Here is a 72,089-nt window from a genome sequence, read left to right on the forward strand (position 1 = left end):
TCAGTATTTGGGAGGCCATAGGGCATGGACAGAACATTGTCAATATTCACACCATTTTTTCCTAGCCTCTATCATATCTTACCTGAACTATTGCAATGGTCTATTACTCACCAATACCTATCCTCAATTCATTCTTAACAAAGCAGTCAGAGTTCTCTTCTTACAATAAATCTTATATTGTTTTACTGCTTAAAATATCACTATTATTATTCGATTCTTTATACTCCTAAACTCCTCATTTTAAAATTCTATAATTTTTATTATAAAAGTTAATTTTCTTAACTTTTTTCCCCTACTAGATTGAGTTCTGTGAAGGGATGCATCATCTATTTTTTATCTCCGTATCACCTAACAATGTGACTAGAACATAATAAATGCTAAATAAATATTGGATGAATTAATAAATTTTAGAAGATAGATTTGTAGTTTTAAAAGCTTCCCAAGTGATTCTAATATTCTAGATTTTAAAGAGAACTATTTGACTAACTAATCTTTTAATGCTCTAGATTATAAAGGGAATAATTAGTAAAGTTAATCCTTACCCATTTAATTCAGTTATAATACGTTAATTAAGAACTCACAGTGTGCTCATGAAATATGTTCCTCTGCTGAAGTCTACCTGTCTTTATTTTTTTTTCTGATCCTTTTTTTTCCCCTTTTGGATATCAGTTTAACCTTGGTTAAGCCAACCAAGTATTTCTCTCCTTTTGAAGCTCAAACATGAACTATTTTATGGCAAACCAATTCACACCTAATCTTGTATTTGAGGAGAGAAAATTTTTCCTAAGCAAAAATTTAATGCCTTCCCATCATTAGATACTTTAGAAGAACAAATTTTTCTACAACTTAAACATTTAATATTTCTGTATATTTAAGAACTGCCCTAGAAATGAGTTCATTGAATGTTTTCATGTTAAATTGCTTTTTATTTGGATTAGATCCCCTTGAATTTCCACCTACCTGGCTCTAATCTTTTTCCATTTTGTTTTTGATAAATTTTCTTTTAATATCTTTTTTCCTATCCCCTTTGATATAAAGCCAATATTTTCTTATCTGTGTTCAGATGTTTATGTATACTTGATATGCATCTGTTTATTGTAGTACTGAAGCAATTCCATTTCTGTGACACATTCTCTAATTCGACTTTTGTCAATGAATGTTCATATTTCAAAGTCTACTACTTTGAAAAAATAAATAAATACATAAGTTAGTTAACTAGTGTAGCATTTGGGGGGATTCTCATGATCACTAAATATTTTGATGAAATTGTTTCAATAAACTTGTGTGATACTTGAGGAATGTATATATATTTATGTACATATGTATATATGTAAAGATACTTATATAAAAACATAGAGCTAAATAATGGCTATATTTTTATTTTATTCCTCCACATAAAAATGAAATATAATTGAATCCCTAATTTACTGTAAAGGACTTTAAAAATTTACTAGAGAAATTCTTTTATCTTCTACATATAATTTTGAAAAGGGCACTAACTCTAATACCTAATTTTCAGTATTTCTATCAGCAGACTGCACTCCCCTGTGCTGGATGTATGAATATCATCCTAGGTTGTAATAAAATATTTGTATAATCGTTTTTGGCTATGTTAGATGTTGCAAACCACATGATACATATAAAGCTGTAGTGGTGTGTCTTCAACAGTAAATTTATAAAACTTGGGGTATTTCTCTATTAGAGTCCCCAATAACTGAGTTTTATATTTAAATTAATGCCATTAAGATTTCCAGAAAAATTATGATCCCAAATTCTGATTCCGGATCATTCAATTCTTACCTCCTCTCAAATGCAGCTGACATCAATATCTTCTGTTGCTGTCCTCATTTATTCTACTATATAAGGTTTAGACAAGTTGGTTTATTCTACAGATCCCTAATTGAGTTGAAGCATATCTGTCTACTTTTTCCAATATGATTGTATTTTTTACCAAGGTAAGTAATGTCTTACATCCCTTGCATTTCTCACATTTTCTAGCACAGGTCTACACATGAATAAATATTCAATAAATACAGACTTATTTACTCCAGATATTTATGTAATATCAAATGATTATTAAGAAACATTATACAGTTCATTTAACAATGCTAGAAGTAATAAAATAAAAATAAACTTTAATGCTGGAAGTAATAATATAAAAATAAACTTCTGACATGGCCTTAAGAAAAAAAAAATTATTTAGAGGATCTATTTTTCCGAGTCTTTACTTGGTGTTAGGTGTGATCAATATACCCTGATTGCTAATAAGGTTGCTATCACTCAGGATAATTCCTTTAATGGTATCAACATTATGATTTTAAAAAAGGAAGTACAATCTTGAAGCCAGGTACGGCAGATAAGTTTGGAATAGAAGCTAGACACTCAGTCTTGTCTTAGCCACCATCTGTGAGGCACAGATAATGATGAATGAGTAAAGGCAGCAGCCTCCAGATGAAACACTGATACTCCATAATGTGAAGTCTCTGACTTTTATTTTTACTTGTGTTATCATAGACTTAATTATAATTTTAAATTACTAAACAAATATGTATTGAGTATTGCTATATTAAGACACTGTGTTAAAATTATATGGGATATAATATTATTTCTCTCAATTTTAGATTTTTTTGATCCTGCAGATATTTGAAAGAGCAATTGCTTTTATCCTTAACCTGATTTTGGTAATGACCGAGTAGTAAAAATCGATGATCCAAAGGCATAGCTACCTACGTAGACTTCTATTGCAAAATCTGCATTATAGTCTTAGGTAATTTATGTCTTAAAACGAATCTGAATTTTAAGTCCTGGGGAAGAATAACATTTAGGGAAAAAAAACTCTAAATTATAGCAGCTCACATTAATACTTAATACTTGTTTATCTACAACTCTTAGAAGGAAAAGTTTTTTGAACAATTATTAGATTTTACAGTGTTAATCTACATTTCGATAAGATGTTTAAAGGCAATAGTAGAATTGTCAAGGACCTGCTCTTAAATTTGAGAGAAACTTACAAAGGAATGCTGACAGTTTTATGTGACATGAAAGCATTATTTTATCAAGAAAATGTTATTAGATCCTTAGATATTATTACAGAGTCTCAGAAAGTTCCACAGGTACACTGCAGTGCATGGTGCTAACATATTACCTATGTAAAATATTGTGAGATATAAAATTAAGGAAGTGATCTGAATAAGCAAGATTTCTTTTATTTTACTCCCTTTTATCTAGAAATTATAGCAAAGTCTGAAGCTTTGAATAAGAGGCAGTCATATTTGAAAATCCCAAACTTAATGAAAGGATTTGGAAGAGAATATTTAAAAGTATATGCTAAATTATATTTAGATGTTTGTTAAAATTTTACAGACTAGGAGAATAACATCTTAAGCAACCTTTAGATTTTTACTATATAGGCTTGGCAAAAGCACCACATTCTTAGTCTTGAAATATATTCCTAAAAATAAAAAAAAGTTTTCTGAGTCAACAAAAAAATTTGTATTATTCAGATAACTTGAAATTTTAAAAATTTAGACATAAATAAGTCAATATAACCTTTAACTTCACCTTATTATTTTGTACCCCTTCTTTTTTCCTATTCTATTTCTAATTACAATGCAGTCCTAAAATATAGCAAGCTATGATGATAGTTAATATGATAAATTTGGGCAATGCATGAACAGATTATATTATTTAAAAATTGCAATAGTTGAACATTTACTTAAATATGCATTATGTAAAACAGAATTAATGCATTAAATATACCTTCATTATCATTGCTTAGAAATATAGGCAATATATAGTAATATAAAGATTTAATATTTTTAAAAGAAGATTTAAAGAAAAATATTAAATACTATTATATGCAGCACATAGCTATAGCAAACAAAAAAGTGAAAGTGGAACAGAAGTGTCTAAAATAGAGGAGACACTGTCCATGATACTCATTGTTCTTCTTCTCAAAGAGATGTAACATCATTTTGAATCCTTTTAGGAGGTCTACTACTTTCATAGGAATATCTTCAATCATATCCAATGACACTATATTCCAAATCTAGATATTTACTACATCATCAAGTCTGATGATGTCAACTGGTATGTGATAGTAGGAAATAAAACTCATGAAATATTTCATCTTTCAACCTTTCCATTAGCGAAAACGTTTACTTCTTTAAAAAAAAAAATATCCCTCTATATATGTTGTGTAGTTTTTCCTTTCCACTATAGTCTTGAGATTTCATTTTAAACCTTAAATGAAAACCTAATCAAAAGTGAAATCAGGAGGGATATTATTTCTTTTTATGTAAATGTGTATCACTATGTCATTCACATGTAGTTTCATAACTTTCCATGATATATTCTAATTCCTTACAATGACTTTCAAACAGATTAATCTTTAAAAAAATACTCTTCTTCCAAAGCTCATTAAATATTTTAACAGAATTGTCAATAGCACTTACTATATCCAAGGCCCTATAGTAAACATTTACATTAACTCATTTCCATCATTTTCTTATACCAAGCTTAGTAAATATAGATGAGAATATTGAGACAATAAAAAGTCAAAGGTCAAATGGTCACCCTGAGAATCACATTCAGTCTTGTTTGAGACTCCTAGCTTTGCCACTACATTAAATTATACAAATTTAATATTAAGACACGTGGTGAATCTTGTGTCTGGATTACTGAGTCCCATATCTTCAAAGAAGTACTTATAACAGAGAGCAGAAAGACTCTGAGTGGGTCTTGGCATGGAGCAATGGAAGCTTTAGGTGAAGCCAAATAGTTCACCACCCAATGGATAAAATCTGACTTGGGCTATGGAGGTGTGATGTGAACCCCAAGAGGTAAGCTAGAATGGGTAAAGGTATCACAGTGTGATACAATATGGAATAAACAACTAAGCATCAGGATATAGAATGAACTAATTCAGCAAAAGCAAGAATTCAGAGCCAGAAGTGTCTAGAGGAAATGTCAACACTATACCGAAAGGCCTGTGGAGAGTTTCATTGAATAACTAACTGACTCTTCCCACCTTACCCAGCATAGTGACTTGTCATGAATGTCTCTCCTGGGTGACATTGAAGTCATCTTATTGTAGAATTCAGAGGTGGTCTCTTTCTTCAGAAAACTCTAACTTGAACAAAAGTAGTTTTCTCCATGCAAAATAGATGAAAAAGTGATTGGAGCCAGTGATGTTTCCAAATTTATTATATTCTCACTAATTAACCTGAACTTTTCCTGAATTATCTCCTTATAGAATTGACTCTTTATATCTCATTAAGGTACAGTATAAGTAATTCATAACTGATGGTTGCTTTTCTGAAATAATAATAAATAGCAATTATTGAGCATGTCTCCATTCTTACCATTGTTCTAAGTTTTACATATGTTAACTCATTTAATTCCAACCTCAACCCTCTGATGTGGGTGCTATTATTATCCTCATTTTTCAGATATAAAAATTAAGGCACAACGAGGTTAAGTAACTTGCCCAGCCAATAAATGGCAAAGCTGGAATTCAGACCCAAGAGTCAGAGTGCCGACCAACCTCTAAAATATTGCAATGTGTGCCTCTTGGGACAAGACACAAAGTTCTTAGGAATCAAGATCCATATATAGTGTTTATATATACTGCAACCAACTTTTTAAAAAGACGCCTAAATAATTTTTGTTTTATAATCATAAATTAACCTTTTAAATGATCTAATATACCTCATCAAATATACATGAAAAATACACTTTAGATTTCATTCATTTTTTTTTTTTTTAATTCACAATACAAAAAATAGTTTAAGCACCTTTGTTAATTAACTCCATTTCATTAAAATTATGACCTCTGGTTTAAAATGCCTCCACTCTTGTGTGTTAAATTTATGTGGATGGTCCATAAACAGTCCCTAATTAGTCACATGTGTATTCAGATGTGGGCTTGTGTGTTATAAACTAACACTGAAGTGTATAAGGAACTGTCAGTCAGATCAAAAGTCAACTGAAATCATCCCGTTTGCAAAGCTGAGAGCCTGTCACAGTTAGTTAGTCATAAATGTTTAAAACAGCAACCAAACTTTTATTCTAATTGAGCATGAGTTGAAAGGCTACCCACTTTGATGTCTTTGCTTTTATCATTTGTATATAGCTTTAAAAAAAACTACTATTATGCTTTTTTTTTTAATCCCCTCTTGGAGTGGTAGACATTACTTGGTTCTGAAAATATACAGGTAGATCAATCTATAATTGCAGGGCCTTTGTATAGTTTCAGTTATGCCTATAATCTTCCATGTGCAAATGTTCAAAAGTAAAATTCTTTTCTCTTTTTTCTCTATTTGATCTCTTTCTCCACATATTTGTGATTCAAGACATAAGGAACACATCTTTGCAGTAATATTTGAGGGGCTATTATTTAAAGTATAGTATTTCTCATACCCCATTTTTATCAGCCTTCAGTAGTGGCAAGTCAAATCATATATTTTTTTTAATATTAACATTTTATTAGTAAAATTCAGTGTCATTAATGGCCCCATTTTAAAGACTTAGATATTGAGACTCAGAAGTGAAGTGACTGTTAAAGTCCTAGAGCAATCTATCTTGAAATACAGCAAAGATCTCAAGTGTCAGGGCTGTACACATTTTCATCCTTTTGGTTTAGAATTTGTACACAAGGCCTACATTCAAGGTCATTATCCTAAAATATTTTTCCAAGAATATTATTAGTTAGCATAGTTTATTTTGGAAACACTCTCTAGACTATCCAAAGGACATAACAGTTGCTATGTTACATTTTTTTATGTTATAAGCTCCTCAATAAATTTTCTTTTTGTTCACTCAGTTATCTTTTAAAGATATTTAATAAAAAAATAAATATATATTTGTCCATGTAGTTGCCACTGTTTACCCTCTATTATTTTGCATAAATGTTAATTTTTCATCTGCTATCATTTACCTCTGCCTAAAAGACTTACTGTAATATATCTTATATGGCAGTTCTGTGGGTCCTCAGGTTTTATGTCTAAAATCATCTTTATTTTGCTTTCATTTTTTGAAAATATATTTACCAGCTAGAGAATGCTAAATTGACAATCTTTGCTTTTTAGTGCCATAAAGATATAGCTCTATTATCTTCTCACTTGCTTTGTTTCAGACAAGAAATGCAATGCCATTGCTATCTTCATTCCTCCGTACATAACATGTCTTATTTTTTTCTGGATTTTTAAAGAATTTACCTTTATACAAGTTTTGAGCAATTTTATAATGATATGTCTTCAGATAGAGATAATTTTCTCTTTTTTTATACATTTATTTTATTTTAATTTTTTATAGTGATATTGGTTAACAAAATCCAGTAAGTTTCAGGTGTGCAATTTAACAATAAGGTGTATATATATATATATAGTATTGTGTGTTCACCTCGCATAGTTAAGATATCTTTCTATCACCACATATTTGACCCCTTTTACCCCATCTATCTCTCTCCTCCTCTCTCCCCCTGTACCCTCTGATAACCACTAGTCTATTGTCCATGTCTATGAGTCTGTTTTTTTGTCCTGTTCTTTGTTGCTTTTAGGTTCATATATCTTTCTTATGTGTTTTTGAATTTCTTTGAGCTTCTTGAATTTATGAACTTATAATTTTCATTGAGTTTGGAAAGTTTGAGGCATTATTTTTAAAAACTATTTTCTTTCTCTCTTTTCTCTCTCCCTTTTGGGACACCAGTTATCCCAATATCCAGCCACCTTAAATTGTTTCTCTAATCACTAATGATCTTTTCAAAATTTTGTCTTTTTTTCTCCCTGCATTTTATTTTGAATAGTTTCTATTGCTAAATCTTCAAGTCCACTAACATTTTCTTCAGTAATGTTCAATTTGTTGTTAATCCTATTCACTTTATTTTTTATCTCAGACATTTTAGCTTTCACCCTGAGATTTTATTCTGGATCTTTCCATATCTTTTTGGTCTTATATTAAACATTTTGGACATTAAATAGAGTTGTAATGACTGTATGTTTCTTCTGTAGTAACTATTTTCAATGCCAGTCCTATGTATGATTTGATATCTGTGTTCATTCTAGTCAGTTTCAATTGACTATTTTTTTCCCCTAATTATAGGTCACGTTTTCTTGCTTGTATACTTGTTGATATTTGAATGCCCAACATTGTGAATTTTACCTTGTGGGATGTTGGATATTTTTTATCCCTATAAATCTTCATGTGCTTTGTTTTGGGATGCAATTTAGTAATTTGGAAACAATTTTAATCTTTCAGTTCTTTTATGATTTGCTAGTCAGGTCCAGAGCAGTGTTCAATAAGGGATAATTTTTTCCCGACACTGAAGCAAGACCTTCCTGAGTACTTTTTCCGATGTTCTGTAAGATTGAAAGTGTTAAATAATAATTTAGGAACATGGTCCACCAAGATTTTTTTTTGTGATGTAAGTCCTCAGTATAAATATATTTGTCAAAAGCTTTTATATTAGAACTATATATGTTGTATTTAAGTAAACTGCACAGAGAAAATGATATATGATTCTTGGAGGGAATTGATAACTACAGTTAAAATAGCACCCAAAAGAAACTGCATATTTAGGAACTAAATGGTAAGCAATATGTCACAGTCTTGTTGCATTTGGAATTAAACCAAGAAGAGTATAATAAATTGTGAAATAATATAGAAGCAAAGGTGAGAAAAACAGAAGTGAAATTACTTATGGATTCTTTATTGTAGGGCTATGATATTTATAAATGTTGACCTCTAGTCTCCTTCATCTGTAAAATAATACACCATGACCTAAGGTTGGATCTGCATCACCCATGTTGGAAAAATCATTTTCCTTACTAGAATGTTTAATTTTAGTGAAACCGGAGGAAATTACTTTTTTTTTTTTGTATCTTTCATTGCCAAATTGCAGGAATACAGTCAGGACTATCAGTATTTTTCTTTTTCTACACAAGTGAATGAAATCTAATCTTCCTATAGAACAGATAGAACAATGAAAGGACACACATGTATAAGGAGAAAGAGATTGAGAAACAGAAAATAACTGAAAGAAAAGTAATTTTAGCAGTATTGAATCTCTGAAGGTCTGTTTTCTTTGGTTCTCTCAGTTTTTCCTTTGATTCAGTGAGCTGCCCCAATATTACTACAATAAACCTCTATTTAGTTTGGTATGAGTTGAATTTCTGTTACTTAAACTGAAAGAATTTTGAATCAAGAGAAAGCATGAACCATGTTGATCACGTGTGACCTAAAAGCATGAAACTTTTTATTTCACCTTTAGGAATTAGAGTTTAATAGTAAATTGTTCATACAATTTCACCATGGACCAAGTCAATTCTAAGTGCTTAAATTCTATTCTACTGATTTTAGTTTATATGTTCTGCAATCTACACATTTAGTGAGATGTAGAGAATATGAGAATTCAGGGACTAGACATGTGAACTAAGAACATTATTTTGAGGTACCTCTTGTATTTTTAGCTTTATTAAAAATGAAAAATATTACTCATATACCATACAAATAGAAGTATTTTTTTTTCTAAAATGAAGTTAGTTTTATACTAAGCAATTATTGAAAATATTATGTTTTGTGAGTAGTTAATTCTAGAGATTGAATATAATGGTTAGATAAGACCAAAGTCATGTATTCTGTTTTATTTTATCTCTCTGTCACACTTTTCCTATGTTGTAAGAGTAGTTCTATAAAAATCAGGGGTGATAATGTATATGACCCTTGATGTATCATAATGTTCAATTAAATGTTATTTTCTCTCCTTTATTCTACTACTTTATACTGAATATAGTAGTTTGGAATATAGTAGTTTGTAGAGCAAGAAGAGATTTCTGAAATAGAAGAGATCCTGCTAAATTCTGCTTCTAAAAGTTTTCTATACTGATGTTCTTCATAGTAATTTGTTAGTAAAATAAAGGATTCTACTACTAAAACAACATTTGAGAACCTTTAATTCTGGTCCAAATTTGCTTCATCTGTGAGTCCCCAGATTTTACTCAAACTATCTCTCATGATAGAGACAGATTCTTTTAAATTCTCACTCAAGTCACATTCTTCCCATCAACTAACATGCATTTTAGAACTCAACCTTAAATGCCCTTCCTTGATCTTTCAAGTGGCATATATAATATATAGAAAAAAAAAAATAACTTCCTAGAAGCACCCAAAAGTGTTCCAAGGAAAATGGGTCAGTGTTAGAGAAGAGGGGAAATTTTGAATCCTTTATGGGTTTGGGTATTGTTCACTCAGATTGTTCTCTGGCTCCATTGGCTTTATGCTTGGCTCCCGGGGGATGGGGGTTGGGGGGCGGGGCGGGATTGCAAAGACTGACTAAAAGCTGAAAGAATTCTTTCATTAGAATTGCTGAAAGATTTTGGAAGCCCAAGGCAATAGTACTTTAAAACCTCTGTCCTAGTGGGATCAAAAAGAGTGGGGGTGAATAGAAGAGTGCAGGGTACTTTTCCTTACTCGGTTTCTATCGAATATAAAAATGTCACAGTGTTTGAGCAATGGATCAGCTGATTACTGGAATGCAGAAAAATTGGATATGGTATTTCACTGTGATGAGATTTTGCTGCAGCATTGATGATTTGAAATAAAATTAAGACCACAGCAGGTAGTTGGAGATGGAAACCTTACTATGGCTTGATGTCACCAAATGATCCATATCAACAGAAAAAGGAAGTGGTAAATTCATGCAGTAGCTGGGAGGACTAATTTCTTAGCACAATGTTAGAGGAGAGTGATTATGTTGTAAAGTCTGTGGTCCACTACAGCCCCCAACAAGTTGAATTGTATGCTATGAGAAAAAGAATGAGATATGAATATTCAAAAGCAAGAGCTTTAACAGAATCTGCAGAAACTGGAGTTGGAGGTATTCTGGATCCTTGGAAACTATAAAAATCTCATGTCAGGTATTTCACTGTAATGCTTCCAACTTTGAATAATTGCTTATATTCTGAAGGCTTTCTTATTTCTATCCCACCACCAAATTGCAGAAAATCATAGTTTGTTAGGAGCTCTGGCTCCTCATCAGACAAATTAGGGTTTTAATCTCAGGTCTCTCACATACATAATCTTGACTTTGGACTAATCACTTACATTGGTGAGCTTTTACTTCTACATCTGTACAAATGGAATAATAATTTTATCTATATCATAGGATTTTTGTGAGGATCAGATGAGGTAGATAGAGTACATAGTAAATGCTCAATAAATATCAACGAAGAATATTTTTTATCATTATTTTGGAACTGGAACCATGGTTAACATGTGCTTCACTGGATGTTTTCTTATCCTTTCTGTATCATGATTTTTCAAGTACTTTCTCACTAATGGATGTCATAATCATTTTGCATATTTTGATTGATCTGAATTATCTTTTCAAGATTCATAAATTATTATTTTCTGAATCAGTTGGTTCAGTGTCTTAAATTCATAGAATTAGATATAAGGGCAATTAAGTGGGAAAAATACATAAATATATATTTTATATATTTATCATATATATCATATTTTTATCTCGCTCTCTCTCGCTCTCTCTCTCTCTCTCTCTCTATCTAATTATCTATCTATCTATATATCTATCTATCATAGTTTAACTTGATGGTCAGCAAGCCAGTCATATAACATAAGTATCTACTTTGTATCAAATAATATACTAAGTTCAAGAGATATAGCTCTGAGCTCAAAATACAGACTTTCAGCCTCCTAGATTCCCAGAACTATTTGGAAGAATTTTTTACATGGAATAAAACAACCATAGGTCCTTTGGGGGTACATATTTATTTGTTTGTTTGTTTGTTTATTTTAAATGTATTTATTTATTTTTTATGGTGACATTGGTTAACAAAATCCAATAAGTTTCAGCTGTATACTTTAACAGTAAGGCATATATATATTTACACTGTGTGTTCACCTCCCATAGTTAGAGCCTTTCTGTCACCACATATTTGACCCTTTTTACTCTGCCTACCCCGCCCCTCCCCCCACCCTCCTACCTTTTGATAACCACTAGTCAATCTATTGTTTGTGTCCATGTGTTTTTGTTTGTCCTATTCTTTTGTTGCTTTTAGGTTTATATCCCACATATAACTGATATTGTGTAATTTTTAACTTTTCCTGTCTGGCTTATTTTCCTTAGCATGATTATCTCGGGATACAAGTAGTTTTAAATGTTGTTATTTTGATCTTAAAACCCTCCAAGCACTCATAACCTAGGGAAACATGGATTTCACTTTGCAAGTCTGAGGACTAGAGCATTTTGAAGAAAGAAAGCCTTGTGTTGGTAAGATCAAGGTGGGAACACAGAAGAACCCAGTTACGACTTTAATACTGAATGGGAACTTGGACCAAATGAGGCTATGATTCATGATTTTAGAAAAAAAGTAGTAAAACTGGGACTTGTGATGGTTAATAGTATAGAATTTTGTTAATACTAAGACATGTGTGAGTCTCTAAAATAGTTTTAGTGCCTAAGGAATAGTAAAGGGCATATATTTTGTTATTATTTAATATATTACAGAGAAGTATTATTAAAATAAAAAATGTCAGCATGACTATTTTTTATGGAATGAACTAGAATTAAAAAAATCTCTGCATCTTAGTTGATTGAGTGAATAAATTTTGCAAAAAAAAAACTTAAGCTATGTTCTGCTAGTTTAGTAATTTAAAAAAAATTTTAAAAACATCTCAGCAATTCTAATACTATATTAGAAGAATGGCTAGAATATCTTGTAGTAAAATTAGGGAAAAAGAAATATATCAAGAAATCAAAGGACTTGAAAAAATTTAAAATAAAGTATATTAAATTTGAAGGTCTGATTTGTTTTATTTTATGGAGTATATTATCTGTCAGGCATAAGAAAATTTAATTTACAAAATGACAAGTGAACAACCAGCTAAATATCAGGATGACTTAAATGACAAAATGTTTGTTATTTTCTAGAGTACTGCTTCTCAAAATTTTATGTGCACATCAATTGCCAGAGGATTTGTAAAAATGCACTTTTTAGTTCAATAAATCTGGGATATGGCCTAAGATTCTGCATTTTAAGTATGCTGCCAGGTGATGCTGATGTTGCTAATGATCATAATTTTGTCTTATTATTTTTAAATTCTAGATTTGCATTCAGTTGTAAGAAATAATACAGAGAGATTCCATATTCCCTTTATCTAGGTTGTCCCAATGATAACATCTTACACCTTTATAAAAGTCAACTGGGGACATTTATGTGGATCTATTTCTGGGTCCTCCATTTTATTCCATTAATCTATACTCTATCCCTTCAATATCGCACAGTCTTGTTTGCTGTAGCTATGTAATAAATCTTGAAATTATATAGACTGATTTCTCTCACTTTTATCTTGTTTTTTCAACATAGTTTTAAGCTTAGTTCTTTAGCCTTTTTATATAAATTTTAGAAAAATCTCGTCTGTTTCTAAAAATCTTTGCTGACATTTTGATAAAAATTATATTAAATCTATTTGAGGAGAGTTGACATCTTTAGTATGTTACATCTCCCAAACCGTGAACACAATGTGTCTGTTTATTTAGAACTTCTTTGACCTTTTTATTAGAATGTTTTGTATGTATTTCGTTAAACATTCCTTTGGTTTTTATGAGCAATCATAAATGATATTATATTTGTTTCAGTGTTCACACATTTTTCCTAATTTATAGAAATACTATTAATTTTATGTGTTTATCTTGTATCCTGTAGTGTTGCTGAACTCACTTATTAGTCAAGGTTTTTTGTTTTTTGTTTTTTTTTTGCTAGAATTTTGCAATGATGTAACCTGCAAACAGGAATATTGTATTTCTTCCTCTCTTATCTGTATGTCTTTTTTTTTTTTTTTCCTTCTTTTACCTGGTTATACTGGCCAAAATTCCAGTATTACGTTGAAAAAAATGGTAAGAGCAGACAACCTTGCCTCATTCCCAACTCTAGAGGGAAAGTAATCTGTCTGTCATCATTAAGTATAGTATAAACTTGATATTTTAAAGATGTTCTTTATAAAATTGAGGGAATTTCCTTCTCTTCCTATTTTCCTGAGGCTTGGGGAGTCCATGTAACTTGCCCTATGCCACACTTATAAACAGTAGAGTCTGACTGACAACACAAAGCTTTCTCTTTAAACGCCATTCTCCCCAGCATTCGAATGCATACATAAAACTAAGGTTTAAAATCATAGTCAGAGAGTGGTGAGTATACAATGTGGCTAAAGCATAGTATGTCTATGAAAATGGTAGAGTTTACACACAATTAGACTGATATGTAGATATCTTTAGGGTTTATAGAATAAACTGGAACAGGGTGGGACTGGAATCAGGGACCTAAGTAACAAGACATATATTCTTTTGGCAACAACTGATGATATCCTAAAGTAAGAAAGTGGTAGTGGAGATTTAATTGTTTGTCATTTCTAATTAGTTCTTTTGATCTTAGGTAAAATTAAGTTTAATATCTATAAAAAATTACTTAGGAGAGCATAATTACTATAACAAATATACCCACACATTTCAATGGTTTAACGCAATGGATTATTTCCTGCCCATGCAATAGTCCAGTGTTCATTGTTAACATGTAGCTTTCTGCCATGAGATGATTCAGAGACCCAGGCTGTTTATAGCAAAGTGACATCGAGTCTGTGTAAGTGAAGAGAGGAAGGAAAAGGAAATTTGTTTCTTAAAAGCCTTGGCTAAAAAGTGATATGCATGACTTCTAAACATATCCCATTGTTTGATACTCTGTTACTTGATCATATATAGCCACAAGGGAGACTAAGATATCATTTATCTGTATGCCCAGGTTGAGGGCAGGGATAGAGGGTAAGGCAGACACAGATTTTGGTGAAAAGTACTTGGCGAGAAGTCTTTGCCACAAAAAAAAAATGAAAATCAACAGTTATCCAGAAATAGAAATTCACAAAAGACTGAAGAGTTATTGCTTTAGCACATATAATATTTTCTTGTTGCTGCTCTAACAAATTGCCAGAAACTTGGCTTACAACAACACACATTTATTACTTGATAGTTCTGAAGTTCAGAAATTAGAAATGGGTCTCACTGGACTCAAATCAAGGTGCCAGTAGAATTGCACTCTTTCGTGAGGTTGTGGGAGAATCTGTTCCTTCCTTCCCCCCATCTGGAGAAGACCCATAGTCTGCTTTTCTTCTTTAAAGTCAGCAATGGCAGGTTGAGTCTTTCTCATGATGCCAACTCTCTGGTTCTGACTCTTCTGCCTCCACTTGCACATTAAATGACCCATGTGATTACATTGAACCCATTAGGATAATCCAGAATAGTGTTCTTATTTTATGGTTAGATGATTATCAACCTTAATTCCATATAAAACTTTAGCAGCCATCCCTGCCATGTAAGATGTAAAATAGTCACAGGTTCTGGGGATTAAGATATTGGGTGGAGGGGAGCATATTATTTAAACTACTATAGCACAGTATTATCATTTTATTATATTCTCTGTTAAATTATAAAATGCATCCTTATGTAAAAGAAAAGAGTTAAGTGCTCTGCATTCAGATTTCAACACTATTATTAACTATGTTAGCTTATTAGTTCAGGCAATCTACATAATATCTGTATGCTTATTTTCTAATATGTAAAAATAAAGACTAAGTATCAATTTTATCATAGATATGTTGGTAGGCTTAAAAGAGATACCATGTTTAAGATACTTCCTGAAACATTGTTCATTAAAAATAAGCTGGTTTATTTCAATGTACTTCTTTTATTCAGGGTTGGAGAAGATCCGTACAGTCTCAGATAAAGACATCATTTTTCAACTTTGAGTTTCAAAGTTGGTTATTTTTGAGTCCATAGTGAAACGATAGTCGTAACATATTTGTCAGGAGACGGGCTAGCACCTAAAGTACAAAGCCCCTTTGACCTGTCAGAACCATGGGGTCCTAAACATAGAAATTGAAAAACTCAGAACAGAAAGTTTCTGCCTACTGAGAAGGAGGTTAGAGTGCCTTTAGAGCTCAGGGCAGGAGTGGGGGAACTGTGCCCTGTGGGAAGAAAGATTTGAATAAGAAGAGTTAGGTGAAAATGCTACTAGAGTCCTTCAGAGAGGCTGGCCTCAGAGGAAAAAAAAAAATTAAATAAAAAAGAAAAATGATGAATTTTAGGAGAAATTAGAAAGGCTCCTCTCTTCAAGTCCATTTGGAAGGAATTCTATGAAATTGTCTTAGAGAGTATCCTTATATTATAGGTGAATAGAGTAAGAATGACAGTAAAATGAGTTAGGGCAGAGAAATGTCAGAGATTATATCCTAATCCTTCTTCCTTATAAAATGTTTGCATCAAGCAATTCTTGTGTGCCTCCATTAGGACGGTATTCCATTTCACCAGTGTTCCATGAAATCTTCATGACAAAGGGTAAATTAACAGACTTAAGCCAAACACTAGCAGGAGGATTCATTACCAGTGGGAGTAGAGGTGAGAGTCAGCAAGGTGGGACCACTGCACTCTCATCATGTTAAGAAAACAGATCTCTACTTACAGCAACAGTGAGCACTTAAACAATAAATACAACAAGGACAGTGTCAATGCCAGAGACCAGGGAGAACAGTTATACCTAAAGTAGAGATCAGTGGAAGCCACCAGAGAATGATTTGTTAGAGTTAAAATCATGGCTATCATGGAAACATAAACTGAATGTGTCAAATGTTTTATTTAACTAATTATTGAGGGAATGAGGGACATATTAGAAATAGTTGAAAGAAGAATTCAAAGAGCACACACTTAAGTAATCAGGAATGCCGAAATGAATTTACAATAAATGCCAAATTCTTCAATACCAGGGCAATAATGAAATTCAATCCACCAGATGAAATTGAATTTTGCAAAATTTGTATTTCTATGGACAAGAACTGTTCACATTGCTACCATTTTTCTACAGCTTACAGAATTATAAAATAACTCAAAGACAATGGATGGGTAGGTACATGACTCTTACTGAATTATATAACCCAGAAGGGTATGCTAGACAGAACGGATACCCAATAATATTTTTGCCCATTTCAAAGTCTTCATTCACAGTCTGACCACCCAAACACATGCAGTCCACTCTCATGATATTTTGTCAGCTTTCTCTAGTGTCTATGCATCATCTTAAAAAGGAGAATGAAAGTAAGGAATCTTGAGTCTAAAGAGACTGAGTCTCCCAGGGTGTCACCCTTTAAAAAAAAAAAAAAAAAGCATTTCTGGAATGAGTAAATGTAAAGTTTTCATTTTCATCAGTAGTATTTGAGACTTTTAGAAAATCATTTCAGTTATAGAGAAATAATGAAATGCATAGATTTTCTACATTTGGATAGAGACCTGTAAATTTTAAGCCTGATAGACATGCCAATGGAATAACACAGTTTCAGTCACAAAATGAAGTGCTCTATCAAGAGTATCCTATTATGCATTCAAAAAAGACTGATTTTCCTCTTTTATGGGTAAAGATGCAGAACGAGTAACACTATGCTTGAGAAAGTAATGGGAAATCATTTATTTTTAAAAAATCTGATCTCTTCTTACTAACTCAAAATAATAGTATTTTGTATTATACTGCAGCATAATTAAATTAAGGAAGTAGAAACGTGATTCTTTGTAATCTAGCAGGAACCATGACTAGGTGGAATTTGGAAGCAGTCGAAGGACTCACCTTTCTTTGGTATTCTCTTTTCTGTCTCCACCTTTCCTGTCCCTCAGGTATCAAGTACATTTTTCTTACGGCTTTCAGTTTGCCATAATTCACCAGTTTGCCATAATTTACCTAGATGGTATTAACCATCTAGGCCTTCCAGTTATTCAAGCTCTTAACTTCCCTATCCATTCATTCCTCTCTAAAAGATGATCCACAGCAGGGCACATTAGTTAACTTTCAATCTGTGAATGATATATAAACATTCCATTAAAATGAGAATGATGAGTAAGTGTTGAAAGGATTGTTCTAAACTGACACTGCATTTAGAGTGAAGAAAATAAATTATTCTCAAAGAATGAAATCTTAATGGTATTATGCTCTAGAAAGCAGAGGGTGTAGCAGGATTTCAGCAATTTTGTAGTGTTCCATGAACTCCACAGGTGGCACTTAAATCATAAGGAAGTCCCGCTCATTCTCCAATGAGTGAGAATGATCCATGATCTGCGTGTTTATTTAAGTAGCACATGTTACACAGGAATATTTCCCATCAGGAGACCATGTATTATATGTGGTGAAACTATAGCTACAACATCCTAAAGGCCAAAATCAAGAGCAAAGTTTGCATGTACTCTAAAAGTAGTTGCCAGATAATTAGAAAATGTTCCACTGCTTCAAAGACCTCCTATGTAATACACAGTTAAATGATTATTTTGGAGTTTATTTTGGAGTATTATTACCTTTGAGAAAGCATTGTTATTGGGCACTTTTTCTAGGAGACATTAATGTGTATAATTAAAAACATACAATTCAACCTCTCTGCAGGACATCTATGAAACCATTTACGGGATGTTTTTTTCTTGTCCTTCTAGGTGTTGCTGACTGTGGGCTCAAAGTAATGAGAAGAAAGTTATTTTTAGGTTGGCATAAGTGTTTCGGTTGCTCTAAACTAAAAAGCCTTATTTAGAGTTTGCACACACTACTACGGTACATTGTGTTTTATACAAAGCTAATTGCTTTCCTTAGTATTGCTATTATCCTTTTTTTTTTTTTTTCTAATAAGCCTTTCCCCACTAAAGAAATGAAAATGGAGTAGATTTGTGTTGCTTGTTGGGGAAAAATAAAATGTTGAAAGTAAAACAGTATATTGAAAACATTTCCTCATCACTACTACTCCAGTTTATAAGAACTTTACTTTTCCATCTGTTTTGAAAATAAAATATAAGAAAAAATGTATGTGTTCTATATATGCTCATGTGACTAGATGACACAAGATGATCATTATCTGCATGCATATTTGCGAAGACCATAGATGAGAGAAATTTTTGTGTGACCCTTCTCAAAGGTATCCCAATATTCATAATCATCATTACATACTTTTATTAAGCACTTACTTTTGCTCTCCTCTCTGTTGGTTGCTGAACAAAGCATTGTAACTCATCACAGACCTTGAACTTAAGAGCTACCATCTAAAACAGTAAAAGAGAGACCATTGATTAAATAATTGTTTGAAGTCTCACCATCAAGTTTCAAGCCCAATTTATTTTGACAAATGGATACTAAGTTGAATATAAAATCCAAACCACTGTCCCCAGGCCATTGAACATTTGATAGTATATGGAGATGGGGTTCTAAATAGCTAATTCAGGATAGATTACACTAGCCACTCAGATATGAAAATGGTTGCAATTCATTTGAACATGAAGCTTTCTTATGGCCAGCCGTGGGCAGATGAGAACTATGTCAGTCATAAGGCAGACACATAGATTTTAATCAGATAGATTTCAAGCACTTTAGGGTGAGTTGAGGAGTCAGATGCGGCAAGCAAGGTTATCCCTGAAGAGTGTGTGAACGAGGGAAGGGAGACTCAAAAACATAAAAGGAGGATTAGGAAATGTCTTCCTGCTGCCCATAATCCCTTCGTGAATTTTCTGATACTAATTAATTTGGAAAGATCATTCGGAATGTGCTTTTTGGATGTTTGGATGCTTTTAAAGTTTTCCTTTAGGTTTGCAACTTAAAAATGATGAATTGTGTGTTAGAACAAGTGAGGCTGAGCCTAAACAAAAAGAGTATGGCCAGAGGGGATCTTTGCAAGCATCTGCCTTCTGTCACCTTTTCCCTTCAATAGTTGTCATACCATCATAATGACCAGGTAATCTGTGCTGCCATTCTCTCCTCTACCAAGCTCTCGTTGGTACTTTGCTACAGTCCCCTTCTCAGTCTGAAACTTCTGTAGTCCCAAGAACCTCCAGAAATCATCACTGGGCCAGATCTATCTATCATACATTCTCTGAGCTCAGTCTTGAATTGCTTTCCAAAAGATCTTCACTCCTCCAGGGAAGAAAATAAGATTATACTTCCAGCTACATCAGCCCAGCCCTAGTTGAAATGTAGCAAGTTTGCTGTATTTGAAGAAAGAGAAGTGGAAGGAGGGATGTTCAAGGAGAAAGTATCTTAGAAGACCATGAGGAAAACAGGCACCAGAAAAGCCCACCGTATTCACTCTTGATACATACGGGGTACTGATGTGATTTTCTGACATCAGTGACAGGGAGTCTTGATATAATCCATTTTTATTCTATGTTATATAGGTGGAAATTCGATCCCCATGATCTTTGCCCTCTGGATAATAGCTCTAGTTGCTACATTTTATGGCAAAAAGAATTTTGCGTATGTAATTAAGTTTGCCGAACTGCTGACCTTAAGATAGAAAGATTATACTGTGTGGACCCAATCTAATTACATGAGCCTTAAAAGCAGAGAACTTCCTTTGGCTGAGGACAGAAGAGATGTAACAGAACAGAAACTCAGAGATTCAAGGCATGACCAGGACCCACCTTTGTGGGCTTGAAATGGACAAGACAACATTGCAAGGAATGCAGGTAGTCTTAAGAAGCTGAGAGAGGCTCCTGGCTAACAGCAAGCAAAGAAATGGGACTTTGCCTCCTCTACCCCTAACTACTTAGGAACTGAGATCTGCTTAAAAGCACATGCCCCTACTCCTATCACGAGGGCTTCCAGACAAGAGCCCAGGATGGCTGACAGCTTGTCTTTGGCTTTGTGAGACACAAAGCAGAATAAACAGTCAAGCCTACCCAGACTTATGACCTACAGAACTGTGAAAATATAAATGTGTGTAGTTTTAAGCTCTTAAATTTGTGTAATTTGTTATGTCATTGATAAAAAAAAGTAATAATACACATGTAATGAGCCATAATCTCAAAAAAAAGTATACACATGATCTCAAAAAAGTATACACATAATCTCAAAAAAAGTATACACAACAATGACTGTGTATGCCATACCAATCTACTGTTTAAATGTTATAGTTAAATGAACACAACTAGAAAAATTAGGGGAAAGCCCTTACAAACTCACTTTACCCCCAATTCAGGTAAGAAAAACGATGGAAGAGAAAAGTTTCCCCATGATTAAAATAATGTAATAAACCTACTTCTATGCATTCTGTGATAATTAAATTCAATTAAAAGAATAAAGCACCTAGCACACTCTTTAGTACATTTAAAGTACTCTCTTCATGATATTCTCCTTTCTTCCTCTTTCTGCTGCCCAACTGAGTCTGTTACTTGGCATTATACCTGTATATTTCTAGAGCTGCACACTCTGAAAAAATGCTGTAATATAAACTGGGCAGTGAATCAGCATTATCTGCGATGTTTGTTAACTGCAGCCTCCCAAAACCCATACCGGACTTACTGACTGTGAGTCTCCAAGGTTAGGCTTCCAGGGATGTGAACTTCTAACATGTTCCCAAGGTGATTCTGATGCAGTTGCAGGGCATGCGCTCAAGAATCCTGCATCTTGGGTATGGCCAAACTTGATTAGAATCAACAGCCAAGTTATCTGAATCTTCAGGATGGGTAAAGTGGCCCACAACATGGCCTAGGCAGAGTCACTGAGTCTTGTGGCAGCAAGGCAGCCTGTTCTTTCTGCTCTTCATAGATTTTACCAGTGAGCTAAGGGAAGACAAAGAATCTATGCTCTTCCTATCTCTGAGCTGAGAAGGTTAGGTAGGAGAGCCCTGCTATAAAAGAAGAAGAAGAAAAGATAACACCATAGTGTGACTTCATATTTAGAGCTGCTGAGTTGATATCTTCCCTTATAATTCAGCTGTGGTTGAAGTTGTAAAACCTGCTGGGCTTGTGGAAACTGGCTTCTAGTAGCAACTGTGACTGTTAGTTTTCTCTTTTATAGTATTTCCTTTTAAACTATGTTTGAGATCTTTGTTGTAGGTATATACTTTGGGGCACCAGCCTGGTGTGTGGAGACTTCAGTGAGATACAGCACATGAAAGAATAGAGTATAAGTGTAATGAATCACAATGACAAGGCCAAGTCAGAGGTAACTTGTGAATGATAATTGTATTAAAATTTCCCTTCCGATGACAGTGTAAAGGAGAGATGAGGGGCAACCTGAGAATATAGACCATGATCTCTTCCCTAGAAAGTTTGGCCACATGCACGCTGTACCACTATGTTCTGATCAAACACCCAGGGTCTATATTCACCTTGTCCAAAATAAATCAAGTGCACACATTATTAGCAACCGGCTACATGAGTTAATCACTCGTGAAGGTGGGGAATGTGGCACTGATCCAAGGTCGAGCCATGTGTGAGTAAGATAAAAGAGCATTGCCTAGGTATTCAGAAAAAAGACCAATGCAAATATGGTCCTGCGATCAACAAAGCAACAGTTATTAAAGCCCTTCCATGGTGAATAAATAAAAATTCAATGATAGCTAAAAAAAAAAAAAAAAAAAAGAAAGAAAGAAACTTTCCCTTTAGTGACCTTCCTCTTTTTGATTTAAGAAGCAAAATTTATGATATAAAAATTAAAAGATAAAATCAAATCATATCCCAAACATTTAATAAAATTAATTCAAGTAAAACATTGAGTTTCATTTTCAACCTGTGCTTGATAATAAGAGATGGCAATGGCTGTTTTTTGGAAACTTTCCAACTGGAGTTTGTTACAGGATGTCCAGGATACTGTTAATTAGGAAAAGGGCTGCAAAATAAAGGGATTTTGGAGAGAAGAAATGACAACTATGGTGCAAATACATTAAATCTTTCCAAGACGTGCTTTGTGGCCATTCTCAGCTGTATCGGTTGTCCAAAGCATAACTTATGAGCCTGGTACAAAGAATGTGCTGTAACTGTACATCTGATCTGGCTAGTTTTTTGTTTTACAGCTCCAAAAACACTTTTTAAAATTCCTCTCCTTATTTTGTACAAACTTAATTGACTGGCAACTTTCTGCCACACGAATAAAAAGGGAAAATACTCTTTCAGATTTTTCAAATGTTCTGCTTTATTTAATTATGAGAAAATAATATATTAGCATTTTAAACTCTGTTAGATATACAGTGCTGTCACACGACAAAGAGCATTGTAATGTCCCTTGATGCTTGGAGAACAATGAGGAAAATCCTGATTCTTGCACAGCTATAAGAGCCGCAGCAGAAGTCTTCTGGACTCTGGAACTCTGACACTAGCTTTCACTGTTACCCTGCTGCCTGATGCTCTCCAGTTTTAAGTACTTTCTCAGCTGGGATCCTCTGATGTCTTCTCAATTGCTAGTGCTTCCTTTGTTTTTAGTCAAGCAAAGTATTTGGGTTATTTCTGAATGTCTGTTTAGGAAATACCTCTCAATTCTCTACTAGCCTCTCCCCCAACCTTTTATATTTTTAGTACCCTAGAACTGCTAGAATTCGGAAAGATTTTTTTCACCAAATATGTTAATCTTTTCTATTACTATTTCCATTTCTAATGTTGGCCTCCATATTAATATTCTCCAGAGAAACAAAGTTTACATACACACACACCACATACGCATACACACACACACACACACACACACACACACACACACATTTTTTAAAAAATTGACTCACTCTTTTTTATGATCTGCAGGGTCTGGCAGAGTCTGAAATCTTTAAGACAGTGGAGCTTGAACTCAGGCGGAGTTGATTTTGTAGTCATGAGCAGATTGTTTATTCTCTGTAAACCTCTCTCTCTCTTTCTCTCTCTCTCTCTCTCTCTCTCTCTCTCTCCTCTCTGTTTTTTTTTTTTTTTTTTTATTAAGGCTTTCAGCTGACTGGCTGACGCCCACTCATTCTATGTAGAAAAATCTCCTTTATTTAAAGTAAACTGATGGAATATGTTAACCAACAAAATACCTTCATAGCAACACCTAGGTTAGTGTTCGATTAAGTCATTGGGTGCTATAGTCTATTCAAGTTGGTGTATAAAACCAACCATCACAATTTCATCCATGAAAAAACAACTATTCTCTACAGCATCCTTAAGAAATCTGTTTGTATTCTGAAGTAATCTGCTTTCCAATCTCTCTCAGAAATATGGGTAGAACTTTGAACCACTTTCTCTATTTAGCTCTCTTCTCTAGAGAAGGTTCTTGACTGAGAGCAATGACATTTTATTAATTTAATTGTTAAAGGGGCCCTCTCTTGAGAATTGTTGAATGCTTTAGGCCCTTTTTGGGGGGTGAGGGAAAGTCCAAATGTACAATGGTAGTATTTCACGAATGCTCAGATATTTACTTTAATGAAGCTTATACTTCAGTTTGTAAACATTTACTCTAGTTTAAAAACTTGAGAAATAGGAAATTCTTCACTTTATTTTGAAGAGTTTTCTTTTCTAACTATGTGAGCTGAATATAATTAATTTAAAAATAGATAAGGTCAGTTGAAGCAACAAACAATACTTAGTCTCTATCACTGTAGATAATTTAAAACACAAAGTCAATTAATTTAAAAGAAAACACATTCTCAAAAAGTTATTTTTGCCCACAAGGCCCATAGGAAACTTTTCATAATAATTTTCACCTCTTATTTAATGTACCATAGAGGGCACATAATTTTAAGAATGGCTTCTTTTGAAGTCTAGAATTTCAACTATACCTGAACTATGAAATCACTAGGAATTTCATTTGACTGTCTTGCTCTAGTTTAAGAGCATGGACATACTGCTAATAGCTGGATTATTGCGAACTAAAGATTTAATCTTAAATATTTATCAGAGAATCTTCCACTGAATTTGAGTAATTTTATGCCAAATATTGATGAGTTCAATCATTTTAGTACCATTCAGTATAAGATTCTCTATGAACAAAATATTGTTTTAAAAAGTCACATTTGTGAAGACATTATCTAACTGAAATATTTTGTTTAATAACTATATAATTATATCAGAAACATAGGGGATTTAAATGAGGGATCCACAGTGGTCTGTATTTTTTAATATAGTATTCAGTTTGGGGCACTAAGATTAAGAAAGCCTCTGATGAAGGACTATATGCCTAAAAGCAGTATTCAAGGTAGCCAAAAATATGAATAGATAGATAGAGATAAATGATAGATGATATAAATATACATATATACATATGTAGAGATATATTAGAGAAACAAGGCATTTATTGCTTAGAAAAGTAAACATAATAATAAAAGAACTCTAAAAACTTTAAATAGGTTTCATTAAATTTAAGATGCAGGACAGCATGCATACATGCTACAACTTGTGTCACGCAGGAACACATGCCTGTGAATGCATTTGTGTGTACATAGACTATCTCTAATAAGTTTAAAAAAAACTAACAGTAGTTGTTAGAAAAGTTGATTTTTTCACTGAACATGTTTTATAGTGTTTGAATTTTTAACCAGGAAATACATTACCTAATAAAAATTTTTAATTACAATAAAGTTGCTATAATGTGGGTAAGAAATCTCAGTTATAGATATTTATTGTAGCATTTACTCCAATGGTAATACTAAAAAGGAAATAAATATTTATTAATTATGTGCTATGTGTCAGAAAATTCAATATGTTTCATATGTTCTTATAAGATAGGACCTCCTATTCTCATTTAAAAGAGTTAAGTTGAGACTCAGCAAACTTAAGAATCTAGTCAATGTCACTCATATAATGCAAAATTGAGGGAGGACTTGATTTCAGTTTTCTTTGACTGAACCTCCTGCTCAAAGCTCCCAACTGATGGAAATTTTCAGCAGGTGATCTCTAGGGTCTATTCCAGTCCTATTCCATTATGACCTTTGAAAGACTAAAGCTTCTTAGCGAGTAGTTTCTAGTGAGTGGTTTTATTTCTTAATGAGTGGTTTCTAGTCTTTTCAGTTATTGTCACAAAGTTAAAAAGACCAACTGGTAAATAAGCAAGTAGTTTTTTGCTTTTGAAATCTGAATGTTAAAAATGTTAAAGTTAACAAGAGGAAAATTTAGAAAAGAGGTTCAGTAAAGGAGTTGTGAAAAACAGTATAGGCACATAAGGATCTTTTGGCAGATAGCCTATGTTGGCATTTAGAGTAAAGACAAGAGTGTAGAGTTTCTTGAAAGATAGAGGGCCAGTGAAGATATTCAGAGAACAGGATGAAGTAATTACAGCTGCGAAATAGAGAGATGAGCTCAGGCTCTAGTTTTAGACATCAGAATGGAAGGGAAGCTGAGAAAAGCAACAATATCTGTGGTTCACATGACCAGTCCCAATAGTCTTCCCAACTCCTTTCCCAATTTCATTCACATTCTCACGATTTCTTCCAACCACTTGGCTGATTTCAGTAGAAATGACATATATTTCATTGAACTCCCAGAACATTCTTATTAAAGATATTCCCTCAACAATTCTGTTTTAGTTTTTGTTGGAAAAATTACAGCTACATGAGCTAGCCAATTACTATATCTGATAATAGACAAGATTGACCTGTGGGTAAACATATCAAACCACAATAGAATTAACATTTTGCCTCATATTTCTTTGTTGTACAAACTATAACATAGTTTCCAAAGCTTTGTTTAGACAGAGATACTAATAAGAGCTGATTGATAGAGACGTAAAAATATTATAAACTTATCTGAACCTCTGGTTAATGCAGTGTTTATTAGGTTTATACAATAAAATGAATTCATTTAGACTGTATCAATCTGGAATTTGAGATAATTCACTCAGAGTCTGGGTTAAGTGAGCTTCATAAGTATTAGAAAGAAGTATGTCTGCTGAGTCAATTAATAAAGTAAACCCTACATAGAGGAGCATTAAAATATTTAATGTGGAATGAAAGCTTTTTCCAAGCATCTCTTAAACCAGTGGTTCTTAGTCAGGGACGATTTTGTCCCCCAGGGAACCTTGGCAATGCTGGAGACATTTTAGGGTTTTTACAATAAGTGGAGGATGCTACTGGTATCTAGTGAATAAAGGCTAAAATCCTGCTAAATATCCTGTAATGCACAGGACAATCTCATATAACAAAGAATTATCCAGCCTAAGATGTCAATAGTGCTGAAGTTGAGAAAGCTCTAAAAGCACCCATTTATCCTATGTCAGTAGGCTTATTGCAAACTCTGTTTATCCAATCATTAAAGTAGGCCCCCTAAAACTTCCACTAGGAATTTTTTTGTTGATCTAGGTTAGTTAATACCATAAAAATCATTTAATGTGTCTGTCTGTTATTCTTCTCCTGCACTAGGACTCTAATGGGAGACCCTGGTGTTAGTTTATTGTAATATGTAGTAACTGCTGCCACATCAACTGTAATATGACAACCCAAATACTTGAGAATGATAAATTTAAATTTCTTTTAAAAATGTCCATTGTGCCACAACTCACAAATTTAGACTTCTCTTTTTCTCCTTATACTAAATATAGCCTAGAAAAAATTCAATTCAGTTTTTTTTCCAATTACAAACATATTTTATCTTGCATTTGAAGTAGGGGGCATATTTAAGAAAATAACATTTAATGAAAATGAATATTCTAATAGTTTAGTATAAACTATAGTTAGTTTTTCTAGTATAATATATACTAGAAAAATATGCATTGATAATTAAAAAAGTTATTGTAATTTTTTCTGTTATAGTTTTATTATTTAGTAACCTGACTTACATTATCTAAATTAATTGTACATAATTCCAAAATGTACTTGGTGTTAAAGTACAAAATTAAAATTGAAGAAAGAAATCAACATGTTTAGACAAAGGAAAAAAAGGTCTCCAAGTAGTTTTGCTAAGGCATCCAAAGTTACTAGCCCCAGGGGCAGCTTTGTATTAATTAATATAGCTTTGTTTTAATGATATACTTTTGCAATTATGCACTCATATCTAAAAAAACTTAATGTGTTTGGATAAAAAAATTTAGACCTAACAACACCCTTTATAAAATAAAATTTAATTCTTTTTTTTTATAAGTAAATGAGAAAAATAAGCCAAAGTAAAAGATACAGAAACTTTTTACTCTGTTTCTAAAATTCTTTTTGAATTTCTCCAAGAAAAAAATGATTATTTGTTACTATTTATAAAAGTTAAGAAAAAAAAATCTTTACAGAGTAGACTCAGGAGTCAGAAAGTACAGCAGAACCAGACCTAGATTATCTAATCACTTCTACCACAAAATTAGTGGGCATTAGGCAGGGAACTAAAAAAATTCCCTCCTCTCTCAATCATTGAGAATCAAGAAAGAATTTTTTTTTTGGTAAACTAAATTTAAGTAAAAGCATAGAGGTTATGAACCAGTTCTAAAAAGCATAAGAACGTCTAGGCATTAATAAATCTACTTGTAATCTACAAAGATGCTTGAGAAAGAGTAGAATGCCATAAAAGTCAACAAAAGGATAAAAATGACCAATTTAAGACCTTGTACTTAACTCTTCAAACTCTTTCTTCTAGGTGCTCTTGTTTCATTAATAATAATAAAACATAAGACTTTTGACCCAATTCTGCTACTGGCTTTCTGAGTAAACTTAGAAAATCACTTAACTACTTTTTGCCTGTTTCCTGTACACAGTGATAGCATCTGTACCATATGTCTTGTTTCTTCAAAGTGGAACATCATTCATCAACCAGAGAAAGACTAAGCAAACAGCACATCCAATGGTTGCCTAGTGTGTGGTACTGCATGTGGTTTTTTTCGAATACCAGTTGCATTCTTGGTAGTTCAAATGGGCACAGTCATTTTTTGCTTTAGTCAAAATGACCTTTTCATGCATTTGATCCTTATCTAGAGAATGCCAGACAGGTTTTGGAGATGAAATTTGTCGATTTGTATAAAGCATGCTTTAGAGGTAAATAAAGATACAAAAAAGACTGGCTTACTCAAAAATTTTTCAGAGTATAGTTTTTCAAAATGAATTTATTAGCAGAACTCCTGCAATTCTTTAAACTTTACATATTATTTAAAAAATATATGAAAACATTATTTGCATCTCTCCAAGTCTGTGACTTTTCTACACAGGTGCCTGTCTTCTCACAGCACAGCAAGAGCTCTACTTGCTTACAGAACACCGGCAACACAAAGTTGAAGAATGTTAAGTGATATCTCACTAGAAATCAGAATGAGTTCAGCAAAATAATTAGAAGTATACATAATAATAGAGCCCTCAAGTTACTTACCAAATTTGTATGACTAGCATGCTTGGCTTCCATATTCAGAGACTGTATTTGACATGTGAAGCTTCCTCTTAAAATACCAGTGTTAAAATCAAGAAGAAAATGCCTTTTAAAACAAATGATTTTCATTTACCAAGCATTATCCATTTTGCTGAAGTCTCCCCACAAAATTCAATAGCTCTGGCTTATATTGAACACTAGGAGATGGTCATACCAAGCAACACCAGCAACTTCTAAGAGAGGTAGATTATATAACAAAAAATATTGTCTTTGTCCTGGGTTCCTGCCATAGAGCTTCTACAACCCTTGAAGTTTTCTGCATGGTAGAAATGTCTTTATTCTTCATGATCACATCTGAGTTTATGTTAATGAGGTGACTCATGGTGAACCTACAGTTTAGGATTGTGGTATGGTCACCAGAAAGACCAACCACTGATTACAGGGTTGGGATTTTAGGCTAGCCCAAACCCCAAAGAGGAGAAAAGGCCTGGAGGTTGAGTTCAGTCATGTGGTCATGGATTTAATCAACCTTGCATATACAATGAAACCCTAATAAAAATGTTGAACATTGAAGCACAGTGGCATTTCCTGATTGACAAACACACTGATTTGCTGGGAGGATGATATGTCCTGATTCCACAAGGAGAAGTTGCAGAAGTTTTGAGATCTGGACCCTTTCAGACTTTTTCCCCATGTGTTTCTTCATTTGGCTGTTCCTGAATTGTATTCTTTATAATAAAACTGTCATGGTAAGTAGAACACCTCACTGGATTCTGTGAACCATTCTAGTGCATTATTGAACTTGAGAGTGCATTATTGGAACTCTTGAATTTGTGTTCAGTTGATCAAAAGTGTGGGTGGCTTGAGGATACCCTGAACTGGCTCTGGCATCTGCAGTGGGGAAGTCTTGTGGAGGATAGAGCCCCTAACTCATGAGGTCTATGATAATGCCAGATGGTCTGTACCAGAATTAAACTGCAGTACACCAGTTGAGGTTAAAACAGAATAGGAGTTCCTGGAGCTGCCAAGTGAACATTAGAAATAGACGAATGTTATGGTGTACACTCTGTACCTCTTCACCTTCTCCCTGCTGCTTCTGCTGCTATGAACTTTCCAGAGTTAACTCTCTTCTGGGAGATGATAAGCTATGTTACCTGTCCGGTTTTAAGAGAGAACATGCCATTTTCCCCTTTGCTGCTCAGTTCCAAGACTAAGAGTGTTTCCCTTTAATATGGTAGATGTCTCTGAATGTTTAAGATGAATAGAAGAAAGTGCAATGCAGATAGCCTTGGATTGATCCTGTTTTCTAGATGGTCACCTGAATGCAAGGCCAATAGAAAAGCCTTCAAGCAGACTTCAAGCTGTTCCCATTGATTAAGACCTAGTCCTATGAGGCTCCAGAAGGAGGAAAATAGTTATTTCCAACTCCAGTCTGAGGTCTTCTTCTCAAGTCTTTATTTCTTATCCACAGGTAGATTTTTTCTCAAAATGATTGGCAGTGGACAATTAACTCCATTGATACAAAGAGATAAGGTGACATAGCCCCCAAAATATTTAAAAAATCAGAATTAGTATCTAGGTTCACTGATCTAGATTCCTATATGCAGAGCATCCATAGCCCAGCTAGTGCTCAGTTAGGCCATTTTTATCCCAGATCTTTCTTTCCCATATCCTTCTTTCAGTTTGGGGTAAAGTTAAGACCTTCAGTCTTGAGTAAAAATAAAACAAAACAAGCAATACTATATAGTCTGAGAGAAAGCTAATTTATACAGAGTAAAGGCACATTTTTCTTAAATTTACAAGGTCTATGGAAGCTCAGCTAAACCTATACCCAATTTTCATTATCAAATAGACCAATTGGTGAAGAGAACAATTGGTTGAATATCTGAATGCAGTTCAGATGGTCACTTTGGTGTTTTTCTCAAGAACAATGTGACCCTGTTCTCTTTATAGTTCTGTCACTGAAGAGCCCACTCGTATATTTTTTTAAGATCTAAATAATTCCTCCCCAAAGTTGAACTAAAATCCATACCTTTTAAGAAGTTGAACTGTTTTAAATATTTTAAATAATTTTGTCTGTTTTATACATATGTAAGATATACATATACGTGTATATATGTATATATATACTAAATATGCATATATATATAAGAAACAGACATATATTATTATTTATATAACATTCAATATACTGCAGTCTAAAAAACATAAGGGGTATCAATTTAATTATTGACTATGTCATCAAAAAAATTGTTGTCATATTTTATAAACATGATATATTTTAACCAATTCAGCTGGGTCATATCTAACTTTAAGGACCACTTGCCCTTAGATATTCTGCAGTCTATGCAGAAAATTTATTCTTATTCTCTGGGCTGAAAAAGAATATCACCATCTGGATTTAAGGCTATTAGTGTAGAAATGAAAGTTTATTTTAGAATTAATCTTGCTTCACAATTATGAAGGGAATAAAATTCAGAATATGTTCAATTACTCTTTATTTGTAGGTAATGACGGACAATATCTTTACCTTTTAAACTCTGATATATTTTCACTAGTTGTTTATTTAACCAAGTGCAGCAACTTTTCAATAACTTATATCTAAAATTTTACTGTTCATTTGTTTGCAACTACAGACCCTGGAGGTTCTGGCCCTGATCTTTTTCCACTCCATTTCTGATAAATAACTCTTGCTTATCTTTGCTTCTATCTCATTTGAAACAAGGCCAATATTTTTTTATCTGCTTTCAGATGTTTGTGTATATTTGATATGCATCTGCCTGTCCCTATCATTAAAGGAATCATATCTCTCCAGCATATTCTTTACTTAATAATAATCTCAGCGTATAACATTAGTACACACATTCTGATGTGCAGATACTACTAATAAAAAAAAAAAATAGCTGGATAGTTATTTAGTTTTTATTTGGTTACAGACCATGACATTTCCTGTGCTGTAAGCCACATGTATCTTTAGGGGCTATAATTAAAAAAAAAAAAAGATTTTATTTCTCAATAAGAAAATTAGCAACAATGTCCTTTCTTATCTGAGAAGGAGTTAGCAATATAGTCTTTAGCATATGATGAAAAAAATGAGGCCTCCTTTAGACCCTCTTCCAAGTTCTGACATAGGGTGAGCCTGGATTTTTAAGTTTGGTGACATGGCTGACAGTAAAAGAATATTTTTTTGAATCAGCAATGACTTAACCAATGCTGCTTCTGCACAGCACTGTGGGCCTTGAGGGAGTAGAATGACTATTCAGAGTGGGCTATCAGCTCCATCCTAGGACACCTAAGTGTTCCTCTCTCTTGGGTCCACTTCATGTTTACTGCACTGAAAGCAGAGGAAAGTTTGTCTCTGCTACTCTGAGCCAAGAAAGAAAGCCAAATTTATGACACTGACCTTTGACAAAAGCGTGCTGTTCCAGTGTCTACACTGCCTGCTTTTCCTCCCTCACAGCAGCCCTCAACACAGATTGCCCACCAGGCTAACTGTCCAACCCTTACTGAACTTACTAACAGAGCCAAATGGGGTGTGTTATTTGTTGTTGCTGTTTTGTAAACATGCTATTATGTTACTTACTGTCTTCTGCACTTCCCAGCAGAAACCAGAAAAGAAAAAAAACATTACAAAAGAACATAGACTGTTTTTATCATAGCTCTAATTTAAACAAAATCACAAAATTTGAAAAGTCCCTCAAGAAAAATATCTCTCCTTTAAGAAATTTAATTATGTATAGAAAAGATTCTGTTCTCATGTTCTTAGTAATAAAATATTTAGCTTTTCTGAATTCTATTAATTTTATATCTATTTTATATCTATATTTATGAAGGTATATAAATATTCTTTAAAGGTGTATATATACACATATATTTTATATTTTTATAAAATTTTCTCTAATTATATCTTGTAAATCTACATATTCATTTACATCCTTAATTTTGATTAGATAGATGAATATGTTATGAACTAAATAATAATTTATCTTTTATTTGTAACCTATGGGATAACCCTAGCTATTTTTCTCAGTTATTGAAATTGTGCTTTCTCCTTAAAAGAAACCTGCCAATAACTTCACAGATATATGTGGTGGTTGTGTTTCCAAATCGTGATTTGCCATGAGACAGAAAAGAAGAGCAGTCCTTCCCTTTTTCTCTTCACCAAAATGATGAAAAGAACTGCTTTGAGTTTTGCCTTGTGTTTGTATGTGAATTTTTGCAACTTCTCTAATCATTTTTCATAAGGGCTTTCACAACTTCAGTGAGTTTTTTGGGGAAAATAACAATCCTGAAAACTGTGTACATTATTAGTTTCTCTTTGAAAACCCTTGCTGCAAATGTCTCAGTCCAGCTAGTGGACCACGGGATGTATGAGGACAGGAGGCAGCTTCTTATCAGAGAAATGAGTAGGAGAGCATTTCCTTGTAGTGACTGTAACAGCAGTGGTGATTATGGGCAAAAGGGCCATAATGATAACATCTACAAAATGGTGCACTGTTCTCTGAAATGCAACATGAATATTCCCAAGAATGAGTGATAACCAGCTGCAAACGCTGAAAACAAAACATACTGATTCATGAAACCGTGGAGCTGTTGCCCCCTTCCCATGCTTAAAAAAAAACAGTGTCAGAGGAGAAGGGCAGTTCAAATTACATTTCTTTTCTTTTTCTTCTAATATTTCTATAAAAAAAGAAAAAAAAAAGAAAGGAAAAACAGCTGTTGCTGAAGCCTAGGTTTTGGAAGACAAAAGAAGAGGGGTTGATAAATTAGCAAATAGGATTCTAAGAAGTGAAGATCGAATAGAAAAATAATTGAATGCATAGAAAAAAATTGGAGTCTAGCTAATTGAAGGCTATAAAAATGAATAGAGGGGTTCAGACATACAGCTGTCTTCTGAGAGTGAAAGGTTATGAGAGAGCAACAATAGTTTGAAACAAAAAGGAAGATGTGTAGGAAGGACATGAAAGATATGTGTCTATCTATGGAAGGAAAGAGGAAGACACACGAGAGTTTCTTGCAGTTGACTGACTCCAAATAAGCCACTCACACATGAGGCATAGTGCTCAGGTCTGCTTCCTACGTCTAGGTCAGCCATGACCAGCAGAGAACCATCAATCACTCTCACTCACAAAATAGAGTGAGAGTGATTGATTGTTCAAGACTGAATTAGCCCTGCCTGATTCATGGAAACCTTAATGGAATCTGGGAGCCCTGAACTGGAAACTTGGGTTTTGGCCTGGAAATGGACCCCAAACCTTGGGGCTAAGTCCAGGTGTGCCCTAGTCAATCCAAATTCGCAGCTTCAGGGAGACATATTTGGATACTGAGTTCCACATATTGCCTGTGCTAATTCTTTCTGAAAAACATGTTGAAATAATATGGCATTTTTTTTGGTCTTTCAGGAATAGATTTGCTTAGTATTTTCATTGAGAATATGTTTACTTCTCTCATCCCAATCTTACAAATATTTATTTTTAAACAACTGTTTTATGCATAGAGATATGCTATAGAGAAAATTATTTTTTTCAGTAAATACACATTCAGCTAAAATGAAGTGTCCAACATAAGAACATTAACATGGCACAAGATAAAATGACATTTTTCCTTTCTTATAATTACCTGCCTTTCTTTATTATTATTTTTAACTCAGTGGTGAATTAAATCATGTGAACACAGTTTTGTTCCTAATGACACCATTGGGGATGATCGGAGTTCAGTGTCGCCCCAACTACAGTGGGAAGGAGAAGGATTACAACGGCTCAGATGTGCAGTTAACATTTTTTCTCAGTTCTTCCTCAAATGACGCAGTGAAGAATCACAGGTCATTGAGATTTAATAGTTTTATTAAAAATATGTTCTAGAAAGACAAAGAATGCCCCAAGGAGGTATATGGTCCCAGAGCTGTAACCAACACAAAGAGATCAAAATGGCTACAAAAGGGCCAAAAGGCCACAAAAACCACCAAAAAGAAAGAGAATCCAGAAGGGCAAAAAGGGGCAAAAAGGGGAACCCAGAAAGGCATAATTTATGACCTAGAAGCAGAAATATCTGCTTTATATTTGGGCCGTGATGGGTGGTTACAAAGGCATTCCTAGGTGATTGGCAAATGAGGCCATTTTGATTGACATCTGATTGAAATGCAGCAATAAATTTGCCTAGTGCGCATGTGCTCACCCAGAATTCTAATACTATTGGGGTGTTCTTTGGTCTTTAGGCTAGGTCTTTGCCCCTGTCACTCATGTCTGACGAGTCACCTAACACTAGGACCCTTTCTTGGTTGGGAAGAAGAAATGACCATCATTTCTTAAAGAGGACAATGATAATGATCTATAGCCTGAACATTACAATCACTCCTCTCCCCTTAAACTTCTCACTCTTGAAGTTTTAGATCAACTTGAGTTTAAACCTGAACTCTTGTAAAATCTAGTAAGGACATTTATTTTCAGTAGAGGGATTCCTCATTCTTGAAATTCCTCCTTTCTCGTAGACTGACAGAATCTAAGTTTAAACCTCTGGATAAATTGTAAGGGCATGTTTTAGAGCAGCCTCTTAGTTGCTTGTGCTATTTTTACTAGCAGTGCAGGTTCATTCTTTTTAATTTATTTTATTTAGGTATAAAATTACATTCATGTTAGTACATATTTTTAAACAGATAAACTATTTAAAAAACAGATTTTGAACAGTTTGTTTAATTTAGATTACAATCTCTGGAGATGGTAAGCCAAAATCAAACTCCAGACCATTTGAGGCTGGCCCAAATTTAATGGCCTAAAATGGCCATCTGAGATTGCTCCCTGAAGAGTCAAGTCTGGGATTAGAGTGGTATAAAAATTTTTCCCTATCAAACACACATAATATGACAGAGTCAAAACACATTTAAAAAGTATCCTTTACTTCTAAATATATTCAGTTCTCTTTTTGATATTTCACAGGAAGCTGCAGGGAGCATGACTGAAGATTCTTTGACAGTCAAATCGCACTCATCACTGCCTAGCTTTCCCACCTGAACTTCTTGCTTAACTTAAAACTGCTTTAAATATATTACAATATGGAGTTCTAGATGAAGAAAGCAAACACAATTTATCCATTATCTTGGTCATTAAAATTAATACTAACTAGCCAACAGAGCTGAGAGCAAGGTACCACAGTAAAGATACAGATGTCAAATTCACGTTGATCGTAGAGAGGGTATGACAATTCTATAACATGTGCTTCTAGCAGAGAGCATAGCTAGTAGAGTGCCTCTGCCCCAAGAGATAGCTACTTAAATGTGAAATGAAAGTAGCAGCAGAATAATTTTTCTAGAATCACAAATTGTCAGATTTTTAGAAATTTACACATTATATATAAATATGGAATCAAGTTTTTTGTTGTTGTTTTGGTTTTGGGTTTTGTTTGTTTTTTTTGGCTGGGATTCCATTACCCCCATTTTATTGTTTCTCTAATTATCTTGGAGTTCATTCTGTTTCTCCAATTGTCATCTGGTCAATTATCCCCATTTTGTTTCTCATTAGATCCCTAATCGCATGCCTGAGATTACTGATGTATGTCCAATCTTGCCACAATAAGTTTACAATATTTTTGCCAAAAATCCTATCCTAAAGATAATGTTTGCCACACATCTTTAAGCTATACCTTCCTGTTTCACTGGATTGTCAGGTATACAAACTAGATTGTGGTTGGTGATAATTTTATGAAGACTAGAAATAAGGCTGAGAAGGCTGTAGAAGTGTAGCGCTAAACAGAAGGTCCTAGGGTTGGAAAAAGATAATTTTAGAGACATCCTACCACGCTTCTTATTTCGTTTCAAATATTTTATCTACCATGTAAGTGTATTGAAATAAAGGACTGTGGACTAAGAACAGAGATATAACTAGGAAAACAGCACCCTTGAACCAGTTTAATCTTAAAGATAAGGAAGACCACCCAAACAATGTTTAAGGCATCCAGGGAAATACCAAGAGCATTTGTGATAAAAGACTCTTTCTCTTCCAAGGCAAAATAAGATCATAAAACACTACTGTTTTTTTCAGTATCGTGGGAACACAAATCCATATTTAAGAGTGACTTCAGCTTGGCAATGGGTATATCTGGAGATAGTTAGTCATCAAGAACTAGTTAGTTTAAACATGGTATTGGAAGCTATCAATCCTAGGGAATATGACTTGCACATTTAGTAGGGAAAATGTTCTCTTTGAACTGTATTTATAAGAATAGAGTGGGAAACAGTTATGTTTGAATTATTAATACAGGTCCGAGAAGGAGAGGCCTGAAATGAACAACTTCAACCATCTTTTATTATATCAAATGCCAAAGCTGATTTCCCAAGACAGATGCTGAATGTATTTTATTGGACACTAGTGGTGGATGTTTCCCACCCATTAGAAAAGAGATACAGGGAGGAGGGGAGGCAAGGGAAAGAGAAGGGAAGCAATAAATCTTTTTTAACTGAGATTAGGCTTCCCATGTCCAAGTCATCACTTAAGAGCATTTGATGACCATTTAAAAAATTCTTGCTTTTTAAGGAGGCAGATGCAACGGGTATATGCTTCACGTGCAGGACAGCATTGTTTCATGAAAATGACAAAAACTGTGACTGGTTTTGTGACTCCTTCACATTATGAAAGGAATAAATCCCTTGGTATATTAGTACCCTAGAAGTTCTCTCTCTCTCTCTCTCTCTAATTAAACCAAGACTTTAGGTCTTTATTTGTAACTGGGTAGCAGTATTTCTTTGTGGTTATAGTAACATAGACATTATGACATTCTTAAAAGATTATATTTTCAATTGATTCTATAAATACAGTCATGAGTTGGAGTGTATACAATATCTATAAACACATATGTGATAATATTTATTATCAGCCCACATCTTATTTTCCTCATTCTTTTGACTTCAGTTTGATGACAATGATGGATATAAATTTCAAAATGTTAGTTTCATAATGTTTTTTCTTAGTCTAAAATAAATCTCTCTTAAGTTCTTTCCTCCTTGGGCAATGTGTTTCTCATTTGCTGTGGCACTAAGTGTATAGGTATGGCTGACCGCTAACCTGACATGTGCCTGTCACCAGGGACCACTGGTTCTTTCATCTTCTTAATGGACATTTTTCTACAGATGTCTGTGGCCTACCTACCTGACTATAATCCTTTAAATTTTAATTCACTTTACATTTAGCCTGGTCATAAATACCATTTACGTACCAATACTCTGCTTTATGCAATCCCTAAGGTGGTGCTTTTATTTTAATGAGGCCATTTGCAACTTAAGAGCAAAAAAATTCCATCTTTGATTGAATATATTTGTCAGTTTTATTCCCGATTGGCATTTTCATGGGAAAACTTGGATAAAACTAAAGGATGGCTGCTTACCAAGTGGGATAAAAGTTTCAGTATGTTTCTACTTTCAAAATTTACTGAATAAATGGTCTTTGAAATTCATTTTGAAAACATCAAAGTAAACCATGGCTGTAATCAAAAGTAAAATCCAGAATTAAGTTATGCTACAAATGAAATTTCCACTAGCATTTTTTTTTTTTCTATTTGAAAGGAAAAAATAAATGAGGCTCCAGTTAATAAACTATTCAAATACGGGCTAGAATAACACATGGAAATAAATGTAGAAGAATATGTGTAAATAGAGACTTAATTATTAATTTTGCAATTGTATTCTTCATTTTTATGCCACTGTTAGTCTTTTTACTAGTAATATCATATGTTCTCTCTCCTCCTCCAATTGCCATTTAGTTTTTATTTAAAATTTTGTATGAAATGAATCTATTAAAATATATCTCTAAGAACTATATGCACAGTTCTCTGATTATGGGGCCAAATTCTAGTTCACACACATTCCTGAATGCTTTTACAAAGGCCTTCTACATTTATAGAATCTAATTTCTATGGGTATGTGATTAGAAATATTGAACTAGATTTTTGCTCTGCATGAGTAAACAGTGATTTCATACAGTTTTATTTAAGGGGAGGAGCAACAGACAAGAGTTTGAGAAACAACAATATTGAAATATTTTCTTGGAAAGAAATGAGAACTTGACTATTTAAAATGCTATAATAAATACATGAGTTAACATAAGTATCAATTTAATTATTAGCTTTAGTTTTCCAACTTTGATTTACAATATTCCTCAGATAAGGATGGTAGTAGTTATTTCCTTGAATAAGATAAATGATAGTTTACCATTCAACACAACAGAATAATACTTGGTATAAGGGTTTTTGCTTTCTTTTTTATTTAATATTTTTATTCAATTTTAAGAGTTATTATAATTACTTGACAACTATGAAAACTAAGGCTCAAAGAGGTTAAATAATTTTCAAATGTCGCATTGTAAATTATGAAGGTATAATTGAAAACTACATCACTCAGAATACAGCATTTTTAAAAAAACAATTTTCTCTTCTATCTCTGCACTATTTGCCAAGTAGTTTTCGTTTGCTTATTTAAGATATTAAAGATAAACTAGTATCTTTATGACTAGACCAAGACCATGTGTTAAAGATGATATTCTGACATATCTTTACTAGTCTTTATATCAAGGGCACTTTATCTTTCTGAGAAAACCTTGGATCATATAAAGCTAAGACACTGAACTGCACATTTCAGCAAATGCCTATGTAATTTATTTTCATATTTGCATGTTTTTGTCCTTGAAAATCCTTAGAGTGAGTGAACCACAACACAAATAATGTGCATTATGAGCCTAAACTCTCATTTATAAACTCTGCATTTATACCAAAATGTAGAGTTTATAAATGAAAATAATACCACTGCTATTTTCTAATGTATGGCAGCACAAATATTTAAATATTCTATGAGAAGATGCTTCAGTATATTTTTTTCTGTTTTATCAAGTAATTAAAGCACTGAGGAGACTCTGCTTGCATTGAAAAGTAAGTCAGTCTATTTGTCATGGTTTATCGCCCAGGATATAAATTGCAAACTGATACATGATACGTTTGTGAGAGAGGATAGAGAAGAAATTTCTGTAAAAATAAATGTATGCACAAGCTATTCTTTAAGTTTTAGAAACCTGTTTCAGAAACCTGTTTCCTGTTCATTGTAACCTCCCCTTCTTTCCTTCCTTCCTTCCTTCCTTCCTTCCTTCCTTCCTTCCTTTCCTTCTCCTTCCTTCCTTCCTTCCTTCCTTCCTTCCTTCCTTCCATCCTTTTTTGTTCTTTCATCTTTCCTCCTACATTCTTGGTGCTAGCAATTAGCAATAATCTACCTACCACTTTAAAAAAGCATAACAAACAAACAAAAGTAATATCAAGGTTTATTTGGAGAGCTTGAATTTTCGATGAGTGAAAATATAGGAGTTCTAGTCTTTTTGTGGGCTCTTATATCATAATTTTCATGAAGCCAAAGTTAATACATGGCAGTCTACATATTCCTGAATATCTTTTAAAATGAGTATTATTTTTCAGAAATGAAAGGCAATAAATTAGAAGTGTATTTACTTTTCTCCATAATTGATAATAAACATATCAAAAATTTTTTAACATTTATATTTGCCAGGTATTCTGTTAAATGTTTTTTGTTCATTATTTTCTTTATTTCTCACAATTCTCATAATTAATACTATTATTTCTATTTTCAATTGAGAATATTAAAGCATACAGAAATTAAATGATAATCTATGATTGCATATTTATTAAATTTCAGGGCCAATATTATGCTTCATGTATTTGTGTCTTAATTCAAAAGTCTCACAGAGATGCTTAATTTTAACTCTATACAAATTTTGATAAATAAAGGAAATTTAGAGTTCTACCCTCGCATTGTCATAGTTACCTGTTGACATCTGTGGGGCACTGAGATCCTGGGAACCAACATATTTGACTAGATGTCTTAAACTTAACATTTCCAACACTTTATGTATTTAAAACTGAGCAACTGATATGTGTTTGCCTTCTCAAAAAATAAAAATCATATACTTCTCATAGTCTTCTCCATCCCAGTTGCTAAAGCCAAAAGCTTCTCTTTTCTCTAACACTACACATCCAACTCATCAGGAATACCCTCCAAATCCATCTAGAACTCAGCTACTTCTCATCAACTAGACCACACCCTCTCTGATCCAAAACACTATCTCCTTTCACACACATTACTGCAATCATTGTCTAATAATTCTTGTTGCTTTTGTCTCCTGTCACTCTATTTATGCAGGAGCCAGAGCTCATTTTAAAACATAAGATATATCACGCCACTTCCCTTTTCAAAAAATTTTCATGACTTCCTACTTCACCCAGAATAAAGTCTAATGTTCTTACTCTGCCCTGTAAGGCCCTACATATCTGACCATATCTTCTGTTGCATGCCTACTCACTCCAGCCCACACTGCTCTGCAAACAACACTGGCCTATTTATTGACCTCTGAACATACCGGGCTCCTATCTCAGTGTCTTTACACTCTCTCTTTCCTCTTTCTGGACAGCTTTTCCCTCAGATATACACATGACTCGCCTCATTATTTCATAACATTAGATCGAAACACAACCACTGACATTTATTTGCATGTTGTCTAAAGTTGCTTTTGTGCTACAATGGCAGAGTTGAATAACTGTGACAGAGACCGTCTGGCCCACGAAACCTAAAGTATTTACTACTTGTCCTTTTATATAAAAATTTTGCCCACCCGTTTTATTTCCCTCCTCAGTATTTATCACTATGTAGCATGCAATACATCTTATTATCTCATTCTTGTTTGTCCCTCTCTACTTGATTTAGGCTCTATGAGGGCAGCAGTTTTCAATATTTTGTTTATTACTGTATTCTCAGCACTAGAGAATAAGTATATCATAGGACATTAAATAAGTATTGGTGGATGTGTGAGGAAATTTGCCGGATGGCTTATTCTGGGTCTATATGCCTGTTTCTTGAAGATGTTGATGTTATTTATAACTAGCTCTTTGACATATCTTATTCTCCAAAAGAAAACTTCATCTTGTTAATAATAGTAATATTTATGATGCTGATGCAGTAATTTTTGGCCATCAACTTTTGATTAAGTCTAGATAAAAATAATTATTTTACTCCATAAGAATTTGAATTTTTAAAATTATAGTCATAAATGAGTTTTGGCAAGAAAATGTGCTGTGTGTGACACTCTAGAGCAGAGCAGGGATAGGAAGTGTAAAAGTTCTTTCTCTATTCATTATTAAAACTAAATATTGTGACAGATGTCATGAGGTCTTTAAAAATTTCTGGAAGAAATATATAGCTGAGGTGTTATAGTTTACTGAAAGAGGTTCAGAACCTGAAATCAGAAGGAGTGGGTTAGATTCCTGGCTTATTATGTACAAATTGTATGATCCTAAGATTAAGATTATTAAGATATCTATATCAATGGTTATGTTGAGCATTAACTAAGAATATGATTTAACCTAACCTACCATAAATAATTAATAAATGTAATTTAATCAGGAAAATCTGAGCTAATTTTATTATCCAACAAACATTAGAACTTTATGGGCTACTCTGGAAAAATATTCTGATGTACAAATAGTTGATTTGGTGTCTAAGCATTAGTTCAGTTTTCTTTTCTTTTTCCTCCACATATATAGATGTGGTTTTATAGAAATTTGAGATGAGCTGACCTGAATGGACCCAGTTTCTTCACTTATAAGCTATGTTGTATTAAGTAAGTTGTTTAACATTTTTGAGACGCAATTTCTCCTTATGTAAAATGAGGATGATAACAATATCTACTTAATAGTGTTCTTATGAGAATTTAGGAATTGTATGCAAAATATTTAGCAAAGACTCTAGCATAGTTTAAATTCTAAAATTTCAGTTTGTCAAGGTACTCCTCCTTCTCCCCATAACTCTTACCTCCAAGGTCAATCATATAGGACGTGGTTATGCCACATGATTTTCAAATTCCCTAGCAACTTTATTAAATAAAACAAACCTACTAAGAAATATGGTATAATATTTTAGCATCCTATGACCAAGACATTTTTTATTTTGGAATTTTTAAATTCCACACACACACATGAAAACACAAAGAAATTACTCTTTGAGAATATTTTCTTGCCCCTGAGAAAAAATAATCATGGAAAGAAATTATTTTCTTAACCTTTCAAATAATATTATGTAGATGCTGTATAATTCGCCTACTTCAAACATAGATATTTCTTTGAAACACGTCCTCAATAACATCCTGTTTTGCCTCTAACATCAATTCAGTTTATAGGTTTTTTTTTTTTTTTGAAGGTGGGGAGAATTTCTAGGTTAATTTTATTTTACCCTCTGAGTTAAAAAGACAGTTGTGTACTGTAAAATCTAATATGCAACTCAATGAGAAAATAGAGTCTTTCTCCATAATTCTATGAGTTCTGACATCCAGCATAAGTCTGCTTATTTAAAATTGAAACTCAGCATCTGCTTTCTTTTTTGTTTTCTTTACTGCTGCTGTGTAAGAGCTGGATTGAGTAAAGTCCTTCTCACAGTATGTCTGAGAGCTCCTTCCTGGTAGTGTAGTTGTACCTAGCCACTTAAGAAAGCATTTCTCTTTTTATTGGTGTCTCCGGTGCTCATTATTTTACCTTTATCTGCATTCTTCTGCATTTCATCTGTGTCTTTGATCATACTCTACTTTGACCTCTTTCTAGCTTTGAAAAGGTTTTATTCATAGGCTTTTTCCACCTTTCCTAACCTTTCTCAGAGTCAGTTATTTTTCCAAAGGGTCAACAGCTATGGAATTCAGTATGCTAACTTCAAATAGTGACCTCTTTAAATAAACATTTCTAAAAGGAGTTGTTCAAAGGAGATTGTATGGTCTAAATAAAGCTGGGTTTAGTCAACCTTGTGAAGCTGTTGGAGTTTATCTTTCTCTTCCTCCTCTTCTATCAAAACATGGCTATTCTGTGTTCCATTTTCTTAGGGCTCTGCTTTAGCTGGTTGACATCAATGCCTAAATGTTGAGTTAATATTATTATGATTTTTATTCCCAATTCTCTCATTTCCAGAATTTTTATTCACTATTTCAAGGATATGAACATATTTTTAAAATATAACTTAACATTTTTGAAATTGGGATAAATCTTATAAATGATGACCTGTCATGATTAAATAGGTAATATTTTTCTGCCTTATTTGTACAAAATATAATGCTATGTCTTATAATTGATGACCTCCCTGATGAATTCAGAAATAAGGGATTTCTAGAAAGCATAAAACATTAATTTGTGGGAGTTAACCTCTGGTAGTGTAATTTCAGGCACAATAGAATTTTAGTGTGACTCTTAATTTTGTTCATGGAGTAATATCCTTATTTTCTCCAAACTCTACCTTTCATGTAGGTGACTTCTGACTCCAGCTATAAACCAATTGGCCTAAAGTTCAAAAGAAGTGTCTGTAAATTTAGCTGAAGCAAGCAGCTTACATTGCAGGGATGGTAAGGCTAACAGTACTTCCATAGAGTAAGTTTCTGTTATTCAGGAAAATTCCAAGATGGTTTAAAGAAATGGAGGCAAAGAGAAAGACTAGGTATAGAGTGGATTCCAATGGGACTCTCTCTTCCCACTTCTGTAGGTAAGCAGAATTTGTAAAAACCGAGTAAATGAAAACCTATACAGAGCTTTACCCTTATTTCTAGCACTCATTTCTGCCTCATTATAGCTATTTTATAAAATTTCTCTTCACAAAAGTAGAACTATGACACTTCATCAATGTGAATGGGATAAAATGAAAAGAAAATAAAACATACAATGTTTCCTATCATTTAAATTTAATTATGTATCATGTGTCCTCTATTTCTTTCCCAGCTATTAGTTAATGATTTATATATCTAGGAGGAATATTATCACTTGTGCAATGTTGCCCTATTTGGTCAAAATCACTCTCCCACATTTTGTGTCTGAAATAGATTTGCCTTGTCATTTATCTTTAGAAATCCTTCATGGGCTCTAGGGACTATGTGCTTGCAATAGGAGAAATTTGCCACCAGATGGTGATCTTACAAATTAGCAACAGAACAGAAGCTTACTTCTCAGAATTGTCATAAAAATGTTCACTATTTTTTTTTCTAAAACTTTAAATGTTTTAAACAATGTAACTAACTTACATAATTAAAGCTTAGAAATTTAAGATAATACATCAAAATTAGAGAATAAAATATAGATTGACCTGTAAGTAGTTGTCCTAAATTCTAGTTAGGCAAACAGAACAGTACTTTCTAGGCAATCACAAAATATATCTTGAATCATACCTCAGAAATAAGGCCAAAATTCCATGAATTTTTAAATATGTTCAGTTGTTTCTGGTGAGATTGATCCAAGTACTGCTTTTTGATATAGTTAGACCTGATCATTTTTATGGTTCCTCTGAATTCTAAGGGTAAATATTTTCCAATCACTTGGATTTAAATACTGTTACTAAGTATATCCTATCATATTCTAAGTTTTGATGCAATGTGCTAAGAACTTATTGGCTGGATCAGAAACATTCTAGTGTACCTGATTACCTTTCACTAAACTTTGAAAACAAAGTTTGGCTTTTTATACAAGTTTTAGGGGCAGCCTATCATTCATTAACAAACCAAGAACTTTAGCTCTGTCTGTGAACACAAAATTATGGCTGTTCACACCAAAGGAGAGGGATACCAAAATAATATTTAAACACCTTTTGATTTACTTTTTTTCTTATGTGTTTTCCTTTTAAACTAGGAAGCAAAGACTACAAGTTATTTTTAAAATTTTCTTTTTCTTTTCTTTTCTTTTTTTTTTTTTGAGGACATAAGTATTTGCAGTATTTTTTTATACAAACAGCACAGTATTTTCTCCAATGTAGTCTGGATCTAGGTTGATTGGGCAGCATATTTAAGGAATGCTTATCTGATCCACAACTATTTGCAGGAAATTGAGCTTAAGAAAAATCATATCCATTTTTCTTTTCTTTTGCCTTATCATGACTTAATATTTTTCCAGGTTCTCAAGGATCATATTTTCTTAGATACATCAGCTCTGCAATGCTGGCTAGTACAAAACAGTGTCTAAAGCCATAGGAAGAATTAAGTTATACATGAAAGGAAATAAGTGGTCTCCAAAAGTCACCATAACCACCACCTATGCCATATGTTAACTCGTTTACATTTTCTGTGTTTTTACTGCTTCTCCTCACCCATTTGGTTACTTGAATCTCTTATCTTCTCAACCTATCATGATTTTCACACTTATAGTTTGTCCCTTTCTTTTAGAGTCCATTTGATTTGGCCATGTAGAAAACCCAGGTAGACCCTAATCAGCCACTACATTTAAAAACTGGAAACTCATACCATTTGATTGCTTTCTATGATAACATCTGCAACAATTTCTAGAGATTTTCAATTTTTTTAGAAGTGATTCTGCCTAATAATCAGTCAATAACATAAATCATGAGCTGTATTTTTATTTAAACTAAAATATTTTTACAGAAATTATAGTCTAAGCGATATATACAGCATCATGAAAGTAAAATTTTAAAATTGAGTGTCACGTTATGGGACTTACTAATTAACTCAATATTTATAATGGAGTCTTCATTTTCACTTGTATAAGGTCATTATTTTCACAGGTAAAGAGAATTACCGATTCCTAAAAAACTCATGCTTTAGGCAGTTTGTAATTTTAAAAAAATATATATTTTTAACTGTAGTGCTGTTGATATCTGGTTTCTACTCCAATGTGGAAAACTAGGAGTACTTCTACACTTACAGAAATAAAAGGTCTGGACAAATTGCAAATTCACAGTTTTTCTTGAGCCCATCAAAAAGCTGAGATCACAACACAAACAATTCACAAGAAAACTGGGGAGAGACAGATGCCTATAGATCGAGACAAGATGCAAGTATGTGCTTATGTAAGGCAGATGTTACTGGGCCCCACTAAGAATTTTGCTAGAATAACTTTTAAATTGAAGGCAGATTACAGACTGGTGGGAGAAGGTGAAGATTTTGGGGGCCACAGATATGGGACAGGATGATTCACACTCTAGTAGCTTTTTTCTCCACGAAACCCAGGAGGTACTGAAAGGGAAGAAATGTCGGGGGAGAGTGTCCCTCATGTACAACTAGGAAGGAAAACAGACACTGAGGAACAAAACAATTCCTTATGCCCCACCCCACCCCCACTTTTCTCCCTTATCTACTTTATGAAACAAAGCCTTAATCTATAGAGAGAGGCAACAAAACCCACTGATAAAATCCCACTGCATCTGACAGAGGAATAAGAAAAAACCCTCTAGCCCTAGGAAAGGGGCAGGAATATATTTTTTACAAGAACTGTAGCTGGATGAAGAATAGGAACACTTCGAAAGCCACATCTGGGAGACCCAGCAACCCTTCCCTCCTTTGCTTTCTGCCACAAGGCTAAAAAGCATCAAGTCAAAGTGATAATGAAGTATCTACCTCTGGATAAGCTGCAAGAGACAGGCGGTCTCTGTGCTACAGCATAAAAGGAAAGATTGGATGGTGAAGGTAGTATAAAAATTGAGGAAAACTCTTTGGAAGCCAGCTTCCACCTTGAGCGCAATGCAGCGCTAAAGAAATTTGAAAACTGTGGTCCTTTAAAGGCAAACAGCAACGACAATTTCAAAGCTGCCTAACTCCTGGCTAGATTAACACAAACCTTTACACTAAAAACCTAGCAGAAAAAAAGATATGCTTATTTACAAACATAAAAACTATTTACCTGAGTCTCTACTTTCCTGCACAAGATGTTCTACATTTTACAAAAAAATTATGAAGGATATGAAAAGGCAACATACAGAGACACACATACTGCAATGGAACCACATCAGACTCAGATATGTCATAGATATCGAAACCATCTGAAAAATAATTTTAAATTACTGTAATTAATATATTACATACTTATGAAAAAGGTGGACAGCACGTAAGATTAGATGGCTAGCTTCATCAGAGAGAAGGCTTCTATAAGGAAGAATCAAATCGACATGCTAGAAAGAATAACATAGTAATACTATAAGTATAAAATAATATTATAACTACAAAGGTTGCCTTTGATTGGCTCGGTAGCAGCCTCAACACAGTGGAGAAATCAGTGAACTTGAGCACAGGTCAATAGAATTACCCAAACTGAACCAGAAAAAGAAAAAAGAAGTGGGAAAAACAAACAATAATTTTTAAAAAAGGTACTCAATAGCTGAGAGACAATATCAAAAAATCTAACAATTGTCTAACGAAGCCTAGAAATAGAATCAGGACAGAATGGGACAGAAGAAAAATCTGAAAAAAATAATAATGGCCAAGAATTTTCTGTAATTAATTATAACCAGAAAGCTCAAAGAACAACAAACAGGATAAATAATCTCCCATGGGACAAAGGTGGGAGGGTGAACACACCTAGGCAGATTGTATTTTTAAAATGCTGAAAACAAAAGAAAATTCTTAACTAATGGTTACCAGTGGGTAGGGGGAGGGGAGAGAGGGGAGATGGATGGGGCAAAGAGAGTCAAATATGTGGCGACAGAAAGAAATCTAACTATGGGAGGTGAACACACAGCGTAAATATGCCTTACTGTTAAAGTGTACAGCTGAAACTTATTGGATTTCATTAACCAATGTCACCATAAAAAAATTAAAAAGTAAATAAAACTAATTAAAAAAATAAATAAAATTTAAAAAATAAATAGAAATTAAAAATTTCTTTTTTTAGAAAATTCTTAAAGCAGTTGAATTACAATCAAAGAAACAAATGTAATATAGCTGATTTCTCATCAGAAACCATAAAGAAAAAAATTCTGTCCTTACATAATTCTCTACCCATCGAAACTATTGTTCAAAAATGAAGTATAAATAGGTTTTCTAAAGCAAACGAACAATAGAAAATTCATTGCAAGCAGATCTATACTACAAGAAATATTAAAGGAAGTTTATCAGGTGGAAAAAATTTATCAGACTGAAATTTGAATCTTTACCAAGAAATGAACACTAGGAATGAAATAAATGAAAGTAAAATAATGTTTGAAATGGCTCTAAAAGATAACCGACTGTCAAAAGGAAAAATAGCAGCCATGTATTGTATGTTCACAGCAGGTTTAAAATAAAATCTATGACAATAGCATAAAGGGTGGGAGAGAGGAATTGAGAATATACAGTTATAAAAGTTCTTACATTACTTGTGAAATAATGTAAATATTATTTGAAATATGATTCTGATTAAAATGTATATGTAAACCATAGATCAATCACTAAAATATGAAAGAAATATATAAATATCATGTGAATAAATGGAGATAAAAATGGATTAATACAAAATGTTCAGTTAACCCAAAAGAAAGCAGAAAAAAAGGAAAAATAACAGATTGAAGGAATGAAATACTATGCAGCCAGATGATAGACTTAAATCCCCTAGTCTTTTGTCTTGTTTCCTCTAGAATTATTATAATAATTCTAAATAACAGATTGAAGGAATGAAATACTATGCAGCCAGATTATAGACTTAAATCTCCTAGTCTTTTGTCTTGTTTCTTCTAGAAATATCACCTCATAAACATAGAATAATAATTTCAAAACAGTTTTACCTGGAAACCAGTGCGTCTCTATAGCTTATGGTTTTTTCTATAAAAAAAACAAACAAACAAATATCTCAATGTATACCTTTACTATTTATCAAATATTCATTGAGCACCTTCTCTATGCTGAGGACTGTGTGTAGAACAATTGATAAAATGCTGAACAGGCTCAGATCTAGCTCTCTTTTACTAGTACTTACTTGTTTATATGTACCTGGTAGGTCAAAAAAAGTTCCCCCAAATCCTCTTCATACACACACACACACACACACACACACATATAATTTTAAAGAGCTACTTTCTGATGCAATAAATTTTCTTCTAGGAATATTTTATTTTGATGTTTGTTGCACTACTGAGAATACACTCTTTGAAAACTGTGTAATAAAAATATATATAATAGACAGTACTGGTGACCCACACAGCATTTGGTATCTCCTCATACCCGTAATTTTTCAGGTTTACAGGTCTTCTTCCATATAACCCATATGACACAAGGAAAGTTTAGTCCATTTTCTAGCCCTATATGTTAATCCTGATCAGCCTAAACTAATCATCTGATCCCATTTCCAAGCCCAACTCAGGGACTAATTCGAGAACTCAGACTTAATCCAATTAGTGTTTGGCATTCCAACGGAGGTTATTTTTATTCCATGAGTTGACCCTTGACATAATGCAGCCCAAACATACTGGAAGAGAGGAATTTTATTCCACAAATGGAAGAGTTGCTTTTTCTCTATTCTACCGCACGAAGACAAGGAGACATTCTGTACTAGAGGCTATTGGCAACATGTTTTGGCCACAAAAAAGGCCAGTTTGAGAACAAAGTGATACATGTACAAGAACTGACCTAAGAGAATCATAAAGGGACTGAGTTGGAGTCATATTTTTAATTTTCCTCCAGGTTTTCCTATCTGAGACTTCTAGTTATGTGAGATTCATTTAGTCATTTAATAAATATTTACTGAGCACTTACTGTGTGTCAGCTATTCTTATATTAAGGAGATAGCATGAACGAAAGAAGCAAAAGGGCCCGCCTTTACAGAGCTTATGTGCATTGTAAGGTCAAAAAATAAATAAGAAAAGAAGTAAATATAGACTAGGTCAGATGTTGAGCAATGCTGTATTTGTTATTTTTGATTGATGCTCCTTATTACTTCTTGTGGCTCTAACTTTCCATCTGAGGTCATTTCTCTTTAGCCTTTTTCTCAGGAATCCTGCCCCCAAATTGCCAGCCACTTCACTTTAACAGCTTTGAATTCTGATCTTTTCCCCTCACTTCAGGTCCTTCTCTCTCTGCTAAGGTAGTAAAATGCCTCCAAGCAGAAATTTGTGATGATCTTGGGGCTCACTGTATGTTTCTCTTTTCTTTAGGATCACATTCTGTCTGTTATCCCATGTCTAAAAACAGCTGCCTTGTATATTTTTGTTAGAGAGAAAGTACAGTACCAATCTCATGACCAGAAAAGGAAGAAAAGATATAAGAAATAAGATATAAGAAATAATCTATATGTAGATATGGAAGAATGAAATATATTTTTGAGGCGAAAATTGAGTTGGTTAGAAAAGGAGGACGGTTTATTTCTAAGCATTATGAGTGAGCACAGATTTGCCAAGAGGGGAAAACGAGAGCTATATCATGAAGTGACTTGGACCTGAACAAACATTCATTGCCAAAGAACCTCTTGCCCAACTTTTGCCCTATTACTTTTGTAGTGTATATTGCTTACTGAAACTTTTTTCCTGTATGTCGCCACTATAATATAAGGTTGATGAAAGTGAAACAATTACTTTTTCACTGTTATAGTTCCAATATTTATGTTACAGTAGGCACTCAAAAATATTCATTGAATTCATGTATGTGTATGTTCATATACATATCAAATGTGTTTATAGGTATATTTGGGCTTGTTTCATGCGTTAAATTATTTAAAATTACTGCTGATTATCTCAACATGAAAATTATTACTTATGATTAAGTGAGTTATTCTGGGAAACACATTCATTCTTCCAGGAAAATATTATGTTACTAAGAAAATTTATTTATTTCATTAAAAGTTTCAAAGTTTGGCCCTTACATTAAAACTACCTCAGGTCAAAAGTTCAAAGAAATTATAATTAAGGGAAATAAATACAAGTATGAATGTCCAACATATGTTAAATCAATGAAACACCCATTAAAAAAAATAGTACACCTCTCTTGGTAGGTCACCAGCCTGGAGAGTGTCTCAAATAATTTAATAAAGAAACTTTATTTTGTGACCTCAAATGGTTATGGTATTATGAAAGAGAGGCTTCCTTTGAGAAGTAATTTTCTTAATTTTGTCTGCCATTGAAACATTATTGTTATCTTTATATTCAAAAGACTTGTTTTTACCATGTTTTCTAATGCAGAATGAATGTGTGAGAGATGTTTCAAAAAGCCACCTGGAACGAAGTGTAATAAATGACCAATGGGGAAACCAAAAATTTCAGTGGAAAAAAATTTCATTTACCCCATGTTTGCATCTAGACCTATTTACTAGACCCTTTAAACACCAAAATAAATAACGAAACTTCTGAGTTACCCCATCTGGCTTGAACTTGAATGTGTGGTGCGCACAGTTAATTCCATCTAGCTTCTCTAAAGTAATGCTTCATAGTTTTGTTTTTTAAGTAAAAGCATTTGACATAGTGAAATTCAGTCACCTCTCAATCAGCTGCATGTGGATTATAAGCCTAGTATTGTGCTGGCTGGAAAATTACTGCTTGGCTATTGCCCATGGGAACATAGGCTATCACCCATGGGAACATAGGCTATCACCCATGGGAACATAACATTCTAACAATAAGCTTTCTGCTTCTGTACCCCCGCTTGCACAACCGACCTGTGGGTTGACAGGTAGTGAATAGAAGAAAAATAGACCTTTGTGTTTAAGACAGAATAAGGAATGGGATTTAGGGCTTAAAACCCCTATAACTCTGCATTTCGGGGCTGCTTAATTTGGGGTCTGCATACCCCTGGCAGACCCAGCTGGCTGAATAAAGAGTGTGTTTCCTATGGATTCACTGATTTCTGGTAGTCCATGTGTCTTTCGGGGGCTGGCGGCTACAACAGTATGGACTTATTGATTAACTGCACTCATCTCTTGTTGGAATACACATTCACTTTTATTTCAGCACAAGAAAAAGATTTGCTTAACTTTTATTCTGAAGAATTGAGGTTAAAACCATGTGGGCAAAATAATTTTATATAATGAAATAAATAGATAACTTTTTTTCCCTGACTCCAGAAAGGATCTTTTCACACTTCAGAGACAGAAGGCAGATGTCCAAGCTGAATGTAATAACCTGGCTACTTTACTGAGATATCTTAAGGGATGTAAGGGATTATTTGTAAGCATAATAGGAATTTTACAATTTAAAGATAAAAATTTTGCTAAGCTTCTCTAGAAAGACTAGAGCTCAGTTAAAAAAAAAAAAGATATATACCTGTATATATGCAGGTTTATATATAAACATCATCAGAACCTAGGGAAGTTCTCTCTGTTCTGTTTACTCTCTTTCTCTCTCTCTCTCTCTCTCTCTCTCTCTCTCTCTCTCTCTGTCTCTCTCTGCAGATTTGGTTTTCATTGTTTTTCAATGTGTATGTTAAAGCAGCGGTCCTCAACCTTTCTGGCACCAGGGACGGGTGCTCCTCTGAGAAACTAATGTTTGATAACTTGATGTGGAGCTGAGGTGGTGGTATTAGCGCTGGGGAGAGGCTGCAAAAACAAGTGAAGTTTCACTGGCTTGCAGGCCACTCACCTCTTGCTGTGTGGCCTGGTTCCTAACAGGCCACAGACCGATACAGATCTGCGGCTTGGGGTTGAGAACCCTGGACAAATGCAAAAAAAAAAAAAAAGAATACACTACCATCTCAAGTTTATACATCTCTGTTCAAGAGACCCATCCTGACTGAAACTGAGATCTCTTAGTTTTAGTTTATAAATTCTGGCAAAAGAAACTGATTGGCTCAGCTTAGGGCACTTTTCTATCTCATTTTAACTTCTAATAGAATTATTAATTTCGAAGTGCTCTACATGTTATTTGTTTATTTGCCTTCTCTATAATGACTCTACAGGACACGGTTTAAATAACTAGTTTTGTTTTTTTTTTTTACAATTGCGATGCGGTTCACTATGTTACTTTGTCATTTGCAAGATAACACAACGAAGTATCAAGCACCATGGATAACTTAAAGTCTTTGAGAAACTGGTAACAAATTTATATCAGTAGAGCCTTTAAAACATAGAATTTTGGAGAAGAAAGATTTGAGTCACCCTATCAAGGAAAAGAAACCTCTACCACTCCAAGTGTGGGCCGAGGACAAAGGTAACATGACATTGGTACGTGGAAGTATGTACTTGCAGATATAAACTCTAGCATAGAAGTGTTAGCAACTTAGTCTGTAAAACATATAACCAGGTAGGATTGTGATAGAAGAAGTAAGTTAATATCAACCTGTGAAGAATATAATAAATAAGGGGATTTATCTTCACTTTTGGAAGAGAACATTTTGAGAAGGTTTTTATTTAGATAAAAGCTGGTTGTAGTATATTGAACAGAAGCAAACCGCTTTTGCTATCTTGTAGTATGATGGCTAATTACATGTAAAAATGTGAAGTGGACACTTAGAAGCAAACATCTTCTTGTAAATAAATGTATTACTTGAGGAATGCAGAAGCAAAAATGTCTTTCCATACTTTCGCTCTCATTTACTGTGGTAGAAACTACGGTTTAATCTACTTAATAGTCGGTTTGCCTTCTTTGCTAACAAAACCCTGGTGTTGAGAGTTGAGGGAGCCATCTAATGACCATAATAAAACAGAGCTGAGGCAAAGCATATATACTGAGAATGATGGCTTCAAAAAATGGAAAGAGTTCTGTTCTTTGATGAAAAAGGTGAACCATTATATTAACACTTCTTAACCCTAGCTTATTTCCAGATGTCTTATGGGAGATATGGCAATCCCAGTATTTGGGCCATGTGGTGATGAGTATTTTGATTCACAAAACCAAATAGATTCTAACTTATCCAAGTAAGAATTCCTGACTCAAAGTGGTTTTCACCTTAAGGACAGTTATTCTCTTCTAATTATTATCATCTTATCAGTGTGACTTTCTCTGATGACCCAGTATAAATAGAAACCTTCCCTGGCAGTTCCCATAGTAGTTTTATTTATAACATCCCCCCAAAATGGAAAACAAAATATATTTTGTTGCCCTTGCCAAAATTGTCAACACTTCTTAATTACAAAAGGAAAAAGAGCAACTTCACAGTGTAGAGACCTAGTGAACAGCCTGTTAACCAAGTGATCAAATATTAGAACAAGGGGACATCACAGGCTTTCTGGGAAGGGCACAATATCATTACTCTGGTGATCCTGCCGGATATCATGATCTGAATTCAATCATACAAAACATCAAACAAACACAAATTGAATTACATAATAACTGCCCTATACTTCTCAAAATTATCAAGGTCAAGATAGAGACTGAGAAAAAGAAGCTAAAGAGACGTGGCAACTAATTGCAATAAGTAATTCCAGAATTGATTTTAGACTGGGGAAGAAACAAATCCAGCATATTATTAGCATGACTGACAAATTTTGAATATGGATTATGTATCAGAAAATAGTACTGTATCACCATCTCAGTGTTAAATTCCATGGTTTTGATAATTGCAGTATTATTATATAAGAGATGTCTCTGTTTTTAGGAAATGCACCCACAGATATTCATGTAAACAAGCATGACATCTTTGATTTACTGCCAAATGATTCAGAATAACCTTTCTTGAGATTATATAGAAATGAAACAAACACACAAGCAAACAAAAAACCCATGAAAGAAAGCCTTAGCTCAAGTACAACTTGCCCAGCTTTCCTGATGTTCCCGTCTAATGTAGATACTGTGTCTCCTATAGCACCCTGTACGTACCACCACCTTAGAATCTCTCACGCTGTCTGATAATCAGTAATTTGCATCTTTTCCTAGGGGAATTAAAACTATTCAAAAGCAAAAACTATGTCACATTTTATTTGAATCCTAGATTATAGCACAGGCAGAGCATGTTATAACTAGGAATCTAATAAACAGTTATTAAGTGAGTATATATAAAAATATGAGTTTAAAGAAACATACACTGCATATAGAAAAGGAAAATTGGTTATTATTAATGGAATGATTTATAAATCTGTAACATTATGTATTTTGTAAAATCATCCTTCTAACTGTAATTTAAGGTGATGCTGATTGATTTTAGACAACCCAACAGTTTAAGCTGAAACACATCTAATATTCAGATTTTTACAACCACTAATTTGCACACCAGTGACCCTTTTGAAATATTTGAAAACAGAATGTGATGGAAACAAAACAAAACAAAAAGCATGATGTACCAATGCTAAGAAAAACATACCTCTTAAATGCTACTGCTTAGATATCAGTGCATTACTTAGTAAGGAGAGAGAATAATTTCTTTACATTCCTGTCTTCATAAAAGTTCTTATCTCATTCCACTTTTTTCTTTTCTCTTCTCTAGCTATAGGCACATTTATATAATTTGCTTGTCCACTTAACTAATTTCTGTCAGTTCTGTCTCATAGAAAGACTTTATTGTGCTTAAATCTTAGTGGTATTTTTTTTTCCTTTTAATGTATATTTTGGGTTTATATTTTAGCTCTTTTACCACTAGAAATAGTGTTAGAGGAAATTATTATTCCCTATTCCAGGTGTTCTTTTCCACATGAAGAAGACTCTCTACCTCTTCATTCACTTGTCTCAGATGGAGGAACTTCACTTGAGGAATAAAACAGGCCATCTCAGGATAGCTCTACCCTTTTCTTCCCACAGGGAGAACCCAGTATCTCTACACTCCCAGTGTCTGTCTTTTCCTCACCTGCCTAGCCCAATCTACTGGGCCCAGGTGGATAATTCAACGTAAATTCACTGGTTCAATTGGCTGTCCCAAGTGACTGTCACTCTAATCAAGAGACTTCCATCTGACCTCTACGAGTAAATAAAATGACCATTGGGTTCCATTTGCCACTTTATTTTATTTCTCAATTTTTTTTCAGAACTGTGATGGGAAAAAGAAGTGGTGTTTATTGGGGACCCCCTTGAACTCTAACATGTAGGATGTGACTGATTTTGTATATTTTTAACCCTAATAAATTTTGGTTGACAGAATCATTTTACTTGATGTTCCACAGCTACCCTAAATACCGTATTCCAGGTTCTTTGTTGGGAATAAACCATCTTACAAAAAAGAAAGTTAAACAGAAAAATGTCAGTGTGAAGACACTTCCAAGCACTAGTGTAGAGCAAATCTATGCAGTTTCCACCTGAAACTAACTTTATTACTACATTGTCGGACATTATTATCATTGGGATTTGTATGCTGAACGATTTCTCTTTTTATCAGTACACAAATGAGCTAGAAATCCCTGATGAGAAGCTGTACTGCCAGGTATTCTTCAAGATCCCTAGAACTAGTTGTGCATAGTACTATATAGTTCCAGAAAGTTTAATATGGGTCACATGAAAACAGTTGGATATTTTGAGTTATTGGTTTGTGTAATATTAATCAGACTTATCTTTTATAATCCATGATTAAATAAGATACATTGTGAATTTCTGAGAGGTGGATACGGTATACACTAGTCCTATTCACTTTGGGATTCTTCATCTTCAGACCTTCTCTCACTTGTAATTACTAGAGATAAAGAGATAGGCTGGCTGAAGGGCTGTTTCCAGCAGGAACACATGCCATAGAAATAATATTTGCTGGAGTTACTTCAGACCCAGGGTGTGGGCCTTGCCTTCGCCTAGTCAGGAACACTATTTTATCAGTTTTCCAAAGGATGCTCAGACTCTAGAGGACTCATTAATGTTAAACAAGCTTACAGGAAACAGATTTATAAATCAGAATGCCAATTTATTCACTTACATGAAACAACACACTGCACTATGTAACAGAATACTTGCATCAGCTGGCAAATACGTGTTCCTTCTCAGTAAAAAAAAAGTCTTCTTGGGAAATCAAAACAAGATCAGACAGTTTTTGTCGTGAGTCAAGAGGTTAAACAAAGGGAATTGGATGATATTGGGAAATACTTTGTTCAATCAGTGGTATGCTGATGTATTCTTCTTCATTTCAGGTTTATACCTGCCAAGAAGTTAAGAGCAACATCACCAAATCTGTTACTCTCTTTCTGAATCATTGCACAGTAAGCATTGAAAGATTTTACTGTTTACTTTTTCTTAAAAACAAAACAATATTCTTTATTACTTAACAAAAGAATCTGTGATAACATTTGTTTATGAAAGGTTTTTCACACAATTAATTACTTTCTAGTTTGTCTTTCATTACTTACATTTCTGACTACTGTGTCTGCTGTTGAGTTTGGGGAAAGTTCTATAATTTGCTAAATTTTTGGAGACTCTTAGAGCGGCCTCTTAGAGAAGGTTACTTCTACAAATGGCAAATCTCATTTGTTTTGTGTTGAACGATGGCAGCTTCAATTCACGAAGTGACATTTAATGACCATATCTATACATCTTAGAATTCTTTTCTATTTAAGAAGCGTAATATCAAAGTACAGACTACGTAACTAAAATACTTTTTCTGTTGCTGCTTGATGTAGAGATATTACACACGAAACAAACAAACAAAAAACATTAAAAAAAGGGGGAGAGGAGACATACCTGAGGGGTATACTACTGCAAACATTGACCTGTTGCAAAGATTGTCATATTCAATGATTCAGTATAGGATATGTTTATAAGGTTTCTACCTTATGCCCAGGCTTTGCTGGTGGCTTGGGGACATAAAGACAAATAAGATTCAGAATGCATTTCCATGCATATATTAAATGTAATAAATATGGATCAACTTCTCAGGTTGAATCAACCACCATCTATCTATTATTCATTTCAGACTGTACCAGAAATTAATGTTTTTCTTTCTCCCTCACTGATGCTTTATTCTTCATATTCTATCATTAAAGTCTTATCATTTTACAATTCACTTTGTATTGAATGCAAATCTTCCTCAAAGAATTCACCCTTCTGTCAGCCGTGTGAAAGCTGAAAGAAAGAAAATAAGTGAGAACCCTGACTCAACAAGACACTGACTGGACAAGCATTGAACTAAAATTCATGAGACTTAGGAGTTTACCCTGATCTTAGCTCTCTGCTATGTCACCATGGATAAGTCATTTATTCTCTGTGGATCTCATTTTTCTTATCTTATTAGCTTATTATGAACTCAGACGGTTATGGATATTTGTTAGGCAGATAACCTAATGATTAAACTGGGCTGAAGAAAGGAACTGAAAAGTTCTGGGAGATCTTGGCATTAAAGAAGAAAAGAGAAACCTAGATGCCTTACATGTTTTTAACTACATGACGTAGTTGCAGCTGTTCATTTGGCATCATATTAAGCAATAATTTCTAAACTCGTTGAAGTAGATTAGTACATTAAATGTAATTTCTGAGGGAAATGATGGGTACACTATATGCTTTAGTATCTTTTCCAATATAACAAAGTGAAATTATAACAGAGTTGGGAAAGCCCTGGAGAATAAAAAACTATAGAACTTTAAATCTCAAGGTGGTTTAGAAATCAGGAATTATTTTGCCTTATTTTATAGAAAGGCTTTAATTTTAAGGCCTGGAGTAAATAAATAGCTAACTTAAGTCTCTTAGGTTGTTAATAGCCAGGCAAAGACCAATACCCCAGACTCCTGTTGGGTTTTTTTTTGTTTTTTTTTTTGTTTTTTTTTTTTGTTTTTAACACTCTGCTCTTTTCTGTAACACTCAGATGTTGAGAATTGTAGGAATTTTAATGATTATCTAGTTCAACCCTTTGATTTTTTTTTTTTTTAGATGAGAAAATCTATACTCAAAGAATTAGAGTTGTCAACCACACAGTTAGAAATAGCCCAGCTATAGCCCAAATCTCCAAACAAGCAATAGGTATTCACGTTTTAACATATTTTATACATTTTGTACTTTATGTAACAATTGATGCAAAAGAAAGCAATAGTCATTAAGTCTAAAGTGCCTGCACAACTCCAATTTTAAATATTGTGCAAAGAATAGTATGATATAAATTCTCAGCCATGAAATATTGTGATAACCACTTCTAAAAATCTAAGACAACAAAAAGATTTAAAAGTGATCTTGCTTTTTTTATTCAGAGTCTGTTTCTATCATTAAGAAATGATCTTTAGAAGAGAGCATGCTTTCAACTCATAATAAACATGTTTGTTTCTCTATTTCTGTATATAGGCATATTATATCAGGCATACATTGTGTTTGTTTCTTTTGGTTAAATATGCAAAATTTCTCCGAAGTGTCTTAGTTTTTAAAGGCAAATTAATCCTAGTATCATATGTAAACGACTGTTTTATCAGGCTTCTTCCACCAGTGACTCTTCTCTTGACAAATGCACAGTTTGATCACTAAATGGTGCTAAAATTGCTTCATGAAATCTTGAATAGAAGCATGTACGTCAGAATAGGAGACAATAGCTTCTGTTTGTCATAATGAAAGGCTGTGGTTATCGTGGAGAGAACTATCAATATTCACATTTGTCACAAGATCATTTACTTTTGAGAGCCTACCTATATTTTTTCACAAGGATGTAACCAGTGCGAATATAATAGAACAGGACAGTGCTGAGCCACCAGTAAGTACTTTTTAAAGGTAATGTGGATTCCAGAAGGTCATACACCTGTCAACATAAACTAGCTAACCAACCGGCCTCCTGAGGTATTCAGTATATTCACTTTACCTTTAGTTCTTTGGAGCCTATCTCAAAATGTAACATTTGCCTTTACTTGCACATTTTCAGTCTTGAAACAGGGGTTAAATTGTTAATGCTTTACTTTCACTTCCTTAAATTTTTTTTAATCAAACTTTGCTTTTTCTCTCCTTGGGGAACAACAAATGGACAGCTTTCCTCTCTTGTACTCCTCCTTCCATTACCATCACAGGAGAATGCATCTGAGACTGTAATAATTCAGTGATGAAATACAAAATGTCGCAATGCCATCTCTCTTAAAGTGAACTGAGATTTTGTTATGCCATTTTAGGTGCACTAATAGCAACTCAAGTCCCAAGGAGTATCCTAATGTGAATTTAATGAGCTGATAGCATATAAATGACAGTACTGTGAGGGTGAAGGTGACATAACCTTTTTCTTTCTATTTGATGTTTGTCTTTGCAAAACTACAGATCTGTTCAAATGTACCACATTATTACTAAGTGGCGCATCACTCACCAAAGAAGCTACTATTGTTTTATCATTTAAGAATATTTCTATCTTTTACTGGAACAAGTAGCAAGAACAATTTTTTTATCATTAGGATAATAAAAATCTGAATAGTCTTTCTCTGAACAAATACAAATTATGTGGTGCTCTGGTGTCTATTTTGCCATAGGCTGATGGTCTCTAGTGACAAATATTTACTTATAGGCCCCGAATCTTTTGGATGTCGCAGTCAGTGATATAACATCTCTAAACTGGATGTTAAAGATAGTGAAACTATCTACCCGTATTTGAAGCATTATTTCAGTATGCAATTTTAAGTGCTTTATAAAGATGGTATTTACAGAAGCTTTGTAAGTTACAACCAATTTAGTTCAATCTTTCAGAATCGCCTATTGCTTGTGAAAATCCAGGTAACCAAATTAAATTGGAGTAGCATGGTTTATTCCTGGCACATATTAAAAATGGAATAAGGGGAAACGGTGGATAAATTTAAAAACAAAAGAAAAAACGACTCAATCTTTTTTATGATGAACAGTAATAACAAATATAGAAATACTTTTTGAGAGTGTATGACTCTTCTACTGAATTTTCAGTGGGATTTATACCCTAGAATTACTAGTTATATATCAAGCATGCTGGAGGATTTGAGAATGGAATGTGGAGGTCAAGAATTGACTGAGTAACAATGAGATAGATGAGTATGGACCTGTGTGTTACTAGACTAAAAATCTTATACATTTCTCTCATATTAAAAAGGGAATATACACGTCATGTATTTTATACGACTCTGAACTTTTTTATTGAAACTCTTTAATTTACATATGGAGAACCTGGAACCAGAGGGATTAAGTGCTTTTCTGAAGTCTCAAGGCCAGTTTAAATAACAGCCAAGCAAGATTAGAACCCTCATTTGCTAATTCCCATATATGTAGTCACTTCACTTTTATGGCTACACCAAATCACGATAAAGACAGGAAATTGATGTGATTTTTTAAATTCATCAGCCATTCGTGTAAGTCTAAATAAGTAGCATGATCTCTGACCTGAACTGAAGTTGTCATGCCTAACAATTAAGTTAAAACAAACAAAGTTAAACAAATTAAAGTTAAAATGTCTCAAAACTCAAGAAGTCAATTTGCTTTCCAAAGAAAAATATACCTTGGTTTACAGTCTATGAATATAAAAATTAAGCAGCTTATGAATCTCAAAAGTTTGGATTTTGGCAAAGTTCAAAAATGTCTTGGTTGCCAGGTGACAAAGCAAAACATATCACATATGCTTAACAACCAACATGTACATATTTTGTCTTTCCAAGGTTTCTAGGGCTAGTCAGGCATAATGATGCATTACTGCTGAAGGAGCTTCCAGCAGGGACAAATGTTTATCTGCTTCCAAAAGCATTTTCTTAATCCATAACAAAAACAGCCCAATATTTCTCATTTTTTAATGATTGAGTAAACATTATTGCTACCCAATGGATACTGTATTCCATGTTATATTTATATTGTCTCAGAGACAGTATTTGTTAAGGGAGAATCACTAGTTATGTTTTGATTGAAAAGCATTAAATATATGAAAGATATTTTTCCCCTATAGACTACAAAAGCATTAAACTATTTGGCATATCTATTGTTATTAAAATATCAAATTATTTTTGTAAGTTTTTAGAATTATTTTGAAGCTTGAGTTTTGTATTGCATGATACACAAATTTAAATATATATTTGAGACTTATAAATCCTTTTGAGACAAAAGACCAGTCAAAACATTATTTTATTACATTTAATATCCGGCATAAAATGTATGCCTACTGAAGAGTGATAATAAAATCTGCTCACTTAAAAGTCAACAACTGATTTCTCAGCAACTGGTAGCAATGAAATTTTAGGAAAATAAATATTTATTTTATTTTTTAAAAGCATGTATATCTTTATTTTATTTTTAAAAGCATGTTTCTATGTGTTTTAAATTCTATTTTTCTTAATATTTACTTGATTAAAATATCATGAGTGAAATATCATGAGTGAAAAAATATCATGAGTGAAAAAAAGAGTAAACCACAATGAAGGGTTTGAAAAAGGGTAACTGGTCTTTTCTTGGACTTTTTTTAGAATTATTTTTATTAGTTTTCTAGATTCACTCAGCACTCAATAAGAGAAATGATCTAATAATTCTTGTTTTAGGAAGAGAGTTTAACTATACCTTATTGATTTTTTGAAAAAAGGTATTAATTGTTAAAAATCATAAATAGTAAGTACTTTGTTTATTCTTTAATAGTACTATTGGGTATCTTGTCATAGATTAATACTCTGAAAAGTGTAGACTGAACTACTGATATTCATTAAATGTAAATAAAGTTAATTTTCAAGTTATCTTATAATTTGTAACATTTTTGAATGTTCATAGTGCTTTGTTAATCAGATGTTATTTTATTTTTAAAACAAATGCATTTTTTTTCAGGCTAAAGTAAATAATACAAATGTGTGCAAAATTCAAGCAATAGAGAAATATATATTCTAGGAGTTGAATGTCTTCAATAATTTACCTCATAAAAATTTCTTTTCAAGAGTTTTATGCCTATCAAATTTTCACTTTGTTTACATACATTAATAATTTTCTTATACAAAATGCAATCATTCTATTTATATTGTTCAATACACTTTTTTACATATTAATATATTTAATTTCTCTAGCTTATTCCTTAATATAAACTTCAGCTATCTATATATTTACATATCATATTCATGTGTCATTTAAATATATGACAAATTACTTTAATGCTCTCCATTGATGGACACTTGGGTTCTTCAAAAATTTGCAGTATTACATATAATACTATAATAAAAATTATAAATATGTTTGTATTGTGGGGGCATTTTTATAGACTACATTTCCAGAAGTAAAAATGCTAAGTCAAAGGACATTCAATTTTTAGGATTTATTGTCAATATAGAGTGACATCAACCACATCAAATTCTGGATATTTTCAAATTTTACAATATATTTTTTAATTTTATTACACATGGATTGCCTTTCATGTATTATTGCTTATTTCTAATATTTTGTCAGTCAATTGCCTATTAATACTTTGTCAATTTAAATCTTTTTTCTTGTTGATATGTAGAAATTCCTTATATGCAAAATTATCTGACTCTGTCAATTTTATATATAGCAAAATTTTAATAGTATATCATTTGCTTCGTAATTTTTCTTATGAGATAAAGACTTCTAAAATTTAGTCAAATGTATCAATTACTTCTCTTATCATATTTATATTTTATTTATTATCTTAGACACATCCTAACAATTTTGAAGCAATGAAAGTTTCAACATAAATTGAAATGACGACTATGCTATGTCAAGACCAACATTTCAAGTGGCCAAGATGACTATGAGGTTTAACATTTCTTTATATATTAATAACCTAAGGTATTATAAAAATAAATAAACCTTGTTTCAGAGAGCCTGGTGGCAATTCACTCAGTAAGCCCTGTTGACATTATTGGTCACAGGAAAGATTTCTATGAGTAACAAAGGCAGCTACTTATATTTTTAACCGTATGTGTACTCTGGGCATTGTTGGTTTATTGAGTCTATTGTTAAGCAAGTGGAAATCATAGTTCTGACTTCACCATTTGGCCTGAGGATAATCTTCTGTTGTTACCTGACATAGCTCAGAAGTCTACAGTCTAAATTCCTAGAAATACCCAGTTATAAAATTCTTCTGCCTTTCACATCTGATAGAATCCCAGAGAACTTTCAAAGTAGCTCAGGACTCTGAGGAAGACAGAGAATAAAACTAAGTGATTCTCAATTCAAAAGGAGCCAGATTTTAAATTAAGTTTAGAACCTGAGGTTGGAAAAAGATGCAAAACCCTAAAGAGCAAATTGTTTTCCTTTTTTAGCCTGGAAACAAAATGTTAAATTCATTGTATTGTCCCAATATAACAAAAACTAAAAGTGTCATATCTCTTCCTTCATGTATTCAAAAATATGCATTAAATATTTATACTATTCAAGGTATTGTGCTAGTCATTGTGTAAGATGCAAAAAAGAATGGGATGAATAAGGATTATTATTATTATTACTGTTATTTCCAGGAACTTTTTATACATATAAACACAGAAAAAAAAGCAGGAGGTAATAAAAAAGGAATACAGATAAAATGTTGAGGGTTTTTTCAGGCAGAAGGGATTGTTTATGGAAAAGGTGACTTTCACAGTTTTATGAAGAATAAGAGGTGTTTAGACATGGAAATATATAAGAAGCAATATCCCAAGGAGAGAAAATGTTTTGAGAAGAAAAACGGTACCTGCTCACAGTCAAACTCCTCCTTTGAGTTCAAACAAAATATTTATTTGTTTGTTTGTTTGTTTGTTTGTTTATGAGGTTTTTTTTACCATCAGAGTAGGCCCAACAATGTAATCTCATGAGGTTGCCTGCCCTATGTATACTATCTCTCTATAAATAATCTTTCAACTCTTGGCTATAATAACAAGCACAAATTATTTGAGTAAATTTCTTAAATAAGAACTAGAGATAAGCTGGTTGACTATTTTCTGTGATAGCAATAAATAGTTTGAACTTTTTTCTGTGTTAATAGATATTTTGAGTATGCAAATAAGAAGTCTGATAATAGGCTAAAAGACTTTAATTATTTTCATATACACTTTTGTCATATATATGTTTTATTTTAGAAGTTTTACAATGTTTTTTTTTTCCTGATGCAAATGTTTAGAGAGTGTTTAGATTCAGATACGAGGAAGGAGAGAATCCAAGGCCTTTGATTTTCTGTTTGTAGCCCTCGATGAAAGCATGTCAGAAAATCGGCATTATTTTGCTTCCGGGTTTTAATAGGTCTGAGATAGCAGAATCCTCAACAATATAGCCTAAAACATAGGGAAAAAATCAATCAAATACTTCAGCATATGTATCAAAAAGTACCGTGTGGAAAGAATTGTCATTTTTATCTAATAGCTGCAAGTATAGGCCCTTCCACGACTGTGACCTAGAGCATAAACACAATATATGAAGCTAACTCTTCTGAACTACCAAGTTATATGCAGCATCAGTTTAACATTCATATAGTGTACAGATCACGTCTGAGAAAATGTGCATCACTTGTCGGCACAAGAGTCCCACATGTGTAATATGGGTCAGTGGCAACAATGGAAGAGCTTGTTTCCTTTTTGCCTCCAACCCAGGCCTGTCATTCTATACGATCCAATATCTCTGATCTTAATTTAAATGCTATTGTTAAAATGATTTGTTCAGATGAAACTTGATTATTTCAGTAAAATAGTGGGGGACAATTTTGAGAATCTCTCTTGTCTGTTCAAGAGTATACATGTGTGAAGCAGGAATATGACTTAGATGACTTTTCAATGAGTCTTCAAGCCTGATTATTCTGCTTTTCAAATATATAGAGATCAAGAGCTATATGGAAAGAAATTACATGCCTTAGAATCAGAATATGCCAAATTTTATTGGCATTAGCATGCCTTTAAATCCATTTTACCTTAAAAGGAGAAGGAGTAAGAGGAATGCAAATGGCTTAGATAAAAAGAACACAGCTCATGCAGTTTGTTCAAGAGGGAAACAGATTGGGAAACGCTCAAGGAAACAAAGCTTGAGCCATAGAAGCAAATGGTCACTGCTGCAAAGCCCAATAAATTGAAGCTTTGTGTATACAAGTGGACAGAGTAACTTTGGAAACCACACCTCTGACAGTTTATACTCATGGACCTGGTCCTGCTGTTACCACTCAGATTTTAAGCTTTGATTTATGCAGATTTTGATGTTTGAGGTTTTGTTTGGTTTTTGGATCCAGCCTTTTTTCCTTGCTTGCTTGCTTTTTTTCTTTTATTGCAGCAACAACAGTTTATCCAAAAACATACACCAGAATCTTTAATTATATGTACATACAGTGTCGTTTTATAGAAGGTACATATTTAATATAATCCGAATACTCTAAATCAATGTCGAGCAGAGCTTCCACAACTAAAATAATATGGAAATTTGTGTAACCTACAATTATAAAAAACACAGTTACGGGAAAGAAACATTTTCTAGTCTCTTCTGGGAACCCTACATAATTTATTTATTCATCTTACATTTGATTTATAACAAATGAAATGAATCGCCACCAAACTTCTCAAAATGCAATTATTGCCATAGGTCAAAGAGCTGAAATTATATTCCATAAGAAGTTCAAGTTAGAAGGGACTTAGCTCTTCAGTGTTGTCTAGGCTCTTTAGTGGACAAATGAAAAAAATAATATCAGAGAGGTTGGTTAAGTTATTTGTTCAAGATAGGAAAACTTAATACCTCAAGATCTGTTCTTACTTAACTTCAACCCTGGCTCCTAATCCAGACTTTTTTCACTACAACATAGGTGATGCAGGAGGGTCCCAAAGTTCTAAATCTAATACTTACTTTGAGAATGAGAAATTTAAACATCAGGGAGCCTACATCAGTACATAGTAAACTGACTTTCTATAGGACAGAATAGCTTCTGTTTAATCCTGTATTACATATTACCAGGACTCCTCTCAATAATCATTCATCTTCAATACTAAACAAAGCAAACAAACAGAGAGTAGTGAGAAAGGGAGAGAGAGAATTGTGGTTTACCAATGAACCGAGTGCCTTCAAAGAGCGTGGTGGAAAGAGTCTCTCTCCCTGTGACATTATAAAATTGGACCAGTGGTTGATCCAGGCTTTGGGACTTAATTAATAATTATTACCATTAAAACATTTTTCCAAATTTATTTTTATTTCAAATTTTATAATACTTAATCACCTAAATAAGAAAGTTTTTTTTTAAAATTTAGGTACTCGTTCCATAACTGCTATCTTTGCAAATGATGACCTGCTGATAAATATATTATCAGTTAAGTTCTTGAACGTTAATGCATTTCTTTTTTAGATACTATGAAAAATCTGTTAACATATTTAAATTGGGACATTTGAAATAAGGATTGATTTAGAAATAAACTAATAACATGGATAAATTCATTTTGGTTTTCAAAGCAAATATATTAACTACTAACTATATATTTACAGGTATAATATTTACTGAATTCCATTTTCTATGTTATCAGATGCTGATAAAAATCTTTAAACTCTGAGAAAAACAGGGAAAATCTCAGACTAGTGATTTTCAACATTGACTGCTTATTCAGATTTACCCTGGGAGTTTTCAAAAATATTGATGCTTGGGCCTTACCCTTAGAGACTGTGAATTAATTAGTCTAGGGTGGCCGTGTGATTGTAAATGTAGAAAGGGCTGGGAACTGTTGTCACAGACATTTTCATGGCCAGGAGTTTGATGTTATCAGTCCCTGTCTGTTCCTGCTTAATTGATCTGGAGCTACAGAAGCCTCTATGATCAAGTCCTACTGGGTATAGTCTTGGCCTGGAGAGAAACTGATGAGAAGTTTATTGAAAAATGAGACAGGGATCTGTAGATAGAGCTGAGACACTTCCCCTTCTTGCATACTCCCAGAAACAACTGACTTGCATACTCCCAGAAACAGCCAAAGCAACTTCCCCACAGAAGTCTAACAACATAAAATAAAATAAATATATTATAAAATAAAATATTATGTGACTAACCTTCAAGTATGACAAATTGCGTGTAAACACTAAAGCTTCTTAGGTTAAAACGTATACTACATTCCCATCCTTTGTTCTTTTCTTGAACAGGCACATAAGGCTTTGGATCTTCATTTGCTTCTATCTTGAGCCTCTCAGCACTCTCCAGAACCCCACTAAGTGCATGAAAACTCAGCTCACCCAGACTCATCTCCCTTTCACAGAGACATCAGCTCCATTTCTTTGGTTTGGTATCATAGTGAACCTCTTACTTTCCACCGTTTGGGAAGACACTGGAAGGGAGGGGAAGGAATTTACTGTCTTTCATTACCAATCAGCACCTCACTTTCTTTGTTTCTCTTTTTTCCATTTGAAACCTTCAGTGTCTCTACTGCTTTCTCTAACCCTCTAAGGTACATCCCTGTATAACTCTGTGTCACCATCACAGGATATTCTTTTTTTATATCTTTCCCTTTGCAATTGCATGTTTATGCATTGTCTTGTCCTGCGGAGTTGAAGACATATTTCTGACAATTCAGAAAAATAACTTCTTTTACTCATTGCATGGTGTCCTTGATGCATTGTCTTTACAACTATTTCATTTGATTGCTTTGTTTTGTTTTTGATTTGTTTTTGCTTTCAGGACACTAGGATAATATGTTTACTCTCTGAGAGGCAGCATAGCCTATTGTGATTGACAAACTACTTGGTTAGAGGAATCTCTTGGAAAGCTTATTAAAAATACAAATCCCATGTCCCGCCTCATATCCATTCAGTTAGAATTCTTGGGGTCTAAGTCCAGCAAACCCAATTGTATAAAGCCCCATGGACAGTGGCCTAGTCAGCAGGATTTGATCTTTAGAGCCATGTAGTTCAAATCTCAGCTGACTAATTTCCTGAACCTCAGTTTCTTCATCTCAAAATAGAGATTAATTCACAGTAATTTGTGAAGCTAAAATAAAATTATCTACATAAAAAACAATACAAAGTAAAAACTCCACAATTATTTGCTTTCTCCTTTCCTCACAGCTATTTGATGGATTGGGATCTTTATAGGGATTTGCTAAGGAAAACAGTATTGTTTGCAAAGACAGTAAGTTTTCCTGTTACCTTTTCATTGTTTATCTTCCAGAATGTGTCCACTTGTTCCAAAGTTGCAGGACAAAGAAAGCATCATGGAGCTTCTGATAAAGATTGCTGCTCGTGTCCAATCTGAAGCCATCTAATCCATACAGCCAAATCCCCTAGTGGTTCTTGGTTTTTCCCTTTCCTATCTCTTCAGAGAGAGGGCTATGCTGTGCCCATCCATTGTTTTGAAATCGATGTAAGGGAAAGAATTTTGCCTTTGCTTTTGTCATTAAAGACCTCATCTATCGCTTTCTAACTCTCAATAGATGCACTAACTCCATAACTTTGCTTTTAGTAGCAGCAATTAGGTTTACATTAAGATTGCATATTGAAGGTGTGAGTAGTAACACAGATAACGAAGATGCCAACAGTCATTAGGTCCTTTTGAACTCATATTTTCAATGAGGAAAAAGCATAAGGAAAATATTTCTGGACAGAAAATAACTTCAAGTGAGTTGTAGAAATTATCTACGTCTATTTCACCACAGAACTCTCCTTCAGATTCACTGGAATATAACCAGAAGGTATGATAATTCAGTAGTTACATTTTTAGTAAGAGGCTGATTAATTGCCATGCCTGAACACTTAAAGTTCTGCTTAAAAACACAGTTACAGTCACCACTGACAAGTTCTGCTGAGTAGAATTAACCTGGAGGGAAAAATAAAACCTTTTTCACTTTTCTTCATAAAAGATAAAACAGAAAGAAAGCTCAAGAAATCAATGGGAAATGGAAAGCATTTACAAAATAAAATCTAATTGGAAGATAAATGTGATTCTGAGAAACAGTAGAGTAATTGAAAAATACTTGTTAAAGTTGTTAAAGTAAGCAGGCTGTTGCAGAACGGACAAGTAAATATGAACCACTTCAATATAAATCTTAACCAAAGACAGTCATTTCTGCCTTTCTGAGAAGGAAAGCAGAAAACGTTATTGTCTCTGACATGACAGATATACAGGTTAACGTCCGACAACGTAACTGGCTTCACAGGTTCCTCTCCTCTATCCAGCCTTCTTGACATCCTTTTCCTACCTGGTCTTCAGTGAGCTGGGTTCTCCCTTCCTCTTTCCTGGACAAGTGATCTGAAGGCATTTGGAAGTGTATCTGTCTCAAGTCATGTTATATCTAGCAATAAATTGCAGTTGGAATACATGTATAGGATGTATTGCATTGTTAAATAACTGAGAAGACATACACGATGATTTCTAGATTACGAAGATTTTGTTTAAAACTAACTCAGTGTTACCATAGTTTCCTCTGGTTACAGGTTCTTGACCCACCCAGTCTGCTCCAGCACCTCGACACTCTTAGTGAAATCAGACAATCCGCCATTCTTCTTTTTAAATTCTGTATTAATTTATTTTTTAATCTCTTCTTAAATAATGCAATGAACTCGTTGTACATGGCTTGTATCTTCCAATCTTTCTATGAATAAAATCCCCCAATTCTTATCATGTCCTTTGCATCTTTGCTTAAAGGGCTTATTCTAAGTACACTCTGTATTTCCCCTTCATTCCACTTTAGCCAAACAAGCCTACTTACTCTTCCAGAAATATGCCAAGTCGACTCACTTTGGGCTCACAGTGCTTGCTTTGCGCTATACCTCGAAACTTCCCCAACAGTGTATTTTTCAGGTCTATCCTTATACATTATCTCTAAATGGCCTTCTCGGACCATCTTATCTAAAATAGTACCTCTGCCACTTAACTACAATGGATTCACACTACTATTTTTTTCTTTTTGATTCCTATCAATCTGATGTTACGTTTGTTATATTTCTGGACATTTATTTAATATTTACACTCTCCATGACAAGGACATGAACTCCATGAAAATAGAGATTTTGACAGTTTTCTTTATGTCTGTGTTTCTAGTATTTGCAACAGTGCTTGGAATACGGGGATTCAGGAAATATGCTGAATGAAAGAATGAATGCATATTGAACTTTAAAATTTTTGAGAGCAGTGAATAACAGCATATATAAATAAATTGTCTTATACACAACTGCTGCTTAATATGTTTATAAAAGAAAGAATATATAAATAAATTAATAAAACAGCTATTTGATTAACTAGAAAACCTTATTCTCAATCAACAACTTAGTGTATTATAGAGATTTTCTAAGTGTTAACAAGAGAATATTATTGCTGAGATTTCTGGATTACAATTAATTAAATTCTTACCTTCTATATGATAGTGTCTTTAGAGCAAGGGTCAATGGATAGTCACATAACAGCCTGATGGAGGACCAATAAGGTCCAAGTTAGAAGGGATGTCATGTTGCTTTGTGAACCTTGGAATCTATACTAAGCCATCTGATATGATTGGGCTTCATCAATCTTTTTGGGGAAAAGTTAATTGAAATCTGATTTAATCTTACTTTGGAAAATTTCATGCTATTTTTCACAGTAGAATAAGCAACATTATTCCATAATAAGAAGACATT

The sequence above is a fragment of the Pteropus medius genome, unplaced genomic scaffold (genome assembly GCF_902729225.1).
Source record: "Pteropus medius unplaced genomic scaffold, Ma_sr-lr_union100, whole genome shotgun sequence".
Classification (NCBI taxonomy): domain Eukaryota; kingdom Metazoa; phylum Chordata; class Mammalia; order Chiroptera; family Pteropodidae; genus Pteropus; species Pteropus medius.